The sequence below is a fragment of the Dasypus novemcinctus genome, chromosome 10 (assembly GCF_030445035.2).
Source record: "Dasypus novemcinctus isolate mDasNov1 chromosome 10, mDasNov1.1.hap2, whole genome shotgun sequence".
In the NCBI taxonomy this organism is placed as follows: domain Eukaryota; kingdom Metazoa; phylum Chordata; class Mammalia; order Cingulata; family Dasypodidae; genus Dasypus; species Dasypus novemcinctus.
This window is the reverse complement of record NC_080682.1, coordinates 18200894-18272982: the sequence shown is the minus strand read 5'-3', so window position 1 is coordinate 18272982 and position 72089 is coordinate 18200894. Positions and strand designations below refer to the sequence as shown.

Here is a 72089-nt window from a genome sequence, read left to right as displayed (position 1 = left end):
TGACTGGTTTCTCTTGTTTTTGTCGATTTTCTAAAACTTCTTTGTCAGTAATAAGAAAAAGTTATTACAGTATTTAAATCCTCAGAGCATAATAAAAGAGGGTGAAAAAGAGAATTGATGGGCTTTCCTAACTTCTCTTTACTGGCTGTGTGACTTTGTGCAACTTCTTACTCTCTCAGTGCCTTATTTGTCACCTCTTTAAAAATGAACTAATAATAATAATAGTTACCAACTCATAGGGATATTGCAGGGAATAAAAGACATAAAGGGCTTTAAACAACAAGAACCCAAAAAGTGCCAGCAATTTTCATTTCCATTATTATTTTTCTCTGAAAAAGAGGAAAATAGAAGAACTTTCACTGAAGCAACAAAGTGCTCTTCATAAAAAGATTTCCCAAATTAGATGGTCTCTAAGTTTAAACTGAGGAATATTGCTAATGAATTATTTATTTGTATTTTCTATTGTTCTATCTACTACCCAGTGTGGTTGCAAATTCAGGAAGCAATATTCAATCACTACCACTAAGTACCTATCAGCTGTTGAATCTGACTATATACATTTCATGGACTATTTGAGATGCTTGATTACTTAATGGTAAGAATGCTGGAAATTAATATGTGCAACACTCAATAAATATGTATGTATGCATTAATAAATGCTTTGTTCATACAGTTTTAGATGAGCAATTAAGAATAGCTCGTTTCTATGTTATATTCATTACAGCATTAGGAACTTGGAAATCTTTCTGTTTACACTTAGAATAACGTACTACCAATACAAATCCTCAGATGTGTTAACCCAAATGCATTAGATTTGATGAATATATTTTGAAAATATAAACTCTCACATTATTCCTAAAACTCCAACCATAATTGATAATTTCAGTGAAATAGTCATACTGTTTACAAATCAGTTGTCTTAAAATTCTTCATTTTTATGTAAAATACAGTGAGGCAGCCATAATAAAATGTAGTCAATGTCATTAACCATAGCCAAAAGAGTGTAGAGACCTGCATTGTTTTTCTCATTCATACAGAACTTTATCCTAACAATTACTGTTAAAATTTGGTGGACAAAAGGAAAAAGAAAAAAATCTGTATACACTCACTGTCTTTGATTAATTCCTTTGCACTATTCACCACACAATTTGGAGAAGAAAATGCAACTGAAATAAAAAGCATTTGGAAATTTTATTATGTGGATAGAGTTAATGAAAACCTCTTGCAACTTTGGACTAATGAGGACATTTTCAAATTCCTAGGTTGTGCTTCATTCAAGCTGAGGAGTGTTTCAGAATAAATAGAACAATGTAAGTAAAGGAAAGTAGAAAGGGACGGTTAGACCAACATTACCTGTGCTTGGAGTGGTTGACTCTGAATATGTGTTCCCCAGTCTTCTCTCTCCAGAACCCCACTGTCTTCAAAGATGACACTGGAGAGATATTTGAAGAATTTGCAAAGACTGCGTAGAACTGAGGGAGTGCTGAGATCCAAGCCAGGGGAGCTCTGCTGCATTCCCCAATGGAACAGTAACAAAACCCCACGTGCAAGGGAAAGACCAGTGAAGAAAGATGGTCCAATGATGGGCCCTTGAACTGAAGACTATGCTTATGACCCTGTGTGCTTGAAATTTCAACTTGGCCTATTGTTGCAGGGTGCCTAAGAGTTACCTCCTGAAAGCCTCCATGTTGCTCAAATGTGGCTACTCTCTAAGCCAAACTCACTATATAAATTCATTACCTTCCCCCCAGCATGGGGCATGACTCCTGGGATGAACCTCCCTGGTTCCAAGGGATTACTACCGATCACCAGATGGTGATGCAACTAGAAAAAGACCTTGAGTAAAAGGGGGAAATGGTAAAGGTAAATGAGTTTATATGGCTAAGAGACTTCAAAATGAGTCAGGAGGTCATGAGAGAGGTTATGCTTATGCATGTCTTAGCAGGATCTCAGAGATAGCCAAAGTAGATACAACCTCAGGTAGTGGTGCTCCTGAGGGCTATGGAGACATCCAGTTCCTATGGTCATTCCAGATGGCTCTGGAGTTTGGTGCCTTGCCAATGGGCCCTCCTTTGGAATTTGTGCTCCTGAGTGTGATAAAGTTGGACTCAGATGTGACTTCTTTACATATGCCTCTTCTGTCCCTTTTACTGAACTTGTGGTTGGCCCTGGTGTTAATGTATGCTCAGGAGACTTGTATCTCTGGACTACCCATGTGCCATCTGGGCCCTTAGCCTCAGCAGAGTTGCAACACCTACTCTCCAGATTGTTGGACTTAGCCAGGTCAGCTAACCAGGAGGTGAGGATGGTCAACCACCACAGCAAGGAACCAAGAGATTCCACAACTGTAAGCAAGAGAAGCCCATCCATCAGTTTTGAGGGATCTAAGTCCCCTCTCAATTTAGAAGTGGAATGGGCATCGCCATCCCAGGTTCCTCAGGTTGTAGGAATAAAATATGGATTAGAGTGGACTTACTGGCATTTTACTATAGAATTTTTGTGACTCTAGCAATGGAAGAAATTATAGCATTGATATGGAGACAGTGATCATTTGAGTTCCTGAAGGCAAGGAGAGGAAAAAAAGTTGTGATATGGGGGCATTTTCAGTACTTGGAGTTGTCCTGAATGATATATGTATGTATTTTTATCTGTAATCATTTACTGATTGAATATATTGGTTGACATATGTGCATTCTGATATTTTAAAATCTTTATTTTTTTTTACAATCAAGTCTCTATTTTTATTGTCTCTTTTTTAAAGGTAAATGATTGCACAAAATGTTATATTAAAAAACATAAGAGGGAAGAGGATGTGGCTCAACTGATAGAATGTCTGCCTACCATGTAGGAGTTCCAGGGTTTGATACCCAGGGCCTCCTCACCCATGTGGTAAGCTGACCCACGCACAGTGCTATCACATGCAAGGAGTGTCATGCCACTCAGGGTTGTCCCCCACCTAGGGGAGCACCACACACAAGGAGTGCACCCTGCAGTGAGAGCCACCCCACGTGAAGAAAGCACAGCCTGCCCAGTAGTGGTGCTGCACACACGGAGAGCTGACACCGCAAGATGATGCAACGAAAAGAGACACAGATTCCTGGTGCCGCCTGACAAGAATTCAAGTGGACACTGAAGAACACACAGCAAAAGGACACAGAGCAGACAATGGGGTGGGGATGGGTGAAAGGGGAAATAAACAAATAAAAATGCATCTTTAAAAAACGAAACAAAACAAAAAAAAGAGGTTCCTGTATACTCCCCTCCTCCCCACTCCTCCCACCCCAGTTCCTCACACATCAACATCCCCTTTCATCAGTTATGCACATTCATTGCATTTGGTGAATACACCCTGGAGCACTGCCGCACTGCATGGACCATAGGTTACATTGGAGTTCACGCTCTTCCAGTCCATCCAGTGGGTTATGGCAGGATATACATGTACCTACACCTGTCCCTGCAGTATTCAGGACAACTCCAACAACATGATCTCTCTGATATGAATTAAGCAAATCAATCTGTCTTAGAGAGCTAGAGACTGGAAATAAGGGGGGTGGGATTGAAAGGTTGTGAGCTGATGCCTACGTGGGCAAAATCTATGATAAAGTGGAGGTAAGTGGTTGTGCAGTAAAGGGATAAGATGAGGGCATAGGGATGCTATTAGGTGGGGCTTTGCAGGTTTGAGGGGGGCTAAGGTTGGGAGGATGGGTCATATGGTCCATGGAATTGAGGAGAGGGCTTGGGGGTAGCAAGTGAACATGGGAGACTGTCAGGTATGTGGTTGAAACTGTAATATTGAGAAAACTCTTTAGAAAATATAATTTGGAAGGGTTACTTGTTTAAGGTGTTTGATGGGGGGCATCTGGCACAGGGTACACCTGGGGCAGGCTATAGGGAGTGTGTGAATGCTCATCTTGTCCTGAATGATATTGCCAGGACAGATGCAGGACATTGTATATCCTGCCATAACACACTGAATGGCCTGGGAGAGTGTAAACTACAACCTAAACTATAATCCATGCTCTGTAGTGGTGCTCCAAAATGTATTCACCCAATGCATTGCATGATGCGCTAATGAAAGAAGTTGTTACTGAGGGAGGAGTGGGGAGTGGGGAGTGAGGTATAAGGGAACCTCTTATTTTTCAATGTAACATTTTGTGTAATCTATGTATCTTTAAAAAAAGATAATAAAAAATACTGAGTACTTTGTTATATCATTAGATAGCATTAAGTGAACAGTGGCAGAAATTATAAGTCAATGCTGGGTACTTAAATAGAAAAGAAATTATTTCAAAAGCAAAGTCAAGAACTGTGAAAATTAAATTAAAATAAGCCTTGGAGTAGAAGAAATTGGAAAACATAGACATGTATTTTTCTATCTTAGGAAATTCCCTTGAAACATGGTAAATTATTATGTTGGACTTAGTATGAATTTTAGAACATATGAGAATTTACAGACATCATCTCATTTAATTCTAGATGTACCTGTTCTCCATTTTACAGTCCAAAAAAACAGATGGTAACAGATTTCAAGTTCATGTCCTTCAGATTTTGGAAGACTGGAATTCAAACCCCTACCGTATCCCAGGTATTACCTGAAATTGTATATGTGAGGTTACTTCTTTCATTGAAGTTTAGAAAGCTAAAAAAAAGTTTTTTAGAGAATATTGTTAAGAAGGTTAAGAAAACATTAGGAAGAATCCTAAGTGGAGTGTTGGAAGTGAGGGTTCCAAAAAATAGTTGATGTGGACCATAAACCATTCTCCTCATAGGTCCTACTAGAGGACTTGCATGGAATGAGATGGCACAGAATCCACTTGATGCACCAGGCCTTGCCCTCTGAGTTTGACCCAGACCTCACAAGAACATAAGGTTTTTTCCAAAGTTAAAATTGCTTATTATTTTTCCACAGGAATTTTTTATATAGGTCTTATTGCACCCCAAGATCTGCCCTGTGGCCATGAAAGTAGCTATCTACTGATCAGAAGAGAGAATCAGCCAAAGGGGGATCTTCTCACATGCAGGTATAAGGGCAGAAGTGAAAGAAGAAAAGCCAATTGGAGAGAGAGACTCTCCTAACAATCGCTTCCTGCTGTCATGATTGTCATGGAGTTTTTCTCCCTGCAGATTTCAAATCCCACTTTGCTATTTCTCTGTCAGATTCTTTCCTCACTATTCCCTGCTTCTCTCATGGTCTCATGATGATAGACTTTAATTTGTCATCTTTGAAGTCATTTGAGCTGGAAAGGCCCTCTAGGAGCTTCTAGTCCAATACCCTCAATTTTCATGTGAGAGACCTGAAGCCAAAGAATTTAAGGGAATGGCCCAGCATGACACTGTGAGCTAGTAATATAGTTTGATAATAATAATTTAGATGTATGTATATATGTACACTTCACTGTTTAAAAAGCACTTTCATTTTACATAGATACCTGGCAATTATTTTTATCAAATACCCCACTTGAATCAATCATCACAGAAGCTTTTGTAGCAGATAGGACATTACTTCCTGTGCAAAAATGAGGAACTAAGGAATACAGTAAGACTAATTCATGACAATGGCACAGCCATGTAGTTTCTAGGATGAGCTTTTGAATAAACTAAAGTAAATTCAATGCTGGTTCTACCCCTTGCTGGTTGTGTGAAATTGCAATATAGCATCTCCAAGCCACATGCAGCTAAAGGTTGTAATTGCCTCATAGAGTAGCACTCAGAAAGAATACAATTGGATAATTCTGAATAAAGCACTTTTGAGGGTATGTTGTACAGAATACATCCTCTAAGAGTTATAGGCATAATTTCTGTCTTCTGATCTGGATTTCTTTCTTTTACAAACTTTCATTTATTATTATTATTTTTTATTGATTTTGTAAAAATATTACATTAAAAAAATATGAGGTCCCATTTGACCCCACCACCCCCACCGCACCCCTCCCTCCCCTCCCCAGCAACACTCACTCCCATCATCATGACACATCCATTGCATTTGGTAAGTACATCTCTGGGTATCTCTGCACCTCATGGTCATTGGTCCACATCATGGCCCACACTCTCCCCCATTCCATCCAGTGAGCCCTGGGAGGATTTACAATGTCCGGTAAGATCTATTGAGATTATTCCCATAAATATTTATTTTTGGAAGAAGCTCACCTACTCTTCCATTGACTAGCAATACGGAGACATTTTAGAAAAAAAATCTCACACTTAGTTTCATTTGCTTCAGACAAACTTATTTAATAGAAAAAGAGTGGAACAGACACAATGTGTTAATTATTTGATTTACACTTGCAAATAAGTTAGAATTTATAAGTTCCCCCTGTAAGGATTATAATGATTTAATCCTTTTATATGAACATCTCAAGACCCTTTGGAAGAAATGACGCCAAAAAATATGACATTTAAGTACAGTGGCAGAAAAACCAGAAAATATATTTCATCAGTAAGAACCATTTATGCTCCATAAATCATACTTTGTGAGATTTGAAATAGATCATTGCCTACACTGGAATGCATGACAGGCCTCAGTATACCCTATATTCTGCTTATAAATGAGGAAAATTTCTTACCTACTAACAGCACAGGGTAATAGGAAAAAGAAATAAAATCTATGTAATGCAAAATAAATAACTATTTTTTTTAATTATTTATTTTTATTTATTTCTCTCCCCTTCCTCCCCACCCTGGTTGTCTGTTCTCTGTGTCTATTTGCTGCGTCATCTTTGTCCGCCTCTGTTGTTGTCAGTGTCACGGGAATCTGTGTTTCTTTTTTGTTGCGTCATCTTGTTGTGTCAGCTCTTCATGTGTGCGGTGCCATTCCTGGGCTTTCTTTCGCACTGGGAGCCTCTCCTTACAGGGCTCACTCCTTGCGCGTGGGGCTCCCCTGTGTGGGGGACACCCCTGCATGGCAGGGCACTCCTTGCGTGCATCAGCACTGTGCATGGGCCAGCTCCACACAGGTCAAGGAGGCCCAGGGTTTGAACCGCAGACCTCCCATGTGGTAGACAGATGCCCTAACCACTGGGCCATGTCTGCCTCCTATAACTATTAATTATTATATAAATGATAATGAAGTAAGTAGGATACCAGCTTTATAAGCTCCAGTATGTAAAAAAGTCCTCCTTGTAAAAAAATTTCTAATTAAAAAGCATTGGTATCTGAGTTTCCTTGTTATTCCTAGTTGTGGTTGCTCGGCTGCTCTCTTCTCATTCTTAAGGCACTGGAATTTCTAAACATTCACATCCTGCCTCATGAGACTCACCTCAACAGTCATCATTCCTGAGGTTTTGCACAGTCTCGGGGGTGCCACTTTCAAGCATGGTCTAGACATACTATGCTCTAAACATTTCTGAACTTTGATTTCCCTCTAGCTTTTCAAAATCTCCCTAAGAGTTGACTTCAAAGGTACCTATTTTTTTTATGCTTCATTTTCCCCATCTCTTTCTCAGAATTCACTTCCTTCAATATGTTCAAGGTGTAAGATAAAAAAAACAAGATACTGTGGGTGTAAATCCTCCAAGGCTCTCTCTACCCAATCTTTGCTCACATTCTTCCTTTGACTATAGACCAGAGGATTTAACATGGGAATTCTGATGACAGAATTCTGGCAGCATCTTTTTATTTTTTTATTTTTTTTTTATTGATTTTGTAAAAATATTACATTAAAAAATATGAGGTCCCATTCGACCCCACCACCCCCACCGCACCCCTCCCCCCCCCCCCAGCAACACTCACTCCCATCATCATGACACATCCATTGCATTTGGTAAGTACATCTCTGGGTATCTCTGTACCTCATGGTCATTGGTCCACATCATGGCCCACACTCTCCCCCATTCCATCCAGTGGGCCCTGGGAGGATTTACAATGTCCGGTGATTGTCTGGCAGCATCTTGTCCTGTTCCTAGGAGTGGTCAGAGCTAGGACACATATATACAGAGAGGCCTGTGTCCTAGAAGACTGTCATTACTGCCAAGGCCTTAGTACTAAACTAATTGAATATATTTTTAGGATGGAAGCTACAATGAAACCATAGAACAGGATAACTAGTAAAGGACTGAGTCAAATATACATGGCTACAGCAAGAATAAACACTGACTGATGAGATTTGAGCAAGACAAGGAAACAACCTGAGGTATGTCACTGAAGAAATGTTGAATGATAGTTGGCTCACAAAGTAGAGATAAAAGCAAGATTCTGTTTGACTAAACTACTAAAGGAATCACTCACATATTCCTCAGAAGACATCTTCCCATAGACCCCAAGGACCATGATGACTGAGGACTGGAAAGGGCTAGCAATAGTGTCATATCTGTCGTTGGCCAAGGTATCCATGAGGTAGTACTTAACCAGCTCTATCTAAGCCAACACAAAATACAGAGGAGCACAGACAAAGAATGAAGTCTGATTTTCATCTTTACAGATAACTGAAAGCATCCTGTACTCATTGAAGAATAGTTTAGGTATATAATTATTAGGAAACTGGGTGTGTGCAGGTAGGAGTTTCTCCTGATTAGAATGATGAGACTCAGGTCCAGGTCAGGGTAACAAAGTCTTTTCCTAGGATGACTGGAAAGAATATGAAATTCTGGTCTCTTTTATAGTTGTGGTTTCCATCCCATTCCATTGACCTGCTTGGTGCCATTTACTGAAGAAAAGAGGAGAGAAGGAAACAGGTTTATTCCTAAAAGGGAAAAACGTGTCTTTTATTCAGCCATGCAGCTCGCTAATTTTAAAATGTTAAATCATTAATATTGAGTTAATCTATGCCTTCCTTATATGATTGCCAAATTTGCACAATTTTCTTACATGTATATGATCATGCTGTCTTTGCATAGAAAAGACATTAAACAAGTATCATTTAAATTATTTATTAATATTTCTTATTTTCACACTCCACATGACAGATTTGGCAAATATGTGAGACTCGGGGATGAACAAATTAAGAATATACTGGGATCTTAATATATGGTGAAATAAAGATATAGCTCAGGCTGGGAAATCCCATGAATATCACTGGACCCCATGTGAGAAACGAAGAAGATAGAGTTGACAGGGCCATGTCAGTTGGCCCTACTTTGGAGTTTGTGTTCCTGAGTGTGATGGGGTTGGACTCAGATATAACCTTTCTGCACATGCCTCTTCTCTCACTTTTACTGGACCTGTGGTTGGCATTTGGGTTGGTGTATACTCAGGTGACCTGAATCTCTGAACTGTCTATGTGACGGCCAGGCCATGGGCCTCATCAGACTTGCAGCTCCTACCCTCTGGTTTCTTGGACTTACCCTGGCCAGCTGACAGGGAGGTGAAGAGGGTCAACCACCACAACAGGAAGCCAAGAGTGCCTACAGCTGCAAGCAGGAGAATCGCATCCATCAACCATGTGGAATCTAAACTCCTTCTTGATGTAGAGGGGAACTGGACATAGCCATCCCAGGTCCACAAGATGGAGGAATAGATTATGGATTAGAGTGGACTTACTGGTGTTCTGCTAGGGAACTATTGTGATTAGTAAGGGAAGAAACTGTAGTAGTGATGTGGAGAGGGTGGCCACGGTGGCTGCTGATGGTCAGAAGAGGGAAGAAGAGATATGGTTTGGGGGCATTTTCAGGATTTGGAGTTGTCCTAGGTGGTGCTGCAGGGATGGATGTTGGATGTTGTGTGTCCTGTCGGGCCCACTGGGTGGACTGGGGTAGAGTGGGGACTACAATGTGGACCACTGTTCGTGCGCTGCAGTGGTTCTCCAGAATGTATTTGTTGCGTGCAGAGGGTGTGACACAATGATGGAAGAGTTTGTTGATGTGGAAGGGGTGATATGGGAGGGGTGGGGGGTAAATGGGGACCTCATATTTTTTTAATGTAACATTTAAAAGAAAATAAAGAAGAAAAAAGTAAATAGAAATTCAAAAAAATAAAATAAAATCATTTTGAGAACTTTGGATCAATTAATCTGTAATTAGGAGACGTTGTCATTTGTGTTAGCAGACTGTTTTTTTCTCAAAAATTGCCTGGAATGATATAGTAAATAGAGAAGAATGATGGGAAAAGTCACTCAACAAAAATCTACTGTTTGGAATTAGTTGTAACTTAGCCAATTAATGACTCTAGGAAGGCTCCTGAGACCTGAAATAAGACAAGTCTAAAAAAGTCAGGAGGCTTCATTCCTATATATAAATATTTCATCCCCTCAATCAAGATATTTGTATGAGTTAGATTTTCTACGACAGTGACTCCTGATCTCCTTTGATCGGTGATCCCACTGACAATCTAATGGAAACTTTGAATCCTCTACCCACCAAAATGAAACCTCTTATTGCATTTGCATACAGTTTTATTGGATTTTGAGTCACTCTGAAGTTTGTCCAAGTTTCCCAGTTTAAAGACTTCTTCCTGAACTTACGTAGAGGTCAGAATGTTTAGTCAATAGGCATAAGCATTGGAATATTGGGACAGGATTTAGGGGGGATCTTTTCTCTCCTTTATGTTGAGGTTTGTTAAGTGAAGAAAAAGCACTAAGTCTTCAGAATAAATGGTAAATCACCAAAAGAGAATTTTTCCATTTGACTGTATACTCCCTTCCTGATATTTTCAAGTGGCATTCTCTCTAAGAAATCATTATAATGTCCTCCAAGAGTAATAATTTTTATTAGATGATCCAAATTAGGAAGAGAATCATGAGAAGCATTGAAATAAAAAATAGCAGTCAAATGTTAGCCTGGTTGTTGTTACAAGGGTGGAAAATAGAAATTTGGAGATTTTCCTAAAGCAAGCCTGGGACATTATTCCAATAAATTATGTGTATCTATTAAAAATATTTTTCAACTTAGGCATCCCAAATGCCTTTCTTTCTCCAAGCATTTTCCAGGCATCTGAAAGCAAAAATGAAGAAAAATGGAATATCGTCACAAAGGCATGTGGCCATATCCACAGAAGTAGCATCACAAAGTTTATTTCCATAGATATAATCAGTCGTTTCTTTTTTGTGCATTATTTTGAAGATTCTGAAGGAATGAACAGACTAATTGGAAAAGAAAGTAAAAGTGTCTGCTATCATTATGGGACGGGAAGAATGGGAGCAGTTATGTAGTTACCATCACAAACTTAGGGATGCTCTGTCCACAGTGTGATGAATGGAAGAAGAAGCTTGTGAGAAGAGAGTGGAAGATTGTATTAGTCATCATTACAATCATCATCATGACCATCACCAAAAAACATGACATATTCAGTAGCTATTATATATTAAATTTCTTGTGCTCATGAAGATTCAAGTAGGTATGATTCATAGTCTTTCTTTCAATATTGTAACAATAGGTGGACTGTCCACTAAATGCAAACAGAATTCTGAAAATTTTCTCTCCCACAATTTTTCATTTTTATATATCCTTGAACCCCAATTATATGTATATTGAATCTTCTCTCTAAATCTTCCACATAGCAGCAGTGTCCATTTTTTTTTATAGTTCTTTAAGGCATTCTGTTTAATTTTCAGAGTTCTCTTCTAGTTAATTAATTCTACCATAATCTGTGTTATTTGGATGTTTAAACCATCTGCTCAGAACCAAATATCAGGCATAAAGTTATTTTTTACTCTAGAGGTTACCTTTTGATCTTTTAGAATATACTTGTCATTTTGATAGTCTTTTCTTCCTTCATTATACATTCAATAACATCCTTTTTTTGAACATATTAAGCATATGTATTTTTTTAGTAGGTACCGGGGATTGAACCCAGGAAGCAGGCTCTTAACCACTGAGCTACAGCCACTCTCCCATACATATATTAAATTATTATGCAATCAATTAAATATACATTTTACAAGTTTGACTTATATTGGCTATGCTTAGAATGGACCTAGTTTGGTGTTATTGCTGACACTTTTTAACCTAAAGCTATACATTATTTATATAATCACCCTTCTGAATTATCACAAATAACACTTATAAAAAATGCTTTACTCATGCTAAACATGAATTCTTATCTGTCCCACTTTTGATAACAGATTCCTTGACTACAACTGCATGGCTCTAAAGAAACTAACCAACGTGAAGGTTTTATTATTTTTTTTTACAATAGCACATCACAACATGTACAAATTTCTTGACTTGTATATTAGTCAAGGTTCTCTAGAGAAACAGAACTGACATGAGATATCTGTAAATAGAATAACAATTTAAAAAATTGTCTCATGCAACTGTGGGGAAGCATAAGTCCAAATTCCGCAAAGCTGGATGAAAACCAGGGGGCTCTGATGAAGGTCCTTAATGAGTTTCCAAGAGATGCTGGGTGTCTGAAATAGAGACCAGAATTCTCTCTCTGAATGCTGAAATCACTTCCCCTTTTAAGGCCTTTAAGTGATTGGAGGAGATGTCATTAATTGTTGATGGCAATCTCTTTAGTTGATTGTAGATGTAACCAGCCATCTATGCAATCAACTCACTGATTATTAAAGTCCATTAAATGTCCTTGTATTACAAATAGCCCAGTGATGCTTGACCAAACAATTAGGAACCATTACCTGGTCAAGTTGACACAATTGTCTAACCATCACAACCTGCTTTCAGCTGAAGTGATCTTCAGAGAAGTGATAATTATATGACCATTGGATGTCATGATAACCAGGCCTGATATTATCCAAACATCTCCATGACCATGGAGATGATGACTTGTAAGACAAAGGTGTCAGAGAATGACAGGGTTATCAGTTGGGAAGGTCAAAGAAGAAGTGGTTGATGACATTTGGCCCAATAAAATAGAGCTGAAGTAAGGCATACACTTGGATAAATCAGTCAAAGAATCCAGTTACACAAGATCGTGCCACCATCCTTACACAGAAAATTGGGGACATGAGAGCTGTTTAGAGCAGAGGACAACAATGGCAGCATAACTATGATAAGCCATGGTGTCAGAACACAGAACTTAGAGCCACACTTGAAAAGAAGTACAGAATGTCACACCCTATAAAGAAAATTGATTTCTGCTCCTGAAAGATGTCTGAGAGCATCTTAGGAGCAGTGGTGGAAACACAGTAGATATCTAAGAAGGCAAGTTAATTGAGAAAGAAGGACATAGTTTTGTGTAGGTGAGAGCCCATCTTGATCAGGATGATGAGACTCAGGTTCCAGGGCACTGTCATGAAGTAGAGCCCTAGGAATATTGAAAAGAGGATCACTATGAGATTTTGAGATTCAGAGAATCTCAAGAGTATGAAACTATTATTGTACTGCTGTTTCTTTATTCAGCCGTTGCCATGGTATTCTTGAAATATAAGGGAAAGTAGGTAAGAATTCTCTTGTTAGTCCAGATTTCTAAGGCTAATAAAACTAAAATCTGATTATAACAATAAAAATTTTAATTAATTAGCTAATAAAAATTTTTTGTAAGGTATGTGAAATTGTCCTACTATTCAGCCCTTCAGTTAAATATTTACACTATAAACTGGATAATAGGAAAAAATAATCTGTCATATAATTCTTCTATTTCTTAGTGTTTTGGAGATATTTTTATTGAAATAAATAAAAATACAAAAAAAGAAAGGATCCATATAAGAGCAAATACCCAACTAAATTAATTTTTTAATTACAGTGTCTGGAAACAACTACCCCTTGATTATGTGTGATTAGAAAAGTGTGGGAGGCATTTTTTAAATAAAAAATTGCACTAAACATTATATTGAGGTCATCTATCAAGGACTAATTGTCCAAACTAATAATTAAATGTTGATTAATATGCCTACTCTATGATATTAATGCTTGTACTTATGAGTCTTATTCTTATAAAATTGATACTTAAGAACTATTGCCTAAAAGTTATGACCTGAAAACCTCCTGGTTACTCAAATGTGGGCTCTTTTTAATCCAAACTCAGCAAATAAACTCATGGCCTCCCACTCTGGGATGGGACATGACTCCTGGTGATAAGCCTTCTTTGCACTGAGGGATTAATACCAAGTGTCACCCAATGATCCATTTGGAAAAACAAAATGAAAGGGGGAAACATTAAATACAAAAGAATTTTCATAGCTATGAGATTTCAAAGTGAGTCAGGAGGGCATTTCAGAAGTTACCCATTTGCAAGCCTCAAGCAGATCTCACTAACTGCCACAGTAAACAAACCCAAACAGGAGTGCTCCTAAGGTCCCTGGAGACATCCAGGCACTACAGACAAGGCGCACAACACATGAAATCAGCATCCTGCCAGTAGGCTTTGCTTTGGAATATATTATAATCTATTTCCCCAGTGTACCAGAGTTAGACTCATTATAAATTCCCTAAACATGATTCTTCTACCCATGCTATTTGAACCTACAATTAGCACTATATAATTAAATTTATGTCCCAGAGACTTATATCTTTCACCTGTTCATATGCCCTGAATCTCAGCAGAGGTGCAGCTAACAGTTACCTTCCAGTTCATCAGATTCGCCCAATACAACCAACAAAATGATGATGATACCCCCCATCCCAAAAAACAAAGTGTATCTACAAATGGAAGCAAAACAGTACCTTCCATCTGCCCCATAAAATCTAAGCTCCCTTTCTATCTGAAGCAAAGTGGGCATCAGCATCCACAAATCCTCAAGTCTGAGTAATAAACAAACATAACGGGGAAATGAAGCCATGGACCAAAGTACACTTACTATTATTGTTGCCATGTTAGAACTTGCAACATTGATATAAAGATAGTGGTCACAAGAGTTTCTGAGGGGATGGGGAGAGAAGAATAGGTGGAATATAGGGCATTTTTAGAATATTACAATTGTTCTGCATGATATGCAATGATGGATATAGGTCATTATATATTTTGTCAAATCCTATAAAACTGTACAGTGAAAAGTGTAAATGATGATGTAAACTACAGACCTTAGTAGCAATGCTTCAATGTGATTCAATTGTTAGAAATGCATCACAATAATGTAAGATGGTAAGATGTTATTAATAGGGGGAAATGCAGGAGGGGGAAGGAATGGGGTATATGGGAATCCCCTATACTTTTGGTGTAACATTTATGCAATATAAAAACTATCTATAAATAGTTTATTATATAGTTTATATAACTATATAATACTTATATAAAACATATATTTATATAAGTTTATTATATTAAAAAAATTGCTGGTTGAAAGATTTTATGCAGTCTTTTCAAATGCACCACTTAGTTGGAAAAACAAATATATACTACTCCAAACCAACACTGATTGGGAACAATACAAAAATGTAACAGATGAGTGAACTTGGTTTTAGCATTGACAATTTTCAAATGAAGTGGACTTGAGTATAGACATTTTTTAGTTTCAAAAGATTGAGGCATATGAAATAAAGTTCCATTTTTCTTTTTTTTTACATGTGACTAAAGAATGTATTTATTTATTTATAATTTTTTAAATTGTTTTCTTGAAGATACATAGATGACAAAAAATGTTACATTAAAAAATATAAGAGATTTTCATATACCCACACCCTACCCCACGCCCACTCCCCCCACATCAATGACTTCTTTCATCATTGTGGAACATTCATTGCCCTTGGAGGAGTGCTGTACTGCCTGGATTATACTTTACATTTTTTAGTATCAAAAGATTCAGGCATCTTAAATAAAGGCCCAGTCAAGGTGTAAATACTGACAGGTATAAACCTGGAGCCGCAAATCACTACACTGCTAATTAAAGTAAAATTTGTGAAATAAGCATCCCCCAAAGAATTACAAGGAATGTTTTCATGCTGAAAGATTGGCATCAAGCAGAGAAGATGAAATTGTTTTAATTTCCCCTAGGGATTTTTATGTGTAAGCCATTTTATATTACTAAAATGCCAGGTGCAGTTCAATATCACACTACCTAGAAAGCCTGAGGAATGGAAAACTACCAATTTAGTGTAAAGATGTCTAAGATTGGTAAAACTCTAGGCAAGTCATTCTTCTTGAGCAAAGGGGTGGAAGGCCCATCCTCTCCAAGTGCTGGGGCTGACTTGCTTCAATCACACACATTGTGGGGCTGCCTCTTTTGCTCCAAGAGTGTGTCTTCAGTTCAGGTTCAGCTACCATTGTTCTGTCCTTGAAGTGATTTTTCCTGCAATCTGTCCCTTCATAGTCCCTTTTAGTTTAGACTGGCAGTGGTTCCATTTATAGTAATTATGGAAAAAAGCTTGTCGGTTTTGCATGACGTTCACAGGGGTCTAACCCATCAGAATAACTGCCCACAAATCCTTCCTGGATAATTGTATTTCCAATCTTGACTTCTGCAAAAATTGCTCACTGGGTGCATGTTCCGTTAAACCTTCACATGGAGCACTATTCCTTTGAGACTTCCTTTCTGGGAGCTCAAGAAATTGTAATTATACAATTAATTCCAGATTTCTTTGTGCACAGGAGTTCAGTTCTCAGCTTATCCCTTTCTTCTCTTATTTTACTATGAGTTGCAAATAGAAACCTGGCTGCACTTTCCACACTTAGCTTTGAAATCTCCTCAGCTGAAAATTCAAGTTCTTTGCTTCAAGTTGTGCATTCCATCCAAGATTAGAACTAAAATTTTCCAAGTGCTCTGATACTTTAAAACAAGGATTACCTTCCCTCAAGTTTCCAAAAATATTTTCATGATTTTCTTCAAGCCCTCTTCAGAAGTACCTTTAGCATCCATATTCCTATCAATAGGCTTATCAAAGCAGTCTCGGCCATCTATCAATCACCTCACAATTTAATTCATTTCCTAGTTCCAAAGAAGTTTCCACATCTTTAATTATTTGTAATAGTAGCATCCCATTCTTGGTACCAAAATTTGTTTTGGTTTCCTACGCTGCTCAAACAAATACCATGAAATCAGTCAGGTTAAACTATGGGACTTTATTTGCTAACAGATTGAGGCTGGGAACAAGTCCAAATCCAGGAGTCATCAAGGTGATGTTTTCTTCCAAAGATTCTTCAGTTTCTTTGGATGGCTGCTAGGGATCTTTGGCCCTTCACTTGCCATATGGCAAGGCACATGTTAGCCTCTTGTGGCCTCTCCATTCTCTTCCAGGTTCTGTTGAATTTCAGCTTCTGGCTTCGTGACTTTCTCTCTCTGTCTGTCTGAATGTCATTCTAGTTATAAAGGAAGCCAACAAGAGGATTAAGACCCATCCTGATTGAGGTGGGCCACACCTTCACTGAAGTAATCTCAGCCAAAAGCCTTACACTGTGTTTGCACACATAGGAATGGATTAAATTTAAGAACATGTTTCTCTGCAGTACATACAGGTTGGAACCACTCTACCCTACAGAATGAATATTCACCAGAATGTTATATATTCATTAACTCTGAAACCACTTTATGGTGTCCTCTCCTAAATATGAGTCACATTGGCTTAGAAAACAAGGGTCAAAGGCAGAAGCGTACCTTCATACCATCACTCCTACTTGGGAATGACCCTTTGGAGAATTTATTCTTCCCATCATCTCCATTCTGGGTTCTGGGTTTAGCAGTCCTAGTTCCAAGAAATAGAATGGTTCCTGGAGATCCCACAAGAATCCAGTTCAATTCATACAACTTTTTGCTCAATCACATTCCATTCTCTGTGCAGAGACCAGCAAGCAGGGAAAGGAGTCATCAATCTGTCTGAGTAATTGATGTGTTATTATATGATGAGGGGAAGAAGAAAGAATAAGTTTGCTTCCAAGCGACCTATTGGAAAAGGTATTGATACTCTTTAGAAATGTCAGAGAGGGAAGTGGACTTGGCCCAATGGATAGGGCATCTGCCTACCACATGGGAGGTCCACAGTTCAAACCCCAGGCCTCCTTGACCCATGTGGAGCTGGCCCATGTGCAGTGTTGATGTGCACAAGGAGTGCTGTGCCACGCAGGGGTGTCCCCCACGTAGGGGAGCCCCACACACAAGGAGTGAGCCCCATAAGGAGATACGCCCAGCGTGAAAGAAAGTGCAGCCTGCCCAAGAATGGTGCCACACACCTGGAGAACTGACAGAAGATGATGCAACGAAAGGAAACACAGATTCCTGGTGCCACTGATAAGGAAAGAAGGGGTCACAGAAGAACACACAGTGAATGGACACAGAGGGCAGACAACTGGGAGTGGGGGGAGGGAAGGGGAGATAAAAAATAATAAATCTTTTAAAAAGAAAAAAGAAATGTCAGAGAACTTATTAGATTTTCAAGGTTGATATTTTTAGTTATAAAAAAATATAAAGTGTCTAAAGAGCCCTGAAGCCCCCATATAGATTATTGGTGAGTTACCTCCTACATAAAAAATGATAATGTTTATCAGTTTCAAATGCCTTAAAAAATAGCAATAGAAGAGCCTTTTGGCTGTTCATATAACAGGTGAGCCCTGAATCTTAGCAGAATTGCAGCTAACCCCTATTCTCCAGTTCAACAGGCTTATCCAGGGACAACTAACAAAAGGATGATGATGGACATCACTCATCCCAAGAAGCAGAAATATCTGCACTTGCAAGCAAGAGAGCACTATCCATCTGACCAATAGGAACTAGGTGCCTCTCAATCAGAAACAGAGTGAGCATCACCATCCCAAAGTTCTCAAGATAGAGGAACAAAGAAATATAAGGGGGGAAGGGATACAACTATGGACTGAAGTATACTAATCATTATTCTAGTAATGGAAGAACTTGTAACATTAATATAAAGACAGTGGTCACCAGAGGTTCTGAGGGCAGGGAGAAGGAAGAATAGGTGTAACATGGAGTATTTTTTTAGACAAAGAATCATTATGCATGATATTGAAGTGACAGATACAAGCCACTATACATCTTGTTAAAACCCATAAAATTGTGTGATGCAAAGTGTAAAAACATAATGTAAATTCTAGGTCATGCTTTGTTCCAATGTTTCTATATATGTTCATCAATTGTTAAAATTTAACTCATTAAAGAAAGATATTGTTAATGGATGAAAGTGTGGGAGGGAGAGGGGATGGGGTATATAGAAATCCCCTGTATATTTTATGTAACATTTATATAATCTAAAGTTCCTAAAAATAAAGAAAAAAAATGTCTTCAGTAAAAAAACAAAACAAAACAAAACAAAAACAAACAAAAATAAAACCCACACAAAAAAACTAATGGATACTGAAACATAGCTACCAAACATGGTTCTATTTTGATTTACTTTATGGTTTATGATTTAGACTGTACAATTTTTTAAATTTTTAGTTACCTTTGGTTTACGTTTTAGCCTATAGACTTTAATTCATTTTTGGTGAAATTTAATATGTCCTATATCCATCATTACATGATCTATTGAACCCTTCCATTGTCCCCCCTCTCCCCCCCCCCCCCCCCCCAGTTACCCTGCTTCCATTTATTTCTGTCTCTCCCTCTACTTAGGGCTCACAGTGATAACCAAGCTTCATGGCTTGAAGGTCCAGATTCACAGATACTTGCAACAATGATGAGGGCTTGACATACTAGACTGTCCTTCCCCATTGGGAGCCACTGATTCTCTTGAGAGACACAATTCCCTGTGTTGGAGAATATCAGGCCTCTCCAGGATGGTAGTATACCTCCCCACTCATTGTATGGGTCTCCACCGAATGATATAACACACTATGAAAGATGAGCACTCACACATTCCCTAGAAGCCTGCCTCTGTGCCAGATGCACTAAATTATGCCATCAAATTACTTTGCCTGAGAATAATAACAACTTACTCAGGCTAGTCTATTTCATGGTGAGATGTCTTGATTGTCTTTGATTTACAAAAATGGGGAAATTAATTAATAAGGTATAGTAAATTCCACCACTACATAACATTTTGCTAAATTACATAATCCCTGAAAGCCTTATTTTCATCATATATAAAGACTTAATAATACCCATAACATAGAGTTATTTTGAGCTCTTAGTTACTATAGGGAATATTCCTTAGTACATTGCCTACTACATAGCAGGCTCTTAATATATAATTGTTAACACAATGTAGCATTTTGTACTAATTATTCTTTAGAATGTTGGATGAATTAAACTAGTGGTAAATTTTCTCAGCTGGTCCCATTTCTTTACCTTATCCTGCATTCTTCAAGATATAATTAACACTTTTTTATATAGTGCTTGTCCTATGAATATATTGGTCTCAGCTCTCTACATATATTCAATGAACCCTACGATAGCCTGGTTGGCAGATACTGTTATTGTGCTCATTGTGCAGATGTCAAAACTGAGACATAAAGGGGCTTAGTAACCACTCAAGGCCAATCCCAACTTAAATGCAGATCCAGGGTTCAAAATCAAGTAGTCTTGTTCCAGTGACTGGCCCTTAAACAGTACATGCTCCAGTCTCTAATATCCAATCGAAAGAAGGTCCAAAGTTTCTTTTCAGGCTTTAGAAGTATGTTGGACCATTAGGGTTATTAGGGACAACAGATTCAATTAGGCTTTTGGATTAACGTTGACTTTATACCAAAAAAACACTTGGGAAAGAGTATTCAATTACATTGTTAGTGTTCAGAAAAAGCGTGATTGATTATTGTTTTTCTTCAGATTTTGCTAATGCAGATTTCTACAAATTTCATGTCGTACTAAGTGAACTATCTTTTCTCATGCAATAGACTGTGAACAATTTTCCAGTTATTTACAACTGCTTCATTTACATCATTTTAGGAACTACTTAATATATTATTTTATGGTCGTATCACAGTTTGGTTCAGAGTGTCATTCCTAAAAGATATTTATTTGTATTCAAGTTTCAAACTTTTAAAATAGAATCTTTATGTCCTTGATATCGGTAGTCTGCAGCTGTGATAAGTGATCACCATTTTCTCTAACACAGAAATTTTTTGTCACAAGCCCCAAATTGAATGACTCTATATATTGAATATTTATAAAATTCTCAGGTATATTGTTGAGACCTTTTTTTAGCAAATATATATCGTCTTTTTTTTTAAAGATATATAGATCACATAAAATGTTACATTAAAAAATATGAGGTACCCATATACCCCACCCCCCAATACTCCCACTCCTCCCACATTAACAACCTCTTTCATAAGTGTGCCACATTCATTGCATTTGGCGAATACATTTTGGAGCACTGCTACACCACATAGGTTATGGTTTACATTGTAGTTTAAACTCTTCCCCAGTCCATTCAGTTGGTTATGGCAGGTTATATAATGTTCTGCATCTGTCCCTGCAATATCACTCAGGACAGCTGCGAGACCTGAAAATGCTCCCATATCACGCCTCTTCTTCCTTCTCCCTGCATTCAGCAACTCCCATGGTCACTGTCTCCACGTCAAAGATACAATTTCTTCCATTGCTAGAGTCACAACAATTCTATAGTAAAATACCAGTAAGTACACTCTAATCCATATTTTATTCCTCCATCCTGTGGACCCTGGGATGGTGATCTCTATTCCACCTCTAAATAGAGAGTGGGCTTAGAACCTACATGGCTGGTGGATGGGATTCTCCTGATTGCAGTTGTAGATGCTCTCGGTTCCCTGGTGTGGTGGTTGACCATCCTCACCTTCCTGTTAGCTGACCTGGGTAAGTTCAATGAAACGGAGAGTAGATGTTGCAATTCTGCTGAGGTACAGGGCCCAGCTGGCACATGGGCAGTCTAGAGATTCAAGTCTCCTGATCATGCATCAACCCCAGTGCCAAACATGGGTTCAGAGAAATTGACAGAAGATTCATGTATAGAGAGGTCATATCTGAGTCCAATTCCTTTACACTCAGAAGCATAAATTCCAAAGTAAGGCCCACTGGCAAGGCAGAGCCATCTGCCATGACCATAGAACCTGTGTGTCTCTGTAACCCTCAGGAGCACCAGTACCTTGGGGATTTATCTACTTTGGCTGTCTTTGAGATCCTGCTGAGACAAGAGTAAGTGTGACTGCACTGATGACCTCCCACCTCATGAGTCATGTCCCACGCTGGGGATAAAGTAATGCATTTAATTGCTGAGTTTGGCTTAGAGAGTGGCCACACTTGAGCAACATGGAAGCTCTCAGGAGGTAACTCTTAGACACCCTACAGCTCTAGGCCTAGTTCAAATTTCAAGTATATAGGCTCATAAGCATAGCCATCAGTATCAAGGGCCCATCATTGGACCATCTTTCACTGGTCTTTGCTCTTGCACTTGGCGAATTGTTGCTGTTCCATTGGAGAATGCAACAGAGCTCCCCCACCTGGGAACTCAGCACTCTCTCAGTCATTGTGTGTAACTCTACCTACTTTGACATTATCCAATGACAATCCGAACATGTTTATGTACCCTATATGCATGCCCTGGAGAATGCCCTCTCACCCATTCGTCCCATATCAATGAAACCCCACAGCAGTGCTCCTTCCGTGCCATTGTTGAACCCTTCTGCGATCCAAAAGTTCTTCAAAAATGAAGCCTAATATATTGCCAAATTCAATTAGTGGGAAAATGAAATAGTAATGATAGGTTTAAAGAGTAGAAATTCAATACATAATAATTCAGAAAAACTAAAATAAAGTAAAAAATAAATTGGGGTATTAAAAAATGAAAAACAACATAAAACTTTGTTCTTGACTTTTTGCCTTCCATCACTGTAATAGATGTTGCCCTTTATGTATAGAGGCAGACAATCTTTTCCATTCCTTCCTCGGTGTTCACATCCCTTTTCTTTTTTAATTTTTAATTTTGTGTTCAAAAAAGTTTTAGAAACACAGTGAAGTCACATATGCAATATAGAGAACTCTCATATAACCAATATCAAACCATTTTCCCCCATCCCCGGCAATGATCTTTTTACATGTTAATGTTATGTTTGCTACAGCTGATGTACAGATATTTAAACATAGCAACTAACCATGGTTCCATTATGGTTTACATTATGGTTTATATTTTAGACTGTACACTTTTCTGAATTTTTGGTTACATTATGGTTTACATTGTGATTTACATTTTAAACTATACACTTTTATAAATTTTTGGTGAAATTTAACATGGCCTATATCAACCCTTGCAAGATCTTGTGGAACACTTCCTTTGCCCCCAGTTACCCCCTCTTCCATCTATTCTATTCCTCTCTGCTCCTCCCCTCAGGGCCCACCATGACAACCAAGCTTCACTGCTTGAAGGGGAAGATTCGTAGATACTTGCAACAATATTGAGGGCTTGACTCACCAATCTGTCATCCCCCATTGGGGGAGACACCCATGTTCTCGAGAGACACCCTCTCCTCTGTTTGAGAACATTAGACCTCCCAGGGTGGCGGTACAATACTTTCCCTCTCATTGTATGAGTCTCAACCCTTCTGATAAAACACACTATGAGAAAAAAAGCACTAACACATTCTCTAGGAGCCTGACCCATGTGTGTCAGATGCCCCCCATCAAGCACCTTAAACGAGTAAGCCTTCCTTATTATATTTATTATATTTTCTAAAGAGTTTTCTCAACATTATAGTTTCAACCATGTACCTGACAATCTCCCATGTTCACCTGCTCTCCCCAAATCCTCCCCTGAATTCCTTGGACCATCTGACCCATCCTTGCAACCCTAGCCCCCTCAAGCCTGCAAAGCTCCACCCAATAGTATCCCTATGCCCCATCTTATCCCTTTAGTGCACAACTACTTACCTCCGCTTTATCATAGATTTTGCCCATGTTGGTGTCAGCTCACAACCTTCCTCTATGCCCATATTTCCTATAAGCCTATTATCCAGTCTCTAGCTCTCTGAGACAGATTGCTTTCCTTAATTCATATCAGAGAGGTTATGTAGTATTTGTCCTTCAGTGCCTGGTTTGCTTCACTCAACATAAGGTCCTCAATATTCATCCATGTTATCCCAAGTGTTAGTACTGTATTCCTTCTTACAGCTGAGAAGTTTTTCATTGTATGTATATACCACATTTTATTTATCCATTCATATGTTGATGGGCATTTGGGTTGATTCCAACTTTTGGCAAAAGTGAATAATACTGCTATGAACATTTGTGTGAATATATGGGTTCATGCTCCAGTTTTCAGTTCTTCTGGATATATACCCAACAGTGGAATTGCTGGGTCATATGGCAAATCTATAGCTATTTTTTTGAGGAACTGCCAAACTGTCCTCTACAATGGCTGGATCTTTCTACATCCCTTCTAGCAGTGATTGAGTGTTCCCCTTCCTCCACATCCTCTCCAGCACTTGTAGTCCTCTGTTTTTAAATACCACCAGTCTAATGGGTGTAAGATGATATCTCATTGTAGTTTTGATTTGCATTTCCCTAAAAGCTAGTGATGTTGAGCATCTTTTCATGTGCTTTTTTGCCATTTGTATTTCTTCTTTGGAGAAGTGTCTGTTCAACTCTCTTGCCCATTTTTTGAATGGGTTGTTTGTCTTTTAATTTTTGAGATATAGGATTTCTTTATATATGTTGGATATTAGGCTCCTATCAGATATATGGTTACCAAATATTTTCTCCCATTGGGTAGGCTGTGTTTTCACTTTCTTGATAAACTCCCTTGAGGTGCAAAGGCTTTAATTTTTAGGAGGTCCCATTTATCTATTTTTTTCTTTTGTTGCTCATGCTTTGAGTGTGAAGTTCAAGAAGCCATTTTTTATTACAAGGTCCTGTAGATGCTTCCCTACATTGTTTTCCAAGGTCTGTATGGTTTTGGCTCTTATATTTAGGTCATTGTTCCATCTTGAGTTGATTTTTGTATAAGGTGTGAGATGGTAATCCTTCTTCATTCTTTTTTTAAATTATTATTTCTCTCCCTTCCCCAACCCCCATGGTCTGCTGTCTGTGTCCATTTGCTGTGTGTTCTTCTGTGTCCACTTTCATTCTTGTCAGTGGCACCATGAATGTGTGTCTGTTTTTATTGTGTCATCTTGCTGCATCAGCTTGCCATGTGTGCAGCGCCACTCCTGGGCAGGCTGTGCTTTTTTTCATGTTGGGTTGCTCTCCTTGTGGGGGTGCACTCCTTGCACATGGTGGTCCTCTACATGGGGCACCCCTGCATGGCATGGCACTCCTTGCATGCATCAGTACTGTGTGTGGGCCAGCTCACCATACAGGTCAGGAGGCCCTGGGTTTGAGCCCTGGACCTCCCATATGGTAGGCATATGCTCCATCAGTTGAGTCAAATCTGCCTCCCCTCCTTCATTCTTTTGCATATGCATATCCAGTTCCCCAAGCACCATTTGTTGAAGAGGCATTTTTCTTGTAGTTGAGAGGGCTCAGTGGCCTTATCAAATATCAGATGAGTGTATATGTGAGGATCTATAGCAGAATTATCAATTCAGTTCCATTGGTCAGTATGCAATGTGTCTATCTTTGTGTAAATACCATGTCATTTTAACCACTGTGGCTTTGTAGTATGTTTTAAAGACAGAAAGTGTGATTCCTCTGATTTCATTTTTCTTTTTCAATATGTCTGTATTAGTCAGGGTTGTCTAGGGAAACAGAATCAATAAGAGATATCTGTCAATATTATGATACTATAAGAGTCTATCACACAGCCATGGGGATGCACAAGTCCAGGTCCACAGGCAAGCTGCAACCAGGGGCTGCAATGAAAGTCCAATGAAGGTTCTTGATGAGTTCTGGGAAATGTTGACTGTCCAAAGACAAACTGGGGAATTCTCAGCAAATGCTGGAATCACTTCCCCATTTAAGGCATTCAACTGATTGGGTTAAGCGTCACTCTTGCTGATGGCAATCCTCCTTGACTGATGTAATTATAACCAGATATCTATGATTTACAACTGCAGTAAAGTCAATGGCGACTACGGTCCATAAATGCCCTTGTATTACAGTTAGCCCAGTGCTTGCTTGACCAAACAACTGGGCACAATTACCTGGCCAAATTGACACAATAGCCTAACCTTCACATTGTCTTTGGCTATTCATGGCCTTTTCCCCTTCCAAATGAATTTCATAGTTAGTTTTCCCAGCTCATTAAAAAATGCTGTGTTGATTTTTATTGGGATCACATTAAATCTGTAGATCAGTTTGGGTAGGGTAGACATCTTGATGATATTTAGTCTTCCTATCCATGAACAGGAATTATTCTTCCATTTATTTAAGTGTTCTTTAATTTTCTGTGAAAGTGTTGTGTAGTTTTCTGCATGTAAGTCTTTTACATCTTTAAATTTATTCCTAGGTATTTGATTTTTTTAAAATTTACTATTGTAAATGGTATTTTTTTTTCTTGATTCCCTCCTCAGTTTGCTCTTTATTCATTTACAGAAATGCTGATTTTTGCACATTGATCTTATAACCTGTGACTTTACTGGAGTCATTTGTGGTTTTTTTTTTTTTGTTTTTTTTAAAGATTTATTTTTATTTATTTCTCTCCCCATCCTCTCAGCCACCCCCCCCCATTGTCTGCACTCTGTGTCCATTCGCTGTGTGTTCCTCTGTGACCACTTCTATCCTTATCAGTGGCACCTGGAATCTGTGTTTCTTTTTGTTGCATCATCTTGTGTCAGCTCTCTGTGCATGCGGCACCATTCTTGGGCAGGCTGCACTTTCTCTCACGCTGGGCATCTCTCCTTACAGGGCACCATCCTTATGTGTGGATTTCCCCTATGTGGGGGATACCCCTGCATGGCACGGCACTCCTTGCATGCATCAGCACTGCACATGGGCCAGCTCCACATGGATCAAGGAGGCCTGGGGTTTGAACCGTGGACCTCCCATGTGGTAGGCAGATGCCCTATCCATTGGGCCAAGTCCGCTTCCCTACTGAACTCATTTGTAAGTTCTAGAAGCTTTGTTGTAGATTTCTCAGGGTTTTCTATGTATAGGATCATGTCATCTGGAAATAGTAATATTTTGACTTCTTCCTTTCCAATTGGGATGTCTTTTATATCCACTTTTTGCCTCAGTGTTCAAGCAAGCACTGCTAACACAATGTTAAATAAGAAAGGTGATAGTGGGCATCCTTGTCTTATTCTTGATCTTAGAGGGAAAGATTTTAGAATTTCCCCATTATAAATGATGTTAGTTCTGGGTGTATCATATATACCCTTTATCATGTTCAGTAAGTTTCCATCTATTCCTTTCTCTTGCTATGTTTTTATCAAGAAACTGGGCTGTATTTTGTCAAATGCCTTTTCTGCACCTATAGATACGATCAAGTATTTTTTTCCTTTGAACTGTTTATTTGGTGTATTACTTTGGTTGATTTTCTTATGTTGAACCCCCTTGCATAACAGGAATGAACCACACTTGGTCATGTGTATAATTTGTTTGGTGTGTTGTTGAATACAAATAGCAAGTATTTTGTTAAGGATTTTTAGCATCTAGGTTCTTTAGAGAGATTGGTCCATAATTTTCCTTTCTTGTGATGTCTTTGTTTGGATTTGGTCTTAGGGTAATGCTGGCATCATAGAATGAGTTAGGTAATGTTCCTTCTATTTTGATTTTTTGAAAGAGTCTAAGCAAGATTGGTGTTAGTTCTTTCCAGAATGTTTGGTAGAACTCAACTGTGCAGCCATCCTGCCCAGGGATCTCCTTAGTTGGGAGGTTTTTAATGACTGATTTTATCTCTTGACTTGTGATTGGCTTGTTGAGATCATCAATTTCTTTTTTCATCAATGTAGGCTGCTTCTGTGTTTCTAGGAATTTGCCCATTTCCTCTAAATTGTCCTTTCTGTTGTTATATAGTTTTTCAAAGTATCCTCTTATGATACTCTTTATTTCTGTGGGGTCAATGGTGATATCCACTTTCTCATTTCTTATTTTGTGTATTTGCATATTCTCTCTCTCTTTTTAAAATTAGTTTAACTAAGGGTTTGCCAATTTTATTGATCTTCTCAAAGAACAAATTCTTTGTTTTGCTTATTTTTTCTGGAGGTTCTTATTTTCTATTTCATTTAGTTCTACGCTGATCTTTGTTATTTCTTCCTTTGGGGTGGTTTGATGTTTTTTTACTAATTCCTCCAAGTGTGCAATTAGGTCTTCCATTTTAACTCTTTCTTCTTTTTTGATGGTTGAATTTATGACTATGAATTTCCCTCTCAGTGCAGCTTTTGCTGCATCCCATAAGTTTCAATATCTTGTCATTTTCATTGGTTTTAAGGTAGTTACTCATTTCTCTTGAGATTTCCTCCTTGACCCATTGTTTGACTAAGACTGTGTTGCTTAGTTTCCATATCTTTGTACCTAATCTGATTATCTGGCCCTTGCAGATTTCCACCTTCATTCCATTGTGGACAGAGGAATTATTTCATATGATCTCAACCTTTCTGAATTCATTGAGACTTTCTCTGTGGCTTAGGATTGGGAGAATGACCCATGTGCACTTTAGAAGAAAGTATGTCCTGCTGTATTTGGGTGTAATGTTCTGTATATATCTATTAGGTTCAGATCTGCTAATATATTTTTTAAAGTCTTTGTTTCTTTGTGGATTCTCTGCTGGGATGTTCTGTCTAATGGTGATAATGGTGTATTAAAATCCTCCACTATAATTGTAGAGGTGTCTAATCTTTCACTTAGTTTTTCCAGTGTTTGCCTCACATTTTTGGAGACACCCTGGTTAGGTACATAAATGTTTATGGTTGTTCTTCCTTCATTAAAGATTAACCCCTTCCACTAATATGTAGTGTCCATATTTGTCTCTCAAAATAGTTTTGCATTTAAAGTCTATTTTGTCTGATATTAGTATAGCTACTCCTGCCCTTTTTTTCTTATTGTTTTCCTGTAAAATTATTTTCTAGCCATTCACTTTCAGTCTCCTTTAATCCCTGGGTCTAAGGTGGGTTTCTTGTAGACAGCATATAGATGGGTCATATTTTCTTATCCATTCTGCCAATCTGTGACTCCTGAAAGGTTAGTTTAATCCATTAACATTCTGTGTTATTACTCTCAAGGAATTACTTACGTTAGCCATATTTTCTTCAGATTTCTATATGTCATATTTGTTTTTATTTCTTTTTTTGTCTTTTTAGTTGTTACACTCTCATCCAACTCTTATCTCTCCTGTTTTTTTTTTCTTTCTGCCTGCAGAGCTCCCTGTAGTATTTCTTGAGGGACTGTTTTCTTGTTGGCCTACTCTCTTAGTTTCTGTTTATCTGTGAATATTTTTAACTCTCTGTCATTTCTGAATGCCAGTTTTGCTGGATAGAATATTCAGAGCTGGATTTTTTTTTTTCTTTTAGTACCTTGACTATGTCATACTACTGTCTTCTTGCCTCCATGGTTCCAGATGAGAAATCAGCACTTAATCTTATTGAGCTACACTTGTATGTGATGGTTTTCCTTTCTCTTGCTGCCTTCAGTATTTTCTCTTTGTCTTGATTATTGGATAAATTGACAAGTATATGTCTGGGGGTAGGTCTGTTAGGATTTATGCTGTTTGTGATGTATTGCACTTCCTAGACATGTGGTACATCCATCTCCCTCAATATGTTGGGGCAGTTTTCAGCCATTATTTCTTCCAATGCCCCTTTTGTCCCCATTCCCTTCTATTCTCATTCTGGGATGCTTATAATGCATATGTTTGTGCATTTTTAATTGTCATTCAAATCCCCAAGTCCCGCTTGATTTTAAAAATCTTTTTATCCATCAATTCTACCATCTGATTTCAGATATACTGTCTTCTACATCACTAATTCTTTCCTCTGCCTCTTCAAATCTGCTATTAGCTAAGAGTGTATTTTTGATTTCTTGGATTGTGCCATTCATTGCCATCATATCTGTTATAATTTTGTGTATGTGTAGAATTTCTTCAGAATTTTGTCCAAGTATTTTGTTTTTGTTGTTGTTGTTTTTCTTTTTTTAAAGATAAATGTTACAATAAAAAACATGAGGTTCCCATATACCCCACTCCCCACCCTCCAAGTCTTTTTTTAATATTCTTAATCTCTTCCTTCACTTCATTAAACTGGCCCATGATATTTGTTTTGAGTGCTTGGATTAGTTGTTCGATGCTCAGTTCCTATCCAGGTTTTTAGCTCATTCATTGGATTGAGCCATGTCTTCCTGATTATTGGTATGGTTTGTAATTTTTTGTTGCTGTCTGTTCATAATTTTATCCTGATGGGTTTGTTCAGTTGATTAGCTTCTCTGTGTAGTCTCAAGTTTTATTTAGGTGCTTTTTTTGCATGTGTGTTTAGTATTCTCTTTGACACTTTGCTCTTATTCTATTTCCTTGTTGTTGTCTAAGTTCCCTTGAAGGAAAAAGATTAGGGCCAGGGAAAGCAGAAGAGGTAAGGAAAGAAAAAGTATAGTAGTAATATTGAAAGTAAATGCTAGCAGAAGGACCATATAAGACCTAGGATAATGAATATTAAACTCATGTGAGCTGTGTAGAGTTATAGGAATAAAAGAGTGGAGTACCTACAATGAGATGGGAAACTGAATGTGGAGAAGAATTTAGTATGAACTAAAAGGCCAATGTGATGAGGAGAGAGAGAAAGAGAAAAGAAAGGACAATAAAATAAAGAGTGAATAAGTGATAGAAAACAGAATAGAGGTTCTAGAAATAAAAAGTCAGAAAAATTGGGGGCTAAACAAAGAGAGGTGGAATGTAAAAGCAACAACAGAAGATGGAAAATAGGAAGATATAAAGGAAAGGAGGTAGCATTGGTAGCCAAATCAATACACACAGAAAAGAGCAATTTGAGGATGAGGAGGAAGCACAGTAAACAAGAAACACTGCCAGCAGCACCTAAAAGAAAAAAAGAAAAAAGAAAAAAAAAGGGGGGGGGGAATGAGGTGGGTGGGGTGATAAAAAGGAAGGAAAGACTAGAAAATAAACAAAAAAACCCAGACAAGCCCTCAAACAAGGAGCCCTCTTTGCAATTAAATAAACTGATTAGGAATCTGTCCTTCCCCCTTTCTCCCTTCCTCACTTTCCTCTCTCTCAGGGCAGCTGGAAGCCCATGTGAGAGCTCCCCTCTGAGATTCAAATGGGACCCTGGTGAATCAACTCACCACAGAAAATAATGACTCTCAGTCTCTTTGAGAGACAGTACCCACATCTTGCCAGGAACCCTAAATATGCTATTGGAAGCCTACCAAGAACTTCCTACTGTTCCCCTCATTTAGGTGTGTTACACAGGACTAGTTAATTGCCTGTTTTCACCTTCTCCCAGACCAATTTTCCCTATGCCAGGGCGTTTCGGTAAATGAGGCTGCCTCAACAGATTCACCTCTCATCTCTTCCTAGCCTGTCCCCAAGCCAGCTGACATGCTCCTCCAAGCTCAAATAGGGGGCACCAGACAATTGAATCTGCACTCCTCAGGTACTTTTACACCCCTCACAAGAAGCATTCCCCTCTCAGACTTTCTTTAAGACTGGCAGGTTTGCAGAATGCAGGAGTTCGGGGAACACTGGGTTCAGGGAACAGCAGATTTGGGTATCACGGGTTTGGGGAATGTGGAACTCAGGGAACACAGCCATGAGACATTCAGGGAATGCTGCAGCCACCAGCCCTAGGGGAAGTGTTTAGCCTTCTCACAGCTTTGGGCACAAGTGCCAGAAACCCTTGGTTTTACCTTTAGCAATCACTCCTTTTGTCGCACTCTCACCAGATCAATGTCCAGAAGCCTCCAGCTTTGTGGGTTCCCAAACCAGCTCACTCAGACAGGATTCTGTCCCCACTCAGCCATTTTTTGCAGGAGAAATGACGATGGTGCACTCAGTCAGACGCCATCTTTTCCTGCCTCCCCTTATTGTAACTTATGTCATTTAAGAATATGCTTTTGAATCGGGTTTTGGATACATGTTTATGAATTTTTTTCTGTACTTTTTTTTTGAGAATTCAATACTGTTATGTATTTAATACATTTTAATTTGTTGTCTCAGGAGGCAGAGAGATTGCTAAATTTGACAAAGATTTCAAAAATATAATTCTATATGAAAAAGATGTAGTTTCCAGCATTGTATGTGCTATGCTCTTGCCTCTGCACTTATTCTCAGTTTTAAATTTGATGGCAATTCAATATGTGCCACAAAGTGAGTTGATTTTTTTAATTTTTTACTTTTTATTATTTAAATCTGTTTGGTGAGAAACATGATTCTGCTATCAGATAATGGTTGAGATTTTTCTTCTCTTACAAGGTCTGTAATTCATTTTTAAAATACTCCAAAAACCAGAAGAGCAGACTTTTTTTTTTTAGCAAATAATCTATTATTTCTTTACTTACACTTCTTATTTAAATGGAATAACCTCTGTGACTCATCTAAATTGAGACCCAAGACAACATTAAGAATTCAGTGACTTCCAAAGATAATAAGTAAATATGGTGATCCCTGGTTTATATCAGCTTGGTCAAGTTTTGGAAATCTGGTAAATCAGTAATGTGTTTTATAATATATTATCTTCCTATTTCAAAAAAGAGGGCTGAAATTATGAGCTTTATTTCACCTTCAGAATACAGACATGCCTAACTGGTCATATTTGAGCATCCATCTATCCCACTGTCTGTATATCTGCTCTTTAAGCTTCTGGAAAATTTCAGCATTAACATAAGAGTCATTGTATTCAATAACTGGATCACCCCTTACCACCACAAATCTCCAGGACACCCAGCATGGAACACAGAAAATAAGAATTATACCATTTTTGATACTGGTACTTAGTCCCTACAGCATTGACTACTTAGTAAATTTATTTGATTACACTATTATAATGAATTTTTGCACATCAAAACTATTGCCTCACATAAACCTTGCACAGAAATTTGAAATATGGGAAAAGATCTGATGGTGTGTTACCACTAGCTATGTCAACTGAGAATAAATTTTCTGGTTTTAATGGGGAGACAAATGGAGCCTAGAGTGCCAAAATACTGGATATTATATTGGATGTGATATGAACTTTTAATAGTACCTTCCATCATAATTCCCACTAAACAATGGTTTTGAGGATTAAATCAACTCAGAAGTAACTGGCAGTGAAAGACCATGCCCCTCTTTCCACCCTTCTTCATAATTTAAATCACATTTGCCTCATAGGCTATGGCTGATGGGCATGTGGAAAAGACCAAAAACTTCTTAGATGATTAGCACTGAGACAAGTCGTAGACAAACCTGAGCAATGAAGATTGGCCTTTCCAAGAAACATGCCCGGGCAAATTAAACAGCTATTTTCATCCAAAGATACATCCCTTCTCTCTGTTCAGTCTCATCTGGTCAGAAACACAGAACAATCAATGGTCACCACCATGTATGGATTAAGCTGCATCAAAATATTTAGAAGACAAGGTTTCTGGACTCCTGAGGACCGTGACACCACAAATCCCTAGGCAAAGATGCCTGAGATTGAGAAGGCTTCAATATCAGAGGCAATAAGAAGTAAAAGGACTTCTGAACAAATATTTGTACTTAGATTAATAAATAAAATGGTCTCCCCTGAGGTTGTGTAAACAAAATCAACCTTCAGGGCTTAAAGATAAGGTGTTTCTGTGGCATCACCTTGATTGTTGTCCATAATGGCATATCATCTCATTCCAACTAAGTACTTGTACATACAAGTATGAATCTTATTAATTTTCATTCATGTGTATATTTTTGCAGGTAAAGGTGAGTGATTCTCAGTTGCCAAATCTATCACACATTCACAATCTGTGACTTTAGCAACATCTTCTCTTCTTTTGCAACTTCTTCAAGGCATCCTTGATCTCCCTGTTCCTCGAGCTGTAAATCACTGGATTCAACATGGGAATGACCACAGTGTATCAGACTGATGTAAATCTGTCAGAAGTGGAAGAACTACCAGAGCTAGAACTCAAATAAACATAGATAACTGATATATAGAAGAGGGAAACAGCTATCACATGAGAAGCACAGGTGTTGAAAGGCTTGGACCTGCCTTTAGCTGAAGTGATCTTAATGATGGAGATGACAATATAAACATAGGATATCATGATAATTAGAATATTTACTATTCCATAAGTTATTGTTAACATAGCAAGGATGACTTGTACAAAAAATGTGTCAGTACAAGACAAGTTTAACAATTGAGACATGTCACAGAAGAAGTGGTTGATAACATTAGGCCCACAGAAGTGGAGCTGAAGCAAGCCACACAGTTGGGGTATAGAAGCAAAGAGTGCTGCTATATAGGCTCCCAAGGCCATCCGAACACAGAGGCTGGGTGACATGATGGATGAATAGTGCAGTGGTTTACAAATGGCAGCATATCGGTCATAAGCCATGGCTGTCAGGAGACAAGCATCACTCAGTCCCATGGTTGAAAAGATGAAGTACTGGGCCATGCAGCCCAAAAGGTGATCCTTTGCTGCTTCTGGAAGAAGTTGAAAAGCATCTTTGGGGCCATGGAGGTAACATAGCAGATATCTATGAAGGACAGTTTGCTAAGGAAGAAGTACATGGGTGTGTGGAGGTGGGAATCCATCCTTATTAGGATGATGAGGCACAGGTTCCAGGTCACAGTTGTGATGAAGATCACCAGAAATATAAGAAAGAGTGCTCCCAAGATTCTGGGAAAATCTGAGAATCCCACAAGGATGAAATAGGTGATCTCTGTAATGTTTTCTCCCACAGTCATTGACTCAAAGCTCTAAAATCCAAAGGAGAGAAGGGAATAATTCCTGAGTCAGGTAAAATATTATATCATTTTATATTTGTCAGTCTTTTTCTATATTAATGTCTTTAAGATAAATATTTGGTGTCCTTCTGGTGAAAATAACCTATCTTTTCACATAAGTAGTTAAAAAGTAGCTATTTAGAGCTTCAATATCTAAAATTATATATGTTCTCTTGTGAACTAAGAGTGATATTTTAAGAAGTTGAATGAATACTTTAAAACATTACTGTTAGAAATGCTAACATTATGAGACATAGATGCTATTGGTTAAATTAAAATGTTTTAAAGAACTCCATTAATTCATTATCACTCTTATTTTAAAACAGTGAATGTGTAATCTTCCTAGGATAATTTTGAAACATGCCTTTTGTTCTAGATTTGCACTGAGATTTTTCAAATAACTTAAGAACTGCTCACTTTATAACCACTTTTCAAACTTTTCTACAAATGCATTTAATAGAACATCTGTAAACTGGCCTGAAAAATAACATCATACATTTTAATTCTCATAAATTTGGTAGAATGAGAACATGTGTACCCCCAAAATTTATGGAATCAGCCCTCTGTGGAAGTCTTCATACTCAGCATTCTAAATATGGGCAACTATATTTAACTCTCAGCCACAACTATTGTCTTAAAGTTAGGTTATTTTGCCTAATGGAAAAAGCATAGACCTGTGGTTTTAGATTTTGTCTTTTGATTTTGGGTTCTGGTACCTTCTCGTTTTATGAACATAGAAGGTTTTAAACACACTAAACCCAGATTTACTAAAAAATAGAATGAAGTCAATAAGAGCTGCTGAATTAGTAGGTTATAGAAGAGATATAGGAAATAATTCTAGTACTACGCACACAGATCAGTACATCATAACCATTCAATCACTGTTGGCTGTCATCATTGATTTGCTTAGAAATTTCCATGGCTCACAGTTCCAAGTGTGGATATGAATGTTAACAGTGCCAAAGTTTAATGAGTTAATTTGGAAATCCCTGATACAGTACAATCACTCTTGCATTGTTTCCAGGCTGGTCTGTATTCAGACCTAGTGGTCTTTCCAGAACTATAAAGATATAAACCAAATACAGTTTTATTGAGTTTGGATAAATTGTGCCATTGAACAACCAACATCAGGCTGTGATAGGTCTTGAGATACAGACAGGGTCAAAGTAAATGTTTCATTTCCTAAATACTACAGATGACAATTCTAACTTTTTGTAGATATACAGCATAATTTCCTTCACTAAAATAATCACAATAGTTAACTCCTGTTAGGTTTCCTCCATACCAAACTGTCCTGCCTTGAAGTGAAAGGGAAAATCAGTGACAAAAGTAGAGAAATTTTTTTACAAAATTAATAATTATGGGGAAAGTGAACTTTCAGATATTATAAAGATGATTTCTATAAACCTATAAATTGTTCTAATAATATATAAATTTGAAAAAGTTTTTATAAATTTAAATAATTCATTATTATTTTAATAGATGTGTGTCAAAAGATCACTTAGAGAATTAAGGAAGAACACCAAGTATTGGCAAAATTTAATTGATGCTAATATTTGTATCTTATTTTGGTGGGGAAACTATACACCGTTTTGTAAATTGAAGGAAACCTAGATGACTATGAATAAGAGTAAAAATAGATATACACATTTACTTAGTATTCAGATTTGAAGTTTTTTCTTATATATATAATAACAGAAAGACAAACTATAAGTGAAAATGGGCCATAATTATTCACAACTTGGTAATGGCAGAAAAACTCACATAAAACATTATTGAAATATAATTGAACTGGAAATAAAAGATGCAAAAGTTTAAAAAGACAGTGTAGAATTATCAAAAATACAAAAATCTATATTCTAGAGTAATCAACACACTCATATACTGCTGTTGAATGCACAAAATAGTTCTACATACACACACACATATCATAGAGCCATTTAGAATGACAAATATAAAAAGTAAGATGTGATTTGTTTAGTTTCTCTCCTGTATTTTGTCAACTATGTAAAACTCCTATGTCAGTAATAAGAAAAACTTTTAAAATATTTAAATCCTCAGAGCATATGAAGAGAGGGTGAAAAAGAGGAATAATGGACTTTCTTGAATTCATCTTACTGGCTTTGTGATTTTGATCAACTTAGTAACCTCTCTGTGCCTTTGTTGCCACCTCTCTAAAAATGAACTAATAATAGTTATCATCTCATAGGGTTGTTGCAGGGATTAAAAGACATAAAGGGCATTAAACAACAAGAACTAAATAAATGTCAGCAATTTTCATTTCCATTATTATTCTTTCTGAAAAAGAGGAAAATGGAAGAACTTCTACTGAAGCAACAAGATGCTCTTCAAAAAGAGATTTCCTAAATTAGATGGTATCTAAGTTTAGACTGAGAAATATTGTTAATGAATTATTTTATTTGTATCTTCTATTGTTCTATCTACTACCCAGTGTGGCTGCAAATTCAAGAAGCCACATTTCAATCACTGCCACTAGATACCCATCAGCTGTTGAATCTGACTATTTCATGTACTATTTGAGATGTTTTATTACTTAATGATAAGAATACTGGAAATTAATATATGTAACACTCAATAAATGTGTATTTATGCATGAATAAATGCTTTCTTCATGCAGCTTTAGATGAACAATTAAGAATAGCTCATTTCTGTGTTATATTACAGTTTTAGGAACTTGGAAATCTTTCTCTCTGTTTACACTTAGAATACAGTACTATCAATACAAATCCTCAGATATGTTAACCCAAATCCAATAGATTCGATGAACATATTTTGAAAATATAAACTCTCACATTATTCCTAAAACTCCACCATAATTGATCAGTTTGGTGAAAATAGTCATACTATTTACAAATCAGTTGTCTTAAAAGTCTTCATTCTAACATAAAATGCAGTGAGAGAGGCAGCCATAATAAAATGTAGTCAATGTCATTAACCATACCCAAAAGAGTGTAGAGACCTGCATTGTTTTTCTCATTCATACTGAAATTTATCCTAAAAATTCCTGTTAAAATTTGGTGGACAAAAGGGAAAAGAAAAGAATCTGTAATACTCAATGTCTTTGATTAATTCCTTTGCACTTTTTATCACACGATTCGGAGACGAAAACGTAACTGAAATAAAAAGCATTTGGAAATTTTACTACATGGATATAATTACTGAAAACCTCTTGGAAACCTGATCTAATGAGGATATTTTCAAATTTCTAGGTAGTTAGTTCAAACTGAGTTCAAGAAACCTGTGGAGTGTTTCAGAATGAATAAGAACAATGTAAGTAAAGGAAAGTAGAAAAGGACAGTTAGAGCAACATTACCTGTGCTTGGAGTGGGTGACTTTGACATATGTGTTCCCCAGTCTATTGTCTCCAGAACCCCATCATCTTCAGAGATGACATTGGAGAAATATTTGAAGAGTTTGAAAATACTGAATGGTTTATACATGAGTACCTTGTTATATCATTAGATAACATTATGTGAAGAGTGACAGAAATTATGAGTCAATGCTGCGTAGTTAAATGGAAAACAAATTATTTCAAAAACAAAGTCCACCAGAGTGAAAATTAAATTAAAATAAGCCTTGAAGTAGAAGAGATTGGAAAACATAGCCATGTATTTTTTTTTATCTTAGGATTTTGCCTTGAAAGATTATTATTTTGGATTTAGCATGAATTTTAGACTATATAAGAATTACAGGCATTATTTCATTTAATTCTAGATGTACAACTTCTCCATTTTACAGCCTAAAAAACAGATGGTAACAGATTTCAAGGTCACATCCTTCAGATATTGCAAAACTAGAATTCAAACCCTCTCTCTACCCCAGGTATCACCTGAAATTTTATGTGAGAGGTTGCTTCTTCATTGAAATTTAGAAAGCTAAAAACAATTTTTTTAGAGAATTTTGTTAAGAAGGTTTGGAAAACATGAGGAAGAATCCTAATTGGAGTGTAAGGAAGTAAAGGTTCCAAAAAATAGTTGATGTGGACCATAAACCATTCTCCTCATAAGTCCTACTAGAAGACTTGCATGGAATGAGATGGCACAGAATCCACTGGATGCACCAGAACTTGGCCTCTGAGTTTGACCCAGATCTCACAAGAACGTAAGGTTCTTTCCAAAGTTAAAATTGCTTATTATTTTTCCACAGGAATTTTCCAAGTAGGCTTTATTGCACCCCAAGAGCTATCCTGTGGCCATGCAAGTAGCTATCCATTGACTGGAAGAGAGAATCAGCCAAAGGGGAATCTTCTTAAATGCAGGCATAAGGGCAGAAGTGAAAGAAGAAAAGCCAATTGGAGAGAGAGATTCTCCTAGCAATTGCTTCCTGCTGTCATGGTTGTCATGGAGTTTGCTCCCTACAGATTTCATGTCCCACTTTGCCACGTCCCTGCTGGATCCTTCGTCACCTTCCCCTGCTTCTATCATGAACTCATGATTATGGGCTTTTATTTGTCGTCTTTGAAGTCATTTGAGCTGGAAAGGCTGTAGAGATCTTCCAGTCTAATACCCTCAATTTTCATGTGAGTGACCTGAAGCCACAGATTCTAAGGGAATGGCCCAGCTTGACACTGTAATATAGTTTGATAATAATTTATTTTATAACAGCCTTATTGAGATATGATCTGCACACCATACAATTCACACATTTAAAGTGTACAATTCAATGGCTTCTAGTACATTCGCCCGGTTATGTAACCCTCACCACAATAAATTTTAGGACCTTTCATCACTCCAAAAAGAAACCCTTTACACCTTAGCTGTCAACCCCTACTTCCCCATTCCTCAGACCTAGGAAATGACTAATCTACTTTCCGCCTCTATATTTTTTGCCTATTCTAGACATTTCATATAAATAGAATCGTACAATATATGATCCTTTGCAATTGGCTTCTTTCACTTGGCATAATGGTTTCAGTGTTCACCCTGCAATTTGTGACGGTGCTAATTTCCTTACATCCTCATCAAAACTTAAAGAATTTTTTCATTAAGCCATTCCAGTGCATATGAAGTATTATCTCATCCAACTGTGTCTTCTTTCAAGATTGTTTTGGCTATTCTTGGTCCATTGAATTTCCATATGAATTTAGAAAGTTTTTTATAGCCTTATTCCAGGCTCCAAAAAGACTACTAAAGTATAAGTCCTGTCTATTCAAATCAACAAACATTTAAAAAGCACCAAATGTGCTCAAGCCTCTGTGCAAGGTGCTGGAAAGATGCAGAAATCAAGATCCTACTTTGGAAGTTGTGTTCCTGAGTGTGACGGAGTTGGACTCAGATGTGACCTTTCTACACATGCCCTTATGTCACTTTTACTGAACCTGTGGTTGGCCCTGGAGTGGCTGTATATCCAGGAGACTTGAATCTCTGGACTGCCCATGAGCCAGCTGGGCCCTGAGCCTCAGTAGAGTTGCAACTCCTACTCTCTGGTTCATTTGTCTTACCAGGTCAGTTAACAGTGAGGTGAAGATGGTCAACCACCACACCAGGAATTGAGAGTGCCTACAACTGCAAGCAGGAGAATCACATCCATCAGCCATATGGGATCTAAGCAACCTCTTGATATAGAAATAATAATTCATGTTTAAGTATATACATATAATTCACTGTTTAAAAAACACTTTCATTTTAGATAGATACATGCAATTATTCTATCAAATACCCCACTTCATCACAGAAGCTTTTATAGCAGATATTATTTCCTGTGCAAAATTGAGTAACTAAGAAAGAACAATAAGACTAATTCATGACAATGGCACAAATGCAGTTTCTATTTAAAGATGAGCTTTAGAATAAACTAATCTGAGTTAAATTCTGGTTCTAACCCTTGCTGGCTATGTGAAATTGAGCCACATAGTATCTCCAAGCCACACACAGCTAAGGGTTAATTACCTCATAGAGTAGCACTCAGAGATAATAAAATTGGACAATTCTGAATAAAGCACTTTTGAGAATATGTAGTACAGACTACATCCTCTAAGAGTTGTAGGCATAATTTCTGTCTTCTAATCTGGATTTCTTTCTTTTACAAACGTTCATCTAAAAGATCTATTGAGATTATTCCCATAAATATTTATTTTTGGAAGGAGCTCACCTACTCTTCCATTGACTAGCAATACAGAGACATTTTAGAAAAAAATCCTACACTTAGTTTCATTTGCTTCAGACAAACTTGTTTAATAGAAAAGTAATGGAATGGACTCAATGTGCTAATTATTTGATTTACGCTTGCAAATAAGTTAGAATTTATAAAGTCCCCCATAAGGATTGTAATGATTTAATCCTTTTAAATGAACATCTCAAGACCCTTTTGAAGAAATGACACCAAAAATATGACATTTAATCATAGTGGCAGAAAAACCAGAAAATATATTTCATCAGTAAGAACTGTTTATGCTCCACAAATCACACTTTTGTGAGATTTGAAATAAATCATTGCCTACACTGGAATGCACGACAGCCCTCAATATACCCTATATTCTGCTTATAAATGAGGAAAATTTCTTACCTGCTAACAGCACAGGGTAATAGGAAAAAGAAATCAAATCTATGTAATGTAAAATATATAACTATTAATTGTTATATAAATGATAAGGAAGTATGATACCAGCTTTATAACTCCAGCATGTAAAAAATTCCTCCTTATAAAAAAATTTCTAATTAAAAAGCATTGGTATCTGAGTTTCCTTGTTATTCCTAGTTGTGGTTGCTCGGCTGCTCTCTTCTCATTCTTAAGGCACTGGAATTTCTAAACACTCACATCCTGTCTCATGAGACACACCTCAGCAGTCATCACTCCTGAGGTCTTGCACAGTCTCAGGGGTGCCACTTTCAAGCATGCTCTAGACACACTATGCTCTAAACATTTCTGAACTTTGATTTCTCTCTAGCTTTTCAAAATCTCCCTAATAGTTGACTTCAAAGGAACCTATTTTTTCTCTGCTTCCTTTTCCCCATCTCTTTCTTGGAATTCACTTCCTTCAATATGTTCAAGGTGTAAGATAAAGAAAACAAGATACCATGGGTGTAAATCCTCCAAAGCTCTCTCTACCCCCACATTACCCACTCCTCCCCCCTCTCCCTCTCTCTCTTTCTCTTTCTTTTTCATCTTTCTCTATATCTTTTTCAGTCTAATGAATAAAGTCTTCCATTAAAAATGACTTTTAGCTTTTAATTTATTTAATTTTTACATGATTCTAATTTATTGGAATATATAAATGTTTTACAATAAAAGGATATAGAAGAAAAGAAAACCAGTGAAGGAAAGAAGAGGCTGCTATGCCATGTAATGTCTACAAGTGCCTCACCTCTCACAGCATAATCACCTTACAGTGTTATCTACTTTGGTTCTAATCTGGGTACTGGTTCTTTAAACTGTATTCAACATTGGTGTCACTGCCTCAGACAGACTCTTTGATGGAGCAACTGCTCATGATGGCATGGTGTATCAAGACAACCAGATTTTCACTTTATTTCTCTGTCTAAGTATGCATGTACCTGCGAAGACCACATTCATAGTTTTACTTCCATCTTGCTTATAGGAAAATCATACCAGCTTAAATAATATTCATGCTGATATAAACTTGTTGCACTCTTTATTATCCTCTTGAAGCAATCTTCACTCAAATTCTTCTTTTGACTATAGACCAGAGGATTTAACATGGGAATACAGATGACATAGAATCCTGGCAGCATCTTGTTCTGTTCCTAGGAGTAGTTAGAGCCAGGACACATGTTCACAGAGAGGCCTCTGCCATAGAAGAGTGTCACAGTTGCCAAGGCCTTGGTACTACATTTAATTGAAGACATTTTTAGGATATAAACTGCAATGATACTATAGGAGATGAGGATAACAAGTAAAGAACCAAGTCAAATATACATGGCTACAGTGTCAATAAACATTTGGCAAATGAGAAGATTTGAGAGAGACAAGAAAACAACCTGAGGTATGTCACAGAATAAAAGTTGAATGACATTTGGCTCACCAAGTGAAGATGAGAGCAAGTGACTGACTAAACTACTAAAGGAATCACTCACGTGTTCCTCAGAAAACATCTTCCCACAGACAGCAGGGGCCATGATGGCTGAAGACTGCAAAAGACTAGCAGTAGTGTCATATCTGTCATTGGCCAAGGTATCCATGAGATAGTACTTAACCAGCTCTATCAAAGCCAATACAAAATACAGAGGGGGACAGGCAAAGAAGGAAGTCTGATTTTCATCTTTACAGATAACTAAAACATCCTGCACCAATTAAAGTGCCTAGGTGTATAATTATTAGGAAACTGGGTGTGTGCAGGTAGGAGTCTTTCCTGATTAGAATGATGAGACTCAGGTCCAGGTCAGTGTAACAAGGAAGATTCCTAGGACAACTGGAAAGAGTATGAAATGTAGGTCTCTTTTATCTGAGAGTCCTAGGAGAAGAAACGAAGTCACAGAGTTGTGGTTTCCATCCCTTTCCATTGACCTGCTTGGTGCCATCCACTGAAGAAAAGAATGAGAAGGAAATGGGTTTATTCCTAAAAGGAAAAAAAGACTTCTTTTTTTCAGTCATGCATCTGGGTAATTTTAAAATGTTAAATCATTAATTTTGAGTTAATCTATGCCTTCCTTATATGATTGCCAAATTTGCACAATTTTCTTACATATATGATCATGCTGTCTCTGCAGAGAAAAAACACTAAACAGGTGTCATGTAAATTATTTACTAATATGTCTTATTTTCAGATTCCCCATGACAGATTTGGCAAATATCTGAGCCTTGGGGAACATAAAGATTCTTGCGTAGCCTGGAAGAAACCCCTGAATGTTGCTGGGCCCATATGAGAAACAAAGAAGATGGAGTTGACATTCTTTAAAATCATTTTGAGAACGGTCATTCATTAATCTGTAATCAGGAAATGTCCTTTCTGTAAACAGACTGTTTTTTCTCAAAAAACAGCCTGGAGGGAAGCGGACTTGGCCCAGTGGTTAGGGCATCTGTCTGCCACATGGGAGGTCTGCCGTTCAAACCCCAGGCCTCCTTGACCCATGTGGAGCTGGCCCATGCGCAGCACTGATGCACGCAAAGAGTGCCATGCCATGCAGGGGTGTCCCCCGCTTAGGGGAGTCCCACGCGCAATGAGTGTGCCTCATAAGGAGAGCTGCCCAGCATGAAAGAAAGTGCAGCCTGCTTAAGAATGGCTCCACCCACAAGGAGAGCTGACACAACAAGATGACACAACAAAAAGAAACACAGATTCCCGTGCCGCTGACAACAACAGAAGCGGACAAAGAAAAAGTCGCAGCAAATAGACACAGAGAACAGACAACCGGGGTTGGGGGGAAGGGGAGAGAAATAAATAAATAAATACATCTTAAAAAAAAAAACGGCCTGGAAATATATAGAAAATAGTGCAGGATGATGGGAAAAGTCACTCACCAAGGGTCAACTGCTTGGAATTAGTTATAACTTAACCAATTTAATGATTCTAGGAAAACTCCTGAGAGCTGAAATAAGACAAGTTTGAAAAAGTCAGGAGGCTCCATTCTCGCATGTAAATAATTCCTCTTTGCAATCAAGACATACTTATGATTTAGATTATCTACGACAGTGACTCCTGATCTCCTTTGATCAGTGATCCCATTGAAAATCTAATGGAAATTATGGATCCTCTACCCACCAAAATGAAACCTCTTACTTCATTTGCATAGTTTTATTGGATTTTGAGTCACTCTGAAGTTTGTCCAAGGTTCCCAGTTTAAAGACTTCTTCCTGAACTTACATAGAGGTCAGAATGTTCAGTCAGTAGGCATAAATGTTGGAATATTGGGGCAGGATCTAGGGGGGGATTTTTTCTTTCCTTTATGTTGGGGCTTGTTCAGGGAAGGAAAAGCATTCATTAAGACTTCAGAATAAGTGGTAAGTCACCAAAAGAGAATTTTTCCATTTGGCAGTATTCTACCTTAAAGATAGTATCAGGTGTTTTTCTCTCTAGGATATCATTAAAATGTCCTCCAAGAGAAACAATTTCTTTAATAAATGAGCCAATAAGAAATCTTGAATAAAACAAAATAGCTGTCAAATGTTAGCCTGGGTGTTATTATAAGGGTGGAATATAGGCATTTGGAGATTTTCCTAGAGCAAGCCTGTTGGAAACTGAGGCAGAGTGGTCTTGAAAAGAGAGATTTGCTGTTTCCATGGCTATGCTTGCAACCTAAGGAATGCAGTAATTAAGAGTTCTGGCAAACTGGATGAAGCTGTGAAAGGCTGAAAGAAAAGATGAGCAGATAACATTTGTATAGTAAATAGAACACTTAAACTTTGTACCTTGAGATAAGATTTTTTGAATTCCTTGGACTGTGAGTAATGTTGATGGTTAACTGCATGTTGCTGCTTCTACCCATGAGGACTGGGGTATATAGAGTGCCTTGTAAACAATAAAGTTGTCTGATGAGTCTCTACTCACAGAGCCCCTGATTACAGCTCTCACATTCTCTCTTTTTCTTTCTTTCTTTCTTTCTCTTTCTTTCACTCTCCCTTTTTCTTTCATTCCTGATACCCTTTGGGTCCAAATCTCCAACACAAGCCTGTAACATTATTCCAATAAAACATGTGTATAGGGGGAGAAACAGCAAGATGGCAGCAGAGTAAGAAGCTCCTAGAGTCAGCTCCTGCTACAGGACAGTTAGTAAATACCCAGAGCTCTCTGGAGCTAGCTGAAGCACCTGTTTGAAGGTTTCAGGAGGCCAGAAGAGCATCCTGCCACATCCAGAGACTGTCCACCTGCAGAGAAGACTCGTAAGTAGAGTGCTGCAAGCCCCAGAGGCCAGTGCCCATCCTCCATGGGAGGCACAAGCCACCTCAGGAGCTGTTCTGTGGCTGGAATTGAAAGCTCCACTTCCCAAAAATAAGGGAGGAAGAGACAGTTGGGCCCCAACTTCAGCTAATGATGAGTAAAAGTCACCGGGCTAAAGTATAATCCTGAGAACAGCTTAAGTTTGAGCCTGTCCAAATCAAAAAGAAGCCAGGAGCTGCCATCTTAACGCCACACCTGGCATGAAGGGAAGTGGGGTGAACTGAAAATCCCAGCACTGGTAGGGACCAGCTTTTTTCCATCCAGGTCAGTTGCAGGTCTAGCCTAAGTCCCAGTGCCACCTCTGACAGGGAGGAAACTTCAGGGACCTGCACCAGCCTCTCTGGGAAATTACTGACCAAACCACGGAGGTTGGTGAGGGTCCTACTCTGGTGATGCAAGCTGCCCCAGGAGCTGTTCTGTGACCAGAATTGGAAGCTCCAGTTCCCCAAAACAGGGAGGAGGAGACAGTTGGCTGCTGATTTCAGCTACTGATTGGTAGACTCTGGTAGCTAGGGAATAACCCTAGCAACAGATGGGGTGTGAATTTGTCCAAGTTGGAAAAAGGCTGGTGGCTGCCATTTGACTCCACCTCCAGCCTGACGGGAAGCTTGCCTGACCTAATATCACAGTGATGGTAAGAATCAGTTTCTTTCACCTGGATCAGCCTGCAGCCCTAGCCTAGGTTTCACTCCCACCTCTGACAGGGAGGAGGCTGGCTAGCTGAGCACCAGTCTGTCCAGGTAACTGAGGGTACCTTTGGCTGGCACAAGTTGAATAATTAAAAGTCTGCTGGGGCAACTACGGTCATCTTGGACCTGTACTGATTGATGCCCACACCTGCAGCTCCATCCATGCCCCAGGCAGGGGAAAAAAGGGCGTGAAGTTTCATCAGTCTCTCTGGGTAATTGCAGTCTAGGCCTGCACAACTCGGATTATCCCACACAACTGTGACTCTGTCCTTTCCTCTGGGAAAGGAGAAAGTTGGAGAAGCTTCATCTGTCCCTGGGGCAATGAGGGCAGCTTGAGCCTCCACAGTTTATAGCACCAATTTCATCCTTGGCTCCTACAGCACAACAGCACAAGAGAAAGGGCAGGAAACCCTAAACTAAAGAGAAAAACTGCACCCAGAATAAATACTCTAGTAAGCCAGATGCCAAGACACCAACCAAAAATTACAATCCACACCAAGAAACAGGAAGCTATGGCCCAGTTAAAGGAACAAGATAAGCCTCCAGATGACATAAAGGAGTTGAGACAATCATAGATGTTCAAATAAATCTCCTTAATAAATAAGTTCAATGAGATGACTAAAGAGATTAAGGATATTAAGAAGGCACTGGGTGAGCACAAAGAAGAATTTGAAAGCATGACGAAAAAATAGCAGATCTTATGGGAATGAAAGGCACAATAAATGAAATTAAAAGAACATTGGAATCATATAATAGCAAATTTGAGGAGGCAGAAGAAAGGACTGGTGAACTTGAAAAAAAATGGCCTATGAAAGTGAACATACAAATACAAATGAACAGATGAAGAAAAGAATGGAAAAAATTGAACAACACTCAAGGGAAATAAACGACAGCCAGAGATGTGCAAACATACATGTCATGGGTTTCCCAGAAGGAGAAGAGAAGGGAAAAGGGGCAGGAAGAATATTTGAAGAAATTTCCCAACCCTTTTGAAGAAGACAGTGGTCTGATATATTTAAGATACTATGAGAGAAAAACTTCCAGCAAAGAAGTTTATATGCAGCAAAACTGTCTTTCAAAAATGAGGGCAAGATTAGAATATTCACAGATAAACAGAAACTGAGAGAATTTCTAAGCAAGAGACTGGGTTTTCAGGAAATACTGAAAGGTGTACTAGAGCCTGAAAAGAAAAGACAGGAGAGAGAGGCTTGGAAGAGAGTCTAAAAATGAAGATTATATCAATAAAAAGAACTAAACGTGTCAAAAGAGTAGTGAAAATAAAATATGACAGATAAAACTCAAGTAGTCAGGAATAAACTTAACCAATGATGTAAAGCACTTGATTTCAGAAAACTGCAAACCAATGTTAAAAGAAATTTTAAAAAGTGTTAAATAACGGGAAGAACATTTCATGCTCATGGATTGGAAGATTTAATATCATTAAGATGTCAATTCTACTCAAATTGATACACAGTTTTAATGCAACCCTGATAAAAATTCCACCAGCACTTAAAAAAAAATTGAAAACACAATTAGAAAATTTATTTGGAAGGTTAAGGGGTCCTGAATAGCTAGAAACATCATAAAGGAAAAATGAACCATCATCTCTAGACTTTAAATCATACTACCAAGCTATAGTGGTAAAAACAGCATGGTACTGGCATAAAGACAGATACATAGACCAATGGAACCAAATTGATGGCTCAGAAACAGACCCTCACATGTATGATTTTCTTTATTTTCTTTTAAATGTTACATTAAAAAAATATGAGGTCCCCATAGACCTCTTACCCCCATTCCCCCTCCTCCCCAATCAACAACTTCTTCTATCATTGTGGCATATTCACATGAACCTGGTGAAAACATTTTGGAACACTGCTGCACCACATGGACAGTGGTCTTCATTGTAGTCTACACTCTCCCCATTCCACCCAGTGGACCATGGCAGAACACACAATGTCCAGCATCTTTCAATGCAGCACCACCCAGGACAATCCTAAATCCTGAAAATGTGCCCACATCATGTCTCTTCTTCCCTCTTCCTACCATTAGCAGCTACAGTGGCCACTTTCTCCACATCAATACTACAATTTCTTCCCTTACTAATCACAGTAGTTCCCCAGCAGAACACCAGTAAGTCCACTCTAATCTATACTCTATTCCTCCATTCTGTGGACCCTGGCATGTTTAAGTCCAGTCCCCCTTTACATCAAGAGGAGGTTTAATTTCCACATGGATGATGGATGCAATTCTTCTGCTTGCATGTGTAGGCACTGTTGGCTCCCTGGTGTGGTGGTTGATCTTCTTCACCTCCTTGTCCAGGGTAAGTCCAATAAACCAGAGGGTAGAGTTGGAAGTCTGCTGAGGCTCAGGGCCTGGCTCTCACATGGACAGGCAGGGTAAGTCCAATAAACCAGAAGGTAGAGTTGGAAGTCTGCTGAGGCTCAGGGCCTGGCTGTCACATGGACAGTCCAGAGATTCAGGTCTCCTGAGTATACACCAATGCAAACACCATACAACAGGTCCGGTAAAAGTACCAAAAGGGGCATGTGCAGAAAGTCCACATCTGAGTCCAACTCCATCACACTCAGGAAAACAAATTCCAAAGTAGGACCAACTGACATGGCCCTGAACTACAGAGGCATCTGGCATGATCATAGAACCTGTGGGTCTCCATAGCCCTCAGGAGAACCAGTACCTGGGTTTCTATCTACTTTGGCTGTCTCTGGTATCCTGCTAAGGCATGTGTAAGCATTACACCTCTGATGACCACCCAACTCTTTTTTGGAGACTCATAGCCATATAAATTCATTTGTCATTTCCATTTCCCCCTTTTATCAAAAGTCAAAAAGCAGTTTTTAACACCTGATATTACATGCCAGCTGATATTACATCATCAGCTTGTGCTTGGTAGTAATCCCTCAGCACCAGGGAGGCTCATCCCCGGGAGTCATGTCCCATGTTGGGAGGAAGGCAATGCATTTACATGCTGAGTTTGGCTTAGAGAGTGGCCACATTTGAGCAACATGGAGGCTCTCAGGAGATAACTCTTAGGCACCCTGCAGCTCTAGGCCTAGTTCCTATTTCAGGCACACAGCCTCATTAATCAGAGCCATCAGTATCAAGGGCTCATTGTTGGACCATCCATCTTTTTGGTCTTTGCCATTGCACTTGGGGGATTGTTGCTGTTCCATTGGTGAATGTGATAGAGCTTCCCTGGCTAGGAACTCAGCACTCTCTAAGTTGTCATTTTTAACTTAAACCACTATGAAAATATCCAAACATTTTTATGTACCCTGTATACATGCCCTGGAGAACTCCCTCCCAATGATTTTTGACTCCTCTGTCAAACCCACACAGCTTGGGCAGAACAGTCCTTTCAGAAAAATGGTGCTGAATGAACTGTATATCTATAGCCAAAAGAAGGTAAAAGGACTTCTATCTCACACCTTATCCAAAAATTAACCCAAAATGGATTAAAAACCTAAAAATAAAAGCAAGAACCATAAAACTTCTAGAAGAAATTGTAGGAAAACATCTTCAAGACCTGGTGGTAGGTGGTGGATTCTTAAAGGAGATAAGAGAAGGACTGAGATGGACTACTGATATTTAAGATATGTAGAAGTTTTAATTAGCTCTACTGTAAAAGTGTGGAAATGTATAGAATGGATGGTAAAAATAGTAATAGCTAGTTTATAAATAGGGATGTGGCTGCAAATGGTAATCTAGGGATGTAAATGCTGATTGACAGAATGCTAGAGGATAATCTAGGAAAAGAATAACACAGTAAACCAAGAGGTGGATGAGAATTGTGGTTGATGGTGCAGATGCAAGAGTGGCCTTTGTGAGCTAGAGCAAATGTATATCACTACTACAGGTTGTTGGGAACACATGGGAAATATACAACTGGAATGACCTATGGACTGTGGTTAGCAGTAATAATAAAATATTCTTGCATCTATGCCAAAGATGTACTGTGTTGATAATGGGGCAGTATGGAAAATGTGAGCCAAAGGTATACTATGGACATGGTAACAATCAGATGATATTATCTGTAACAAATGTTTCACCGCAGTGTGGTTTGCTGATAGAAGGGTGTTGCTTGGGAATTCTGCATATGCGCATGATTGTTTATAAGTTTACAACGTCTCATACAAAAAATATATTTAAAAAATAATAATAAGGTGTGTTGGGGAAAAAACACACCAAATTTAAGATAAGGACTATAATTAGTAATAAGATTTTGACAATATTCTTTTATAATTTGTAACGAATATCTCACAAAAATGCAAGGTGTTGGTGGAGGGTTGATGTATGGGACTCTATGATGTTATGCATGTTTGCTTTGTAAGTTCACAACTTTTACTATACAATTAATTGTTTAGGTATGTTCATATATAAATGGCATAAAGATAATAATAGGGAGAGTCTGGGGAAAATACTTTGGTTAGTATTAATATTTTGACAATGCTCTTTAATCATTAGTTAAAAATGTTTAACAACAATGTAAGGTGTTGGTGGTAAGGTGAGTTATGAGAGTCCTGTATAACGCTATATATGTTTGTTTTGTAAGTTCACAACTATTACTATACACTTATTGTTTATGTATGTTTGTGTGTGGGTGATATATTTCAATAAATTAATTTAAAAAAACAAAAACAAAACATGCATATATACTAAAAATATTTGTCCACCTTCACCATCCACAGTGTCTTCTTCTCTCCAATTATTTTCCAGGCATCTGGATCCGAAAATGAAGAAAAATGGAAATTTTCCAGAGAGCCATGAGGCATATCCACAGAAATAAGGTCACAAAGTTTATTTCCCTGAATATGAACAGTCATTTCTTCCTTGTGCACTCTTTTGAGGATTCTGAAGGAACGTACAGACTAATTGGAAAAGTCAAAATGTCTGCTATCATTATGTGAAGGGAAGACTTAAGTCTGTTCTGTCCACAGTGTGACTGAATGGAGGGAGCATATTGTGGAAAGAAAGTAGAAGATTGTATCAGTCATCATTATGATCAGCATCATCACCACCAACAAAAAATAAAGACTTATTGAGCAGCTAGTTATATATTAAACTTCTTGTGCTTGTGAAGATTCAAACAGCCATGGCTCATGGCATTTCTTTCAATATGGTAACAATAGGTGGATTGTCGATAAATGCAAGCAAAATTCTGAAAATTTCCTCTCCCACAATTTTTCATTTTTTATATATCCTTGGACCCCAACTATATGTACATTGCATCTTGTCTTTATATCTTCTGCATAACTGTAACATCCATTTTTTATAGTTTTTAAAAAAATATTCTGTTTAAATTTTAAAGATCTCTCTTCTGATTAATTAATTCTGTCATAATCTGTGTTATTTGGATGTTTAAACCATGCACTCTGTATCAAATTTTACTCATAAAGTTATTTTCTATTTTAGAGATTACCTTTCAGTCTTTTAGAAATATACCTGGTCATTTTAATAGTCTTTTCTTCCTTCATCATACTTTCTTTTTTTTTAAAATTAATTTATTGAAGTATATAACTTATACCTAAACATATATAAACAATAAGTGTATAATAATAGCTGTGAGCTTACAAAACAAACATATATAACATCATACAGGATTCTCATAACTCACCCTAACACCAATAACTTGCGTTGTTGTTGAACCTTTTTAACTAATGATTAAAGAGCATTGTGAAAATATTACTACTAACAAAGTATTTCCCCCACCAACCCTATTATTATTATCTTTATATCATTTATATATGAACATATAAATAGCATCGTTTATTTGAACATATGAAACATACATATGTATTTTCTTGGTAGCTACCGGCGATTGAACTCAGGACCCCTTACATGGGAAACAGGCTCTCAACCACTGAGCTACAGCCACTCTTCCATACATATATTAAATTATTATGCAATCAATTAAATATAAGTTTTACCAGTTTGACATATATTGCCTATGCCTAGAATGGACCTAGTTTGGTGTTATTGCAGACACTTTTTAACCTAAACCTATACATTATTTATAAAATCTCCCTTCTAAATTATCACAGGTAACAATATAAAGTTTTTTATTCATGCCAAATATGAATTGCTATCTGTCCCACTTTGATAACATATTCCTTGATAACTACTGCTTGGCTCTAAAGAAATGAACAAATGTGAAGGTTTTATATTTCTTTATAAGAGCATATCACTACATGTACAACTTTCTTGACTTGTGTGTTAGTCAAGGTTCTCTAGAGAAACATAACTGACATGAGATATCTGTAAATAGAATAAGATTTTGCAAAATTGTTTCATGTGACTGTGGGGAAGGATAAGTCCAAATTCCGCAGAGGAGACACCAAACCAGGGTGCTCCAATGAAGGTCCCTAATGAGTTCCCAAGAGATGCTGGCTGTCTGAAATAGAGACCAGAATTCTATCTCTAAATGCTGAAATCAATTCCCTTTTAAGGCCTTAAAATGCTTGGAGGAGATGTCACTCATCACTGACAGCAATCTCCTTAGTTGATTGTAGATGTAACTAGTTATCTATGTATTCAACTCACTGATTATTAAAGTCCATGAAATGCCCTTGTATTACAAAGAGCCAGTGATGCTTGACCAAACAACTGGGCACTATTACTTGTCCGAGTTGACACATTTGCCTAACCTTCAAAACCTGCTTTCAGCTGAAGTGGTCTTCAGAGAGGTGATAAAGATATGACCATAGAATATCATGATAACCAGGAAAGATGTTATCCAATGATCACCATGACTATGGAGAGGATGACTTGTAAGACAAAAGTGTAGACAGGGCTATCAGTTGGGGAAGGTCACAGAAGAAGTGGGTGATGCTTTGTGGCCCACTGAGACTAAATAAGCTGAAATAAGGCATACACTTGTATAAATGAGCCAAAAAATCCAATTACACCAGATCTTGCCACCATCTTCACACAGAGGAGAGCAGATATAATGACTGTTTAGAGAAGGAGATTACAAATGGCAGCATATCTATTAAAAGCCATGGCTGCCAGAAGACAGCACTCAAACAGAGCCACACTTGAAAAGAAGTATAGGATGGCACACCTCATAAAGGCAATTGATTTCTGATCCTGAAAGATGTCTGAGGGCATCTTAGGGGCAGTAGTGGAAATATAGGAGATATCTAAGAAGGCAAGTTTACTGAGGAAGAAGGGCATGGATGTGTGCAGATGAGAGTTCATCTTGATCAGGATGATGAGTCCCAGATTCCAGGACACTGTCATGAGGTAGATCCCTAGGAATATTGAAAACAGGATCACTGTGTTGTTTTGAAATTCAAATTCAAAGAATCTCAAGAGTATGAGACTATTACTGTACTGCCATGGCATTCTTGAAATATTAGGGAAAGTAGATAAGAATTGTCTTGTTATTCTGGATCTCAAAGTGTTAAAACTAAAATCTGATTATAACAATAAAAGGCCTTAGTTAATTAGCTAAAAATTTTTTTTTCTAAAATATGTGAAGTTGTCCTACTATTCAGCCCTTCAGTTAAATATTTACCCTATAAATTAGATAATAAGAAAAAATAATCTGTCACATAATTCTTCTATTTCTTAGTGTTTTAGAAATATTTTTATTTAAGTGAATAAAAATACAAGAGATTTCAAAGTGAGTCAGGGGGGCATTTCAGAGGTTACCCGTTTGCAAGCCTCAAGCAGATCTCGCTAACTGCCACAGTAAACGAACCCAAACAGGAGTACTCCTGAGGTCCCTAGAAATATCCAGACACTACAGACAAGGCACAAGCATGTGAAATCATCACCCTGTCAGTGGGCTTTACCTTGGAATATATTATAATCTATTTCCCCAATGTACCAGAGTTAGACTCATTATAAATTCCCTAAACATGATTCTTCTACCCATGCTATTTGAACCTATAATTAGCACTATACTAATTAAATGTATGTCCCAGAGACTTAAATTTTTCATCTATTCAAATGTCGGTTGAGCCCTGAATCTCAGCAGAGATGCAGCCAATACTACCTTCCAGTTCACCAGATTCGCCCAATACAACCAACAGAATGATGATGATGAACAATCCCCATCCCAGAAAACAAAGGGTATCTACAAATGCAGTAAAACAGTTCCTCCCATCTGCCCCATAAAATCTAAACCCCTCTCAATCTGAAGAAGTGTGGCATCACCATCCACAAATTTTCAAGTTTGAGTAATAAAACAAACGTAAGGGGAAAATAGACATGGACCAAAGTAGACTTACTATATTGTTGTCATGTTAGAACTTGCAACATTGATATAAAGATAGTGATCACAAGAGTTTCTGAGGGCATGGGGAGGGAAGAATAGGTGGAATATAGGGCATTTCTAGGACATTGTAATTGTTCCGCATAATATTGCAATGATGGATACAGGTCATTATATATTTTCTCAAATCATATAAAACTATACAATGAAAAGTGTAAATGATAATGATGAACTATGGACCTTAGTAGCAATGCTTCAATATGTGTTTATCAATTGTTACAAATGTATCACAATAATGTAAGATGTTATTAATGCAGGGAAATGCAGGAGGGGGAAGGAATGGGGTATTTGGGAATCCCCTGTAATTTTGGTGTAACTTTTATGCAATATAAAAACTATCTATATATAAGGTTTATATATGAAAAAAATGCTGGATAAAATATTTTATGCAGTCTTCTCAAGTGCATCACTTATTTGGAAAAACAAATATGCACTACTCCAAACCAACACTGATTGGGAGTAATATAGAAATGTAGCAGATGAGTGAACTTGATTTTAACATTGACAATTTTCAAATGAAGTGGACTTGAGCATAGACATTTTTTAGTTTCAAAAGATTCAGGCATCTCAAATAAAGGCCCAGTCAAGGCACAAACTTGGAGCTGCAAAGTAATAAACCAGTAATTAAAATATAATTTGTGAAATAAGTATCCTCCAAAGAATTACAAGGAATGTTTTCAGGCTAAAACTCTGACATCAAGCAAAGAGGATGAAATTGTTTTAATTTCCCCTAGGGATTTGTATGGATAAGTCATTTTATATTACCAGGATGCCTAGTGCAGCCTAATATCACACTACTTTGAAAGCCTGAGAAACCGAAAACTGCCCATTTAGTGTAAAGATGTCTAACATTGGTATTACTCTAGGCAAGTCATTCTTCCTGAATGAAGGGGTAGAAGGCCCATCCTCTCCAAGTGCTGGGGCTGACTCACTTCAATCACACACATTGTGGGACTGCCTCTTTTGGTCCAAGAAGGCATCTTGGTCCAGACTTGGTCCAGAAGGCATCTTGGACCATTGATCTGTCCTTGATGTGATTTTTCCTGCAGTCTGTCCCTTCATGGCCCCATTTGTAGTAACTATACAAAAAAGCTTGTCAGTTTTGCATGAAGTTCACAGGGGTCTAAACCATCAGAAAAAGAACTGCCCACAAATCCTTCCTGGATAATTATATTTCCAATCTTGACTTCTGCAGAAACTGTTCACTGGGTCCATGTTCCGTTAAACCTTTACATGGAGCACTATTCCTTTGGGGCTTGCTTTCTGGGACCTCCAGCTTTTCTAAACAATTAATTCCAGATTTCTTTGTGCTCAGGAGTTCAGTTTTCAGCTTATCCTTTTCTTTTCTTATTTTATATGAGCTGCAAATAGAAACCTGGCTGCAATTTCCACACTTAGTATTGAAATCTCAACTAAAAATCCAAATTTTCCAAGTGCTCTGACACTTTAAAACAAGGATTGCCTTCCCTCAAGTTTCCAAAAACATTTTCATGATTTTCTTCTAAGCCCTCTTCAGAAGTACCTTTAGCATCCATATTCCTATCAATAGGCTTATCAAAGCAGTCTCGGCCATCTATCAATCACCTCACAATTTAATTCATTTCCTAGTTCCAAAGAAGTTTCCACATCTTTAATTATTTGTAGTAGTAGCATCCCATTCTTGGTACCAAAATTTGCTTTGGTTTCCTACGCTGCTCAAACAAATACCATGAAATCAGTCAGGTTAAACTATGGGATTTTATTTGCTAACAGATTGAGGCTGGGAACAAGTCCAAATCCAGGAGTCATCAAGGTGATGTTTTCTTCCAAAGACTCTTCAGTTTCTTTGGATGGCTGCTAGGGATCTTTGACCCTTCACTTGCCATATGGCAAGGCACATGTTAGCCTCTTGTGGCCTCTCTATTCTCTTCCAGGTTCTGTTGAATTTCAGCTTCTGGCTTCGTGACTTTCTCTCTCTGTCTGTCTGAATGTCATTCTAGTTATAAAGGAAGCCAACAAGAGGATTAAGGCCCATCCTGATTGAGGTGGGCCACACCTTCACTGAAGTGATCTCAGCCAAAAGTCTTACACTGTGTTTGCACACAGAGGAATGGATTAAATTTAAGAACATGTTTCTCTGCAGTACATACAGGTTGGAACCACTCTACCCTACAGAATGAATATTCACCAGAATGTTATATATTCATTAACTCTGAAACCACTTTATGGTGTCCTCTCCTAAATATGAGTCACATTGGTTTAGGAAACAAGGATTAAAGGCAGAGGCGTACTTTCATACCATTACTCCTACTTGGGAATGACCCTTTGGAGAATTTATTCTTCCCATCATCTCTATTCTGGGTTCTGGGTTTAGCAGTCCTAGTTCCAAAAAATAGAATGGTTCCTGGAGATTCCACAAGAATCCAGTTCAATTCATACAACCCTTTTTGCTCAATCACAATCCATTCTCTTTGTGCAGAAACCAACAAGCATGGAAAGGAGTCATAAATCTGTCCCAGGTAATTGATCTGTTATTTTATAATGAGGGTAAGAAAGAATAAGTTTGCTGTCAAGTGACCTATTGGGAAAACTCTTGATACTCTTTAGAAATGTCAGCAAACATATTAGATGTTAAATGTTGATACTTTTAGTTATTAAAAAAATGTTAGGCATCAAAAGAGACCTGAAGTCCTCCTATAGATTATTGGTGTGTTAGCTTCTACATCATAAACGATAATGTTCATCAGTTTCCAATGCCTTAAAAATAGCAATAGAAAATGATCATTGCTTTATTAAAAAACTAATGGAAGTATATAAGTATGTATATTTCTCCTAAATTATATCATGCAACAAAATTATACCATCGTGTTACTTTATCTGAGAATAATAGCAATTCACTCAGGCTTCTCTGTTTCATGGTGAGATGTTTTGATTGTCTTTGCTTCATAAAAATGGGGAAATTTACTAATGAGTTATGGAAAATTCTACCCCTTGTACATGACATAATGTTTTGCTAAATTACATAATCCTTCGAAGTCTCATTTTCATCATACATAAAGACTTAATAATATCCATAATACAGAGGTTTTTTTGAGCTTCTAGTTATAATAATATAGGGAATATTACCTAATACGTTGCCTGCTACATAGCAGGCTCTTGATATATATAATTGCTAACGGAATGTAACATTTTGTATTAATTATTCTCTAGGATGTTGGATGAATTTAAACTTGTGCTCTGTCCTACCCTGGACTCTTTAAGATATAATTAGCAGTTTTTATATAGTGCTTGTCCTATGTATATATTGTTCTGAGCTCTCTACATATATTCAATGAACCCTACAATAGCCTGGTTGGCAGATACTGTTATTGTGCTCACTTTGCAGATGTGAAAACTGAGACATACAAGGGTTAAGTAACCTCCCTAGTTAACGGCAGACCCAGGGTTCAAAATCAAGTAGTCTTGCTCCAGGAATTGGTATTTAACCAGTACATGTTCCAGTCTCTAAGACCCAATCGAAAGAAGGTCCGAGGTTTCTTTTTAGGCTTTAGAAGTATGTTGGACCATTAGAGTTATTAGGGACAACACGTTCAATTTGACTTTCAGGTTAAGGTTGACTTTATACCCATAAAACACTTGGGAAATAGTGTTCATTCATATTGTTACTGTTCAGAAAAAGCTATTAATAGATTATTTTCTTCAGATTTTGCTATTGCATATATATACAAATTTGATTTCATACTAACTGAACTATCTTTTCTTATGTAATATACTATGAACATTTTCAAGTTATTTACGAATGCATCATTTACAGCATTTCAGGAACTACTTAATATATTATTTTATGATTATATCGCAGTTTACTTCAGTGTGTCATTCTTAATAAATATTTATTTTGTATTCAAGTTTTAAACTTTTAAAATAGAATCCATATGTCCTTGATCTCACCAGTCTGTGGCTGTGATACAAGATTACCATTTCCTTTAACATCCAAATTTAATATCACATGCCCCAAATTGAATGGCTCAATAAATCCAATATGTATAGAATTCTCATGTATATGTGTGTATATATATATATATATATATATATATATAGGTTCTCTTCTCCACTCCTCTCTTGTATTGTTCAGGTCTCCTCTTGAGTGAACCAGCCTTTACCTCTTGCTAATTGCCATGACATCTCATTCTTCTCAACTCCCTTAGTTTGTAGATCTGTTTCAATCTGCCTACACTGATCTACCTTTAATATGTAGAATATGTTATTAAATATATATAGTCTGACTCCTAACAAGGTATGAGAATAAGTAATCTTTCTTTTTCTCTCTCTCTCTCTTGCTATTTCTTTTCTAAATGTTACATTCAAAAAATACTAGAGGTTCCCACATACTCCCCACCCCCCACTCCCTACTCCTCCCAAATCAACAACCTCTCTCACCATCATGGGACATCCACCGCACTTGGTGAACACATCCTGGAGCACTGCTACGCCAAATGGACAGTGGTCCACATTGTAGTCCATACTCTCCCCCAGTCCACCCAGAGGGCCATGGCAGGACTTTCTTAATTTTCTTTTCACCTTTGCTACCCACCTTGATGCATTTATCTAGATAAACCTAATGATGGCTAGCATTTTGCACCCCATTATTTACCATATGGCCATATTTATGTGTGCTTATTATAATCCATACTTTTAATATCATAGGCTGGATTTAGTTATAGTATATGGAATATTCCATTAGTTTCAATGTTCTCCATGGGCCAGTCTGTGTAATTTTGTTTTGATTTTCTTATATTTTTTCTTCTAAAATAACACTTTAATAAGAATTCCCATCAAAACTTCTAGACAGTAGTTCTGAGCAGTAGCCCATGGAGGCAGTTTTTGGACAGCAGCCACTCCCAGGAACCATTCACATCCAGAGCAGTTCCCTAAAGGTTAACCTCCAAATTCTAACACCAGTCTATTCATCACTTCCTTGAGCCCACATGAAACTTCATGCATAGATCTGTGCAGTACTATGGAAATATATCCTAAGAACCCTTAAGAAAAAGAATTTTCATAAATCCTCACGCATTTCTAAAAAAATATTTTGAAAAAATCTATACCTGAATTGAAGGCCACACATTTCTTGTTCATATTGCTCTATTCTCTTGGAATGGGGTGAACCTTCATGTTCTCTCCCTAGGGTCCACAATCCTTCTCTCAGGGCTAGCCATGTTCGAACTCATGAAAATTTTGTAAATCCCTCTAGTATCTCCTCACTTACAGCCCTTATTTCAATAGGATAATCCATGTATCTTGTCCAATTTGAGGCCCCAAAACATAAGGAATCCATTGATTCCAAAAGATAATAAGTATAATGACCCCTGGTTTATATCAGCTGGGTCACATTTTGGAAGTCTGGCAAATCAATAGTCAGTTTTGTAAGACATCATCTTCCTTTTTTAAAATAGAAAGCTGGAACCACAAGCTTTATTTCACCTTTAGATTACAGACATGGGTAACTGGTCAGAGTTGAAAATCTCACATATCCCACTATCTTTGTGTGTCTTCTCTGTGTTTCCTGGAAAATATCAGCATTAAAATAAGTCTTTGTTTTCAATTAATTAAATCACTCCCTACAAATACAAATCACCATGACACAGAATATGGAGCACAGACAATAACAAATAATTTTTCCAGTTTTCCATATTGGTTCTTGGATTCTTCAGCATATTCAATAAGTCCATCCAGTGACACTATTACAATGAATTTTTACATCTGAAAATCTATTGCCTCACACAAAGTTTGCATAGAAATTTGAAATACCAGAAATAATCTGATAGTGTCATCCCATAATTTATGCCAACTAAGCTTAAATTTTATGGTTTTAATAGGGATAAAATAGAAGCTAGATTGCCACAATATCAGATATTTCTACTGAATTTTGAATATCAACTCCCATCATATTTGCCACTGACTATGGATGTGAGGATTAAATCATCAAACTCAGAAGTAATGATTTAATGGCAATGAAGGACAATACTCCTCTTTCCATCCTTCTCCATGAATCAAGTCACTTCCTATCCTAATCTATGGCTGATGGAGCTGTGTATATGACTAAATCCTCCTTAGATGATAAGCACTGAGAAGAGAAGTCTTAGACAAACCTTAGCTATTGAAGACTGATCTTTCCAGGAAGCACAATCTGGTGATTGAATAGCTTTGTTCTGTCCAAAGGTACATCCCCTTTCTCTATTCATTCCCATCTGGTCAGAAACACAGAACAACTAATGGTCACCCCATGTTTGTATTATGCTGCATCAGAATATTTAGGAGATGAGCTTTATAGACCCTTGGTGGACTCTGGCATCAAAAAACTCTTATTTTTCAATGAGAAGCAAAAGGGTTTCTAAACCTTGAGTTTCGCAGATACTTGTGGTTAGATTAATAAAAATGTGGCCTCCTCAGATGTAGGGTGAATGTAATGAAATTCCAGATTTAAAGATAAAGTATTTCTGTGGTATCACCTTAGATTGTTGTCCATATGGCATATTGTCTGTTTCAAAACTTGTACATATGCTGTAAGAATTTTATTAATTTCCATTCGTGTGCATAGTATGTGGGTGAAGGTGATTGATTCTGACTTGCCAAATCTATCACACATTCACAATCTATGACCTTAGCAGTACCCTCTCTTCTTTTGCAACCTCTTCAAGGCATCCTTGATCTCCCTGTTCCTCAAGCTGTAAATCACTGGATTCAATAGGGGAATGACCACAGTGTATAAGACTGATGCAAATCTGTCAGAAGTGGAGGAACTACCAGAGCTAGAACTCAAATAGACGTAGATAACTGATATATAGAAGAGGGAAACAGCTGTCATATGAGAAGCACAGGTGTTGAAAGCCTTGGACCTGCCTTTAGCTGAAGAGATCTTCATGATGGAGATAACAATATAGACATAGGATATCATAATAATTAGAACATTTGCTATCCCATAGGTCATTGATAACATGGCAAACAGGACTTGAGAAAAAAAAATGCCACTGCAGGACAAGTTTAACAATTGAGGCATGTCACAGAAGAAGTGGTTGATAACATTAGGCCCACAGAAGTGGAGCTGAAGCAAGCCACACAGTTGGGATAAAGAACCAGCGAGTCCAGCCATATAAGCTCCCAGTGCCATCCGAACACAGAGGCTGGGTGACATGATGGATGAATAGAGCAGTGGTTTACAAATGGCAGCATATCGATCATAAGCCATGGCTGTCAGGAGACAAGCATCACTCAGTCCCATGGTTGAAAAGAAGAAGTACTGGACCATGCATTCCACAAAGGCGATCATTTGCTGCTTCTGGAAGAAGTTGAAAAGCATCTTTGGGGCTGTGGAGGTAACATAACAGATATCTATGAAGGACAGGTTGCTGAGGAAGAAGTACATGGGTGTGTGGAGGTGGGAATCCATCCTTATTAAGATGATGAGGCACAGGTTCCAGGTCACCGTTGTGATGAAGATCACCAGAAATATAAGAAAGAGTGCTCCCAAGATTCTGGGAAAATCTGAGAATCCCAGAAGGATGAAATAGGTTATCTCTGTAATGTTTCCTCCTACAGTCATTGACTCAGTGCTTCTAAAATCAGAAAGGAGACAAAAGACTATATTGCTGAGCTAGTAAATGATATCAGTGTCATTTTCATATGTGCCATTTATTTTCTCCATTGATGCCTTAAAATACATACTTTGATGCCCTTCCGGTAAAAAGATCTCATATTTTCACCTCAAAGTAATTAAGAAGTAGCTAGTCAGTGCTTCAAGATCCAAATTAATATGTGATCTCATGAGAATTAAGAACAATATTTAAGAAGTTGAATGGAAGCCTTAAAAGCTGTAATATTGGGAAGAAGATGTAGCTCAAGCAGTTGGGCGCCTACCTACTACATAGGAGGTCCCAGGTTCGATTCCTAGTGCCTCCTAAAGAAAATGAGCAAAACAGTGAGCTGACATGGTCAGCTGTTGCAACAAAATGATGCAAGGAGATGATGCAATGAGGAGATACAACGAGAGACAGAAAAATAGGGAGCAGAAGTGCTCAAGCGAATGGGTGCCTCCCTCCCACATTGGAGGTCCTGGGTTTGGTTTCTGGTGTTTCTTTAAGAAAAGAAAAGATGAGAAGACACAGAGAGCACAGAACAAACAGACACAGAGAGCAGACAGCAAGTGCAAACAATTGCAGAGGTTTATTTAAAAATAAATATTTTTTAAAAATTGTTCTATTTGAAATGCTATGATTATTAAAACTTAAGATAGAGGTATTAAATTAAAGTGTTTTTTAAAACTCTATTAATTCATTATATAATTTTTATTTTACAATAATAAATGCATAAGTAACATCTTCCTAGAATAATTTTAAAAGACAACTTCTGTACTAGAATTTCAATGAGAATATTCAAATATCTTCTGTTAAGAAGAATTCTTGTCCTACCTTATGAAAACTTTTCAAACTTTGCTACAAATGTTTTTAAAACATCTGCAAACTAGCCTGAAAATTCATATAATAAATTTTGATTCTGATAAATTGGGTATGGCAGAAGCATGTGTGCCCAATAAATTTATGGAATCAGTCCTCTACAAAAGTCTTCAAACTAAGCATTCTAAAGGCAGGAGTGTATGGTTCATTATTGGCCCTAACTATTCCCTCAAAATTAGGCTATTTGCCTATTGGAAAATAACATAGAACTGTGGTTGAATGTTTTGCCTTTTGCATTTGAGCTCTAATACCCTCTCCCTTTAAAAACACGTGCCAGAGACTTAAACACACTAAGCCAAAACTTATTTATAATAAATTGAGGCCCCTGAGTTAGAAAGTTTTCTGAGAGTTGCAGGAGGAAATGGTGCAAGTTCTCAAAACAAAGATCAGTACATCATAATCATTCAATCCCTGTTGGCTATCATTATCATTGAATGCCCCTGGCCAACATTTCCAAGTGTTGATATGAATGTCAATGGCACCAGAGTTTAATGGATTAATTTGAGGGAAATTCTTGAGGCAGCATGTAGCAGTTTGATATTATTGATGAATTCCAAAAAGAAATATTGGATTATGTTTGTAAACTGATCTTTTCCTCTGGGTGTATTAGATTATATTGGATTCATAGGTTTACTTGATTAAGTAATTATGTAAACTTCTTGTGCCAGTAGGGTGTTGATAAAAGGCATGGCAAAGGACAGAGTTAAGGGATTTTTTATGTTGGAATTTTGATGTTGGAGTTTGATGCTGAAGCCTTAAGCTGGAGCCCCAGGAAGTAAGCACACAGAGGAAAGAGAAGCAAGCCCCAGGAAGGGAGGAACCCAGGAAGCCTGAACCTTTGCAGATGTCGGCAGCCATCTTGTTCCAACACATGAAAATAGACTGTGGTGAGGGAAGTAACTTATGCTTTATGGCCTAGTACCTGTAAGCTCCTACCTGAAATAAATACCCTTTATGTAAATCAACCGATTTCTGATATTTTGTATCAGCACCCCTTTGGCTGACTAATATACATCATCATTCCCGAAGATAATCTGGAGTTGCTTCCAGGAAGTGTAGATTTGAATCTAGTGTTCTTCCAGGACAAACCACCTAGAACTATGAAGATACAGACCAAATAAATCACTTCCCATTCAGTTTGATTGAGTTCAGATAAATTGTGTCATTAGAAAATCAACATCAAACTAAGATTGACCTTGAAATACAGACAAGGTCAAAGTAAATATTTCATTTCCCAAATACTACAGATGTATAATTCTAACTTTTTAAAGATATAATCAGCCTGACTTTTTTCACTAATATAATCAGAATAGATAACTTGATAGGTTTGCTCCATGCCGAACTGTCTTACCTTGAGATGAAAGAGAAAATCAGTGAAAGAAGTCAAGAAACATTTTTTAAAGTTTAACAATTATGAAGAAGGTGAATTTTCAGATATTAAGATGATTTCTGTAAACCTATGAGTGCTCTAATAATAAATAAATTTGAAAATATTTTATAAATTTAAACAATTCATTTTATTGTAAGAATTGGCATGTATCAAGAGATCACTTAGAGAATTAAGAAAAAACTCCGTATTGGCAAAAATTTAATATATAATAATGTTAGTAACCTACATTGGTGGTTTATCATACACTTTTTCAAAAATGGTGAGAAACCTGCTTACTATGGATAAGAGAAAAAATAAATACACATTTACATAATCTCCAAAAGTTACTTTTTATATATAATATCAAAAAGATAAACAGTAAGAGAAAAATGCCATAACAATGTATAACTTGACTATGGCAGAAAAGCTCACTTATATAAAACATATTTGAAATATAATTGATGAACTGGGAATAAAAGATGCAAAATTTAAAAAGACAACATAGAATTATTGCTAATATAAAAAATCTTTCATATTAATAAATGTGTGATGGTTAGGCTAATATGTCATCTCAGCCAGGTAATGGTACCCAGTGGTTTGGTCAAGCAAGCACTGGAATAATTGTAATACAAAGGCATTTCATGGACTTACTCATCAGTGAGTTGATTGCACAGATGGCTGGTTACATCTACAACCAGCTGAGGAAACTGCCATCAGTAGTGAGTGAGGTTTTATCCAATATGTTGAAGGCCTTAAAAGGAGAAGTGATTTCAGCATTTAAAGAGAGAATTCCCATTTCTACTTCAGAGAGCCAGCATCTCCTGGGGAATTCAGTAAGAACCTTCATCGGAGTCGCTGGCTTGCAGCCTGACCTATGGAATTTGGACTTGTCCATTCCCACAGTCACAATAAGACAATTTTTATAAAATCCCATACTGTTTCCAAACATCTCCTGTCAATTCCTTTTCCCTAGAGAATTCTAATACACAAAGTAATCAGCACTCTCATATACCGTTGTTGAGTGCACAAAATGTTTGTTCATATGCACACACATACATACATACTATAGAGCCATTTAGGATTACAAAAGTTAAAAGTAACAAATTAAGATATATTTTGTCAATTTTCTAAAACTCCTATGTCAAGAATAAGAAAAAATTATTAAAATATATAAACCCTTAGAGCATATAAAAAGAGAAAGAAAAAGAAAGAAAATAAACTTTCCTGACTCATATCTGCTGGCTGTGTGATTTTGAGCGAATTAACTCCTCTGTGCCTGAGTTGCCACATCTATAAAAATCAACTAGTAATAGGTACCACTTTATAAGGTTATTGCAGGGTTAAAAGACATAAAGGGCTTTAAACAACAAGAACCCAATAAATGTGAGCAATTTTCTTTCCCATTATTATTCTTCTCTGAAAAGGAAGGAAAAGGAAGAATTTCTACTGAAGCAACAAAGGCCACTTCACATGGAGAGTTCCTAAATTAGATGGTCTCTAAATTTTGACTGAGAGATATTGTTAATGAATTATTTTCTATTGTTCTATCTACTACCCAGTAGACTTGCAATGCAAATTCGAGAAACCCCATTTTAATCACTACCACTAAATAACCTTGAGCTGTTGAAACTGACTATATACAGTTCACATACTAGTTAAGATGTTTTACTACTTAATGATAAGAATACTTGGAACTAATATATGCAACACTCAATAAATGTGTATTTATGCACTTGTTTATGCATAAGTGTTTTCTTCATGCAACTTTAGATGAAAAATTAAGAATAGCTCCTTTCTGTAGTGTAAAAATTCCAGCTTTAGGAACTTGGAAATTTTTCTCACTGTTTACACTTAGAATACAGTACTGCCAGTACAAATCCTCAGGTATGTTAATCCAAATGCATTAAATTCAGTGAACATATTTTGAAAATGTAAACTCTCACAGACATTATTCCTAAAACCCCACCATACTTGATCAATTTGGTGAAAATAAGTCAAATTGCTTACAAATTTAGTTGCCCTAAAATTGTTCATTGTTATATAAATTTCAGTGAGAAAGGCAGCCATAATTAAATTTAGTCTGTGCAATGAACCATCCCAAGAAGAATGTGGAGTTTTGCATTGTTTTTCTCATTCATGTTGAAATTTATTCTAAAAGTTTCTGTTAAAATTTAGTGAACATGAGGAAAAAGAAAATAAAATCTGTACACACTCTCTTTGATGAATTCCTTTGCATTTTTCACCACACAATTTGGAGAAGAAAGGGTGAATGAAATACAGAGTTTGGAAATTTTACTATGTGAATATAGTTAATGAAAACCTAATGAGGACGTTTTCAAATTCTTAGGCTGAGCTTTGTTTAAAAGGAGGTAAAGAAACCTGCATGATGGGCCCTGAGCCTGAACAGAGTTACAACACCTACTCTCCAGTTCATTGGACTCAACCAGGACAACTAACAAGGAGGTGAGGATGGACAACCACCATACCAAGGTACCGAGAGAGTCTACAACTGCAAGGAAGAGAGTCCCATCCATCAGCTGTATAGGATTGAGGCCCCCTCTCAATAAGAGGTAGAGTGGGCATCACCATCCCAGAATCCTCAGGATTGGGGAATAAAATATGGACTAGAGTGAACTTAATGGTATTCTACTATAGACTTACTGTGATTCTAGTAATGGAAGAAATTATATCATTGATGTGGAGCCAGTGGCCACTGGAGGTGCCGAAGGCAGACAGAGGGAAAAAGAGGGGTAATATGGGGGTATTTGGGGACTTGGAATTGTCCTGAATGACATTGCAATGACAGATACAGACCATTACATATCCTGCTATAATCTACAGAATTGAGCGGGAGAGAGTGTGAACTACAATGGAAACTATAATCCACGCTTAGTAGCTGTATTCCAAATGTGCTCATCAATTGCAATGAATATATACCACTAATAAAAGAAGTTCTTATTGTGGGGAATGGTGGGAGATGTGGGGAGTAGGACATATGGGAATCCTTTATATTTTTGTGTGTAACATTTTGTATATTCTAAGTATATTTAATAAATAAATAAAAAATATATATGTAACTTGCATGACCTCACTGATAAGAATTAAGCATACTGAAGAGATTCACAGAGCTAGAGCCTGGAATGTAGGTTTACAGGAGACAGAAAGGGAGTGGAGGGTGGAGAGCCAATGCCCATATAGGAAAAATCTTGTGTTTGGAGAGGAATGTTTTCTATTTACACATCCTTTTAGTGTATCTAAAAATCCCAAGCATTCATGCTCTTAGTAAGGATTGCTGACAATTATATCCAACTTTATGTGATTTGTATTGTAAAAAAAAAAGTTTTTTTTCTAATGTGGGAAAAAAAAGAAACCTGGGGAATATTTCTGCGTAATAAGAATGATGTAAGTAAAGGAAAGTAGAAAGGAACAGTTTGACCTACATTACCTGTGCTTGGAGTCGGCAACCCAGTCTATTGTCTCCAGACCCCAATCGTCTTCAAAGATGACACTGGAGAGTTATTTGAAGAATTTGAAAAGACCAAATGAAATCATATGTGAGTACTTTGTTATATCATTAATAGCATTATGTGAACAGTGACTCAGCTTGTATCTTCCTCCACAGAAGTTATGAATCAAGACAGTGTACTTAAATTACTGTTATTTTAAAAACAAAATCTGCCAGAGCAAAAATTACATTAAAAGAATCCTTGGGGTAGAGGAGATTGGGAAACATTAACATGTATTTTTTGATGTTAGGAAACTTCTTTGAAACTCAGTAAATTATTATTTTTGATTTAGCACAACTTTTACAATATGTGAAGCTTTTTAGGCATCATCTCATTTAATTTTAGGTGCTCCTATTCCCCGTCTTACAGGTTAAACAACAGATGGCAACATAGTTCAAGTTCACATCCTTCAAAAATTGAGAACCAGAATTCTAATCCCCATCCCATCCCATCCCAGGATATTACCTGAAATTTTACATTTGAGGTTACTATTTTCATCAATGTTTTGAAAGCTAAATAAATTTCTTAGAGAACTTGGTTAAGAAGGTTAAGAAAACATGAGGCAAAGTCCTAAGTGGAGTGTGGGAAAGTGAGGGTTTCAAAAGTAGCTGAAAGGGAGATGGGACCATAAACCATGTTTTTCATAGGTCCTCCTGGAAGAATCACAGATACTGAAGTAAAATAGAATCCACTAGCCTCACTAGGTGTCCTCTCAATTTGACCCAGATCGCACAAGATTCTTTCCGAAGTTATAATTGCTTATTTCTTTTCCACAGGCATTTTCCAAGTGGGCCTTATTGTACCCCAAGATCTGCCCTTTTGGCCATGAAAATACCCGTCCAAGCAAGAGAGATTCACACAAAGAGGAATCCTCTTAAATGCATGGGTAAGAACAGAGGTACAGGAGAACAAGCAATTAGAGGGAGGAAATCTCCAGCTAATTGCTTCTTTGTGTCATGGTCATTAAGGAGTTTTTCTCCCTACGGGTTTCATGCCCCACTTTGCCATGTCCCTGCTGGATTCTTTCCTCATTTCCCTGTGCTCCTGTCAAGATCTCATGATTGTCGGCTTTTTTTTGGTTGGTATCTTTGAAGTTATTTGTGATGGATAGGACCTAGAGATGGTCTAGACCAATACCCTCAATTTTCAGGTGAGGAATCTGAAGCCAGAGAAGCTAAGGGATTTGCCCAGGGTGAAATTGCTAGCTAGTAGTGTAGATTGATAATAAAACATTACATATGTATATATACACTTCACTGTTCACAAAACACTTCCATTTTACATAAATCCATGTGAATATTTTGTCAAATACTCACTTGATTCAATCATCACTGAAGATTGTATAGCAGATAGGACTTTATTTCCTGCGCATAAATGAGAAATGTAGGTACTAAGGAACACAATAAGACTAATACATGATAGAAATACAATCATACATTTCCACAATGTGCTTCAAAATCCACTTGCTGATTGTGGAAAATTGAGTGACATAACATCTCCAAGCCACATGCAGCTGAAGTCTGTAGTTACTTCATAGAGGAGCACTTAGAGAAAATTAAATTGGATAATGTTTATAAAGCACTTATCACAGTAGGTAGTATATAGTATGCCCTCTGTTAGTGGTAGGCACAATTTCTGTTTCCTGATCTGGATTTCTGCTAACATATTTTGCTCCATTTTAATCTTCCGTTTAAAATATCTTTTAAGTTCATTCCCACTAACATTAATTTTTAGAAGTATTTCACTTACCCTTCCATTAACTAGGAATACAGTGAGATTTTAGTTTAAAAATCCCATGCTTAGTTTCATTTACCTCAGACAAACTTATTTAATAGGAAAGGAATAGAATGACACAGTGAGCTAATTATTTGATTCAACACTTGTGAATAGGAGAGTACTTAAATACCCCCCTAATAAAGATTATGATAATTTAATCCTTCCAAATGAACAACTTCTTAAGACCTCTTTGAAACTTTAACACCAAGAGTATGATTTAGGCATGATGCCAGGACAAGAAAGGAAATATGTTTGTTCAGTGAGAACCATTTATGTGTCACAAATCACACCTTATGAGATGTGAAATAGATCTTTGCCTACACTTAAATTCATGGCAGACCTCATTATATCCTATATTCTATTTATATGGGTATAATTTTCTACCTGCCAACTTCACGTGGGAATAGAAAAAATTAGATCTATGTAATTGAACTATATGAAGTATAAAGTGTTGTAGAAATAAGAAGTATGTATGAAACCTGGCCCACAATCTCATACATGTAAAAAATACTTCTTTGTTAAAAAAAATTTTAATTGTCATCACTGACTTTCAGTTTCCATATTATCCTCAGTTTTGGTTGTGCTGCTGCTCTCTTCTTAAACATCAGGCAATCAAATTTCTAGAAGGCTCATGCGCTGCCTCATGAGGAACACCTCAGCAGTCACCATACCTGAGGTCTTGCACAGTCTCAGGGGTGCTCAAAATTTTCTGAACTTTGGCTTCTTTTTAGATTTCCAAAATTCTCTAACCCTTGTCTTCAAAGGTACCCACTTTCCTCTATGTTTCCTTTTCCCCATCACTTTTGCACAATTCAGTTCCTACAATAGCTTCATTGTATAACTCCTCCAAAGCTCCCTCTATCTGTGTATTTCTCTCTCTCTCTCCTCATTCCCCCCAGGATAATGAATAAAGCCTTCAAAAAATACTTTTAGATTTTAATATATTTAATTTCTACATGATTCTAATTTATTAGAATATGTAAGTGTTTTACAATAAAAGGATATAGAAGAAATAAAAGAAAATCAGCAAATGGAAGGACAGGTTGCTTGACACCCTGGTTTCCTATTATTCCTATACATATAATATCAACAAGTGCTTCTCTTCTCAAAAGATAATCACCTTTTAGTGTTTTATCTACCTTAGTTCTAATCTAGGTCACTGATCCTTTAAACTGTATTCAAAGTTGTTGTCACTGCCTCAGGCAGATCCCTTGTTAGTGGCAACCAATCTTGATAGCACCAGGAATCAAGAAACAAATAAATAAACAGGTTTTGAGCTTTTCTCTCTGTTTAGCAATTCATGTAACCTATAAATGGCACATACACATTTGTACTTCCAAGTTATATGGAATGTAATGCCTGCTAAATAATATTCTTCCTGGAAAAAAAGTGTGTGTCATCTTTTTTTTTTTTTTTTTTTGAGAAAGCAAAGGTATTGATTGCTCTCTATCTAATCCATTTCCATTTCCATTTCCATTCATTCACTCATTCATTCAGTATCTGGACTGAGCACCTTCTGTGAATGAGCTACAGTATCTCCCAGCCCCTATGAACTCCAAGTTCCCGTAAAATGGATGGGTAGGAGTATATCTCTAAGAATATTTCAACCTTTTCTTTAAAAATAACACATTTTTCACCCTTACAGAAAAAAAATGCGTAGAAAATAGAGTTCCTATATACCACCCCTACACATGCGGTTTCTCCACTTATTATCTTGCAAGTAATGAATCAATATTGATACAACTTTTGTAACTAAAGCCCATTGCTCATATTAGGGTTCAGTCTTTGTTTGAACAGTTTGTATGTCATCTTTATTAACCTCTTGAGTGTATCTTTGATCTCTTTGTTACTCACACTATAGGTCATAGGGTTTAACGTGAGAATAAGGATAACATAGAATAGAGACAGCACATTTTCCTGCTCCTGGGAGTGGTTAGAGCTGGAACACATGTACACAGAGAGACCTGTTTCATAGAAGAGTGTCATAGCTACCAGGTGAGGGTCACAGGTATCAAAGGCTTTGCCACTATATTTGACTGAAGACATTTTTAGAATGGAAGCTGCAATAAACCATGGGAGAAGAAAAGATGAAGTAAAGAGCCAAGCTTGATAAACATGGCTACAGGATGAATAAACATTTGGCCAATGGAGGGATTTGAGCAAGACAAGGAAATAATCTGTGTTACTTCATAGTAGAAATGTTGAATGAAATTTGGCCACAACCTATAGATGAAAGCAAAAGACCATGTGACCTAAGTTAATAAAGAAACCATTCATATATCCCAGAGAATATATTCCCACAGATGCCAGGGACCATGATTGCTGAGGACTACAGATGGCTAGCAAAGGTGCTGTATCTTTCATAGGCCAAGGTATGTATCTACAAGGTAGCACTCAGCCAGCTCCATCCAAGCCAGAACAAAATACTGAGTGGTCCAGGCAGGGAAGGAAATCTGATTTTCAACTTTATAGATAACTTGTACAATGGAACAAGAATAGACTGTGTCTGTAAATATTAGAAAAACTTATATGTGCATGTGCAGGTGAGATTCTACCCTAATTAAAATGATGAGACCCAGGTCCAGGTCAGGATAACAAGGTAGATTCCTAGGACAACTGGGAAGAGTATAGATTGCAGCTAT

At 37.4% G+C, this 72089-nt stretch overlaps 1 protein-coding gene and 1 pseudogene across 1 annotated transcript; both read right to left on the bottom strand.

The window, feature by feature from the left end:
* Positions 1 to 33487: 33487 nt before the first annotated feature.
* Positions 33488 to 34425, bottom strand: LOC101423899 (olfactory receptor 5AN1-like; annotated as a pseudogene).
* Positions 34426 to 60947: 26522 nt separating this feature from the next.
* On the bottom strand, positions 60948 to 61886 carry LOC101432268 (olfactory receptor 5AN1-like). Its single transcript, XM_004479257.1, has one exon. The coding sequence runs from the start codon at positions 61884 to 61886 to the stop codon at positions 60948 to 60950; it is 939 nt and encodes a 312-aa protein (XP_004479314.1).
* Positions 61887 to 72089: the final 10203 nt, after the last annotated feature.

What these genes read in the sequence shown, in the direction of transcription:
- LOC101432268 (XM_004479257.1), bottom strand. Translation starts at nt 61,886, where the DNA reads ATGACTGTAGGAGGAAACATTACAGAGATAACCTATTTCATCCTTCTG.